General features: G+C 41.2%; 1 protein-coding gene across 2 annotated transcripts; it reads right to left on the bottom strand.

Annotated features, from left to right (window-relative positions):
* Positions 1 to 6656: 6656 nt before the first annotated feature.
* NUP160 (nucleoporin 160) lies at positions 6657 to 57875 on the bottom strand. 2 transcript variants are annotated; one of them, XM_058526936.1, is made up of 36 exons: positions 57761 to 57875; positions 57386 to 57497; positions 51679 to 51889; positions 51142 to 51364; positions 49765 to 49843; positions 49119 to 49233; positions 48196 to 48354; positions 42626 to 42703; positions 42265 to 42362; positions 40069 to 40153; positions 38189 to 38257; positions 36346 to 36429; positions 35584 to 35754; positions 34729 to 34828; positions 34288 to 34453; positions 33692 to 33819; positions 33448 to 33608; positions 30619 to 30752; positions 29895 to 29965; positions 28798 to 28957; positions 28114 to 28183; positions 26835 to 26933; positions 23963 to 24082; positions 19258 to 19353; positions 19065 to 19159; positions 18868 to 18964; positions 18669 to 18774; positions 15077 to 15237; positions 14233 to 14293; positions 13235 to 13345; positions 12932 to 13055; positions 12176 to 12277; positions 10723 to 10864; positions 9492 to 9617; positions 8293 to 8397; positions 6657 to 7631 (listed from the first exon to the last, which is right to left on the bottom strand). In XM_058526936.1, the coding sequence occupies exons 1-36, from the start codon at positions 57858 to 57860 to the stop codon at positions 7542 to 7544; spliced, it is 4209 nt and encodes a 1402-aa protein (XP_058382919.1). In that variant the 5' UTR covers positions 57861 to 57875; the 3' UTR covers positions 6657 to 7541. The 2 variants fall into 2 exon arrangements, with proteins under 2 accessions (XP_058382919.1, XP_058382920.1); XM_058526937.1 differs by lacking the exon at positions 36346 to 36429.
* Between the last annotated feature and the right edge of the window lie 2204 nt (positions 57876 to 60079).

Raw genomic sequence — 60079 nt, 5'->3', positions numbered from 1 at the left:
TCAACAAGAACATGATTGCCAGGGCCAGCCCGGTGGCGCAAGGGGTTAAGTGTGCGCGCTCTGCTGTGGCGGCCCGGCGTTCGCAGGTTCGGATCTCAGGCGCATACCCACGCACTGCTTGGTAAGCCACGCTGTGGTGGCGTCCCCTATGAAGTAGAGGAAGATGGGCACAGATGTTGGCTGAGGGCCACTCTTGCTCAAGAAAACAAGGGGAGGATTGGCATCGGTGTTAGCTCAGGACTAGTCCTCCTCACCAAAAAAAAAGAATTTGATTGCCTTTCGACCATCTTCCCAACATAGACGTAGATGAATTTTGTCAAATTGCTGTTTTCTTGTTTAACCTGAGGGGTGACTTAGGGGTCTGGAGGATTTGTGCACTTGTTTTGCAGAAGAAAAAGAATGCCTTTGGGGAGGTTGTGATCGCTGATCCCCAGATGACCAGCCCCCAGCTGCCTTTGATGGCCAGAAGTCAGATTGCCCAAGGGCTTCTCTGGAGTGAAAGGTGTTTCTCTGGAACTCCTTGTGCCAAGCCCCTTAGCTCTACAAACCACCCCCCTGCTTTCTTCTCTTGTTAAGGTGGATTTGAGAGAACCCATCCTCCCGCCTTCCTGTTTTGGCCAGTTCCAATAAAGCCTTTTTCCATCTCCAACCACCAACGGCTCAGTGATTGGTCTACTGCACATTGGGCACAAGAACTTGAGAATAAGTGGTTCAGTATCACCCAGAGTTTTTAAATGAATATAGTGTATGAATATATACAAACTTGAAATAAGTAGCAAGAGTTCTTTCCTTGTCTTTCCTATGGGAGGAATACCTGGATTATGTCCTGAGATTAGACTCCTAAGATTTCTGAAAAATTAACAGCTCGAAGGGGAGGGACAATTTGCTATTTGGAAGCCATTAGCAATTTTCAGATTTATTTCTTGAAGGGAGCGGCATTGAAATATGGTAGCTGTGCTTAGGATACAGCTGTGCATCAAACATCTGGATTCAAAACCCAGCTCCAACACCTTCCAGATATGATTGCTTGGAGAAGTTTCTTAGCATCCCTAAAATTGTTTCTGCAACTGTAAAATGTGTTAGTAACAGTATTCACAGGGTTGTTGTGAAGTTTAAATTAGATCAAGTTTTAAGCTCTTTGCATTGCACCAGGAACAAAATGAGCAATCATTATATGGTAGCTATTATTACTTTTTTTTTTTTTATAATTTTATTTATTTATTTTTCCCCGAAAGCCCCAGTAGATAGTTGTATGTCATAGCTGCACATCCTTCTAGTTGCTGTATGTGGGATGTGGCCACAGCACGGCCAGAGAAGGGGTGCGTCGGTGCCGCCTGGGATCCGAACCCGGGCTGCCAGCAGCGGAGCGCACGCACTTAACCACTAAGCCACGGGGCTGGCCCAACTATTATTACTATGAATGAAACTTTTGTTTACACAAAAGTCCAGATGCTGTTATAAAGCTGACTGGAACCAAGTTGACATTATGAGCTAAACCACAATGCCTAGAAATGTGAAAGACTGTTTTCCTTGGGGGAAACTTAAATTTCTGGAGGTGACTGTTATGTTTATATCCAGGGTTCTCAACTCTGGCTGTTCATAGAACCACCTGGAGACCATTAAAGCAGTATAAGAATCTAAATCAGTTGGATTGAGGGTGGAAGTGCAAGGCCCATATCAAATTTTTTTTTTTTATTTGGTGAGGAAGATTGGCCCTGAGCTAACATCTGTTGCCAATCTTCCTCTTTTGGCTTGAGGAAGGTTGTCCCTGAGCTAACATCTGTGCCAACCTTTCTCTATTTTATATGTGGGACGCCACCACAGCATGGCTTGATGAACAGTGTGTAGGTCCGCCCTTGGGATCTGAACCTGCGAACCCCAGGCTGCCAAAGCGGAGTGCATGAACTTAATCACTATGCCACTGGGGCAGCCCCCCAACATCAATTATTTTTTAAAAAGCTCTTTAGGTTATTCTAATGTTTAGCCAGGGTTGAGAACCACTGGCTTTAGAGGGAGACATATTTTGCTGTTGTTGGCCTCAGAGAAGGCGTTAGGGATCTGGACCAGGAGTGAGCAAATTATGGCTAAATTAGGCCTGCCTTTTAAAGAGTTGTACAGGGCTGGCCTCGTGGCTTAGTGGTTAAGTGTGCGCGCTCCGCTGCTGGAGGCCCGTGTTCGGATCCCCAGGCGCGTACTGACGCACCACTTCTCTGGCCATGCTGAGGCTGCGTCCCACATACAGCAACTAGAAGGATGTGCAGCTATGACATACAACTATCTACCGGGCTTTGGGGGAAGAAAAAAAAAAATTTATTAAAAAAAAAATAAGGGGTTGTGGGCCGGCCCCGTGGCTTAGCAGTTAAGTGCGCGCGCTCCGCTACTGGCGGCCCAGGTTCGGATCCCGGGTGCACACCAACGCACTGCTTCTTTGGCCATGCTGAGGCCGCGTCCCACATACAGCAACTAGAAGGATGTGCAGCTATGACGTACAACTATCTACTGGGACTTTGGGGGAAAAATAAATAAATAAAAGTTAAAAAAAAAAATAAGAGGTTGTACAAAGAAACAAACAAAAAAAACAAAGAGTATGTGGCAGAGACCATATGTAGACTACAAAGCCTAAACTATGTATTATCTGGCTCTTTATAGAAAAATTTGCCTATGTCTAGACTCAGAGTGGTCAAAGTCACTCCCTTTAAAGAAAAATCAGGCCTGATCCGTGATTGCCAGGGGCTTGAGCACTTCTAGAATTGCTGAGGGTTTTTTGATTATGATGATAATGTTGTTTCAGTAAAACTAAATTATCAGGGCTGATATTTGACAAGTCAAACCTGAGAAGAATAATCATTTGAATAAACATGTATTTTCAAATATATTTAGTTATAATCATATGGTGGGTGATGTCTTTACTCAGGATTTGATGTTAATTTCACAAGCTGACTTTCCTGGGGGCCAGCCTGGTGGCATAGTGGTTAAGTTCGCATGCTCTGCTTCGGCAGCCCGGGGTTCACCAGTTTGGATCCCCGTCTCGGACCTACGCACCACATATCAAGCCATGCTGTGGCAGGCGTCCCACATATAAAGTAGAGGAAGATGGGCATGGATGTTAGCCCAGGACCAATCTTCCTCACACACACACAAAAAAATAGCTGACTTGCCTGAATCCATTTTAAAGCTCTGGCTTTTGGAACTCCAAGTCACCTGCAGAGGTGATCTGTCCACATAAGTCTCAGCTTCAGTAGAGTAGAATGAAGTTTTATGTTTGTGTGTGTGTTGATTTATCTAAATTTTATCACTTATTTATTATCTTACCCTCAACTGGGCGTTCTTTGATCAATTCAATTCTGACAATAATCCCTGGAAGTTAGCATCAGACCCTACAGATTGAGGAGCTTAGTCCCCTACAGGACTGAGATGAAAACAATAAGAATATAAAGAAGTTTTCACATATTGAGGTATACAGGGAAACCATTCTGGTTTCAATCTGAGTCAGCCTAAAACTTGTTTTTCCCAGAGCAGCCTGACTTATGGCCCACGAAACACGCATTGTACATCTGCTTCAAACATTTCCCCAAAGCAAAGAATGCACTCTTTAAAGAGGGATGACTGTCTCCCTTTCTCTGACACAGATACCAGTACTTCTTTGAAGATAGGCTTTTCTTCCCAGAGAACCAAGGTCAAGTTGACCTGCTGTGTATGTGCTAAACTGCAGCAAAACATCTTGTGACTTTGGGAAAAAAATTGTATGCCTGACATGTTTTATGTATATTCTTTGTTCTGAAATGGTATATAACCATGCTGTAAGCCACGCTTCCCCAAGTGCTTTCCTCCCTGGGGAAGAGAGCACTTCCGGGCTAGTCCTCACATTAGCTCATTAAATATCTTTCTTACCTATAGATTGATTATTGATTATTTGTGTTGACAACTGCTGTTACTTCAGAAGCCAGCTCCAAGTGAGGTCCCCAGGCCACCCACACTTCTGACTGGCTATAAAACTGGGGGTTTGCGTGACTGCCTCAAGTTTGATAATTCTCTAGAACCATTCACAGAGCTCAGGAAAGCACTGCTCTATTCACAGTTTTATTATAAAGGGCAAGGTCTGGGAGGGAGCAGGGAGCTCTCATGCAGCCTCCCTGTGGAGTCAGTGCAGGTTGCCCTCCCAGCACATCAATGTGTTCTCCAACCAGGATGCTCTATCCAGCCTTGGGGCCCAGTTTTTACTGGGACTTCATACATAGGCATGGTTGGTTAAATCATTGACCACTGGGGGCTGGCCCCATGGCTTAGCAGTTAAGTGCGCGTGCTCCACTACTGGCGGGCTGGGGGATCCCAGCCGCGCACCGATGCACCGCCTGTCTGGCCATGCTGTGGTGGCGTCCCACATACAGCAACTAGAAGGATGTGCAGCTATGACATACAACTATCTACTGGGGCCTTGGGGAGAAAAAGGTAAAAAACGGAGGAGGATTGGCAACAGATGTTAGCTCAGGGCCAGTCTTCCTCAGCAAAAAGAGGAGGGCTGATCTTCCTCAGCAAAAAAAAAAAAAAAAAAAAAATCATTGACCATTGTGCCTGTGATTGAACTCAATCTCCAGCCGCCCTCCCCCCACCACACTGTCCTCCCAGGAGGTTTGGCTGGCCCAAGGTTCCAACCCTATAAACACCATCACAGCGTTGGTCTTCCTGGTGACTGGCCCCATTCTGAAGCTATCTGAGGGCCCCGCCCAGAGTCACCTCATTAGCATAACAAAGATCTCTATCTCTCAGGAAATTCCACGGGTTTTTGGAGCTCTGTGCCAGAAATCAGGGACGAAGGCCAGATATATTCTTTATTATACCACATTATTTGACCTTGTATGTTTATGGAAGTTCATTTAAACCATGAAGCCTCATTTACTGGAAGAAATACCATAGGGACCGTCGTAGGTCATTTCAACAATAACCTGGCCTTTTGACGATAGAGTTCTGTGCAGACACAGAAAGCTATATTCTTATGGCTTGGGGTTAATGCGTTACTTATGATATTAAGGACTCTCTTAATTTGAGAAAAAACAATAATATAGGCCTGTCCTTGTTTTTAAGTACAGACAAAATTGGAAACAACTGTGAAAATTAAAGGAAACTTTAGAAGTTTCTATAATATATACTGTTGTAGTAGAAAATATGTATCAGGTTGAGATAAATTAGGTTAATTCTGTTACTTAGACTGTGTTCACTGATAGACCTTTCACTTGTTGACTAATTAAATATAAATCCCACTTATATTTACATTCCCCTTAGTCAGAGGAATGTCAGTATCTGCCACACCAGAGCAGGCTGGGAACTAAGTGGTGGCCAATAGCAGAATCTGTGGGGATAGGCAGTCCCTGGTTTCTATAAGCTTCCATTATCTTGTACCCAGTTTTTAAGCTTTTGTTTTTCTTTACCCCTAAGTGTTCAGTGAAGTTTTAGGAAACAACACAGCCTGGACTTCAGGAGGGAATCAGAATGGGGAGAGAAGAGCCAGTAGTGAATTGGTGAGAGCTGATCCCTAGGGCTCTGGAGTTTTACTGATGAGGGCTGGCAGAAGTGACTAGACACTGATATGATAGCTTTGCAGAGCAAATCAACTTTCTGGGAAGGTCACAAAAATCATAGTGATGAACTTAAGTGAGAACGGTCAGTCTGAGACTCAGTGTGTCATAAATTCTATTATTAACAGAAATGACACCAACTTTTATTGTAGGGACCTTATCAGTTACATTTTATCAAATTATTTAAGAATTATGAAATTAAGTTTTCCTCTAAGAGTCATACCTTTATTTAATGGTAGTTAAATACTAAAAAAGGGGGGAGCCCTCTTAGCAACATTTTGTAACCAGAAAATTGCCGGAGTTGGAAAAAACAAGGAATAATGATTCTATTGTGGACTATTAAAATATCACATGGTCCAGAGAATAAAAACGCAGACCCACAGTGGTGAGAACAGTGAAGTGAAAGAATGTGGGCACCTTCTCCTCTGGCTGGGAATCAAAGCGAGGGAGGGGGAAGGAAAAGCACAGAAGAGCTGGGCTGGCTCCAGCATGGGTTCTGGGCCTGGAACCAAAATAGCGAGGACTGGAGAAGCTGGTCGGTGTCTCAGGAACTGCCCCCATGGAAACCACTGCTTTGACCAGCAACACAAATGGACAGGTTCCTGCAGCAGGGCCAGTCTCACGCTACTGGTCCTCCAGAAACGGCCACAGCCGAGTTGGATACTTTTCAGAGCCACATTCCTATGATGGAGAAAAATGAAATGTGGTCCCATTTAGTCACTCATGAAAACATCAGCGTACATAGTAAGTGAGGATACCTATTTTGTGAAATCTTTCTTTGGGTTATATATGTGTATATAGGTCAAAATGTATTTCTTACTACAGTTGGAAGCCAGGTTAACAGAGCTAGGAGGGCAAGGACTCTCCCAGTCCCTAACTGCCGCAAACATCTCACATTAACCATGGCAGAGCTAAAATGAAAAAAGAGCCAATACTTCAATATCTACCAATAACAGTACCACAGGGAAACTCGCATTGTTATTTAAAATATATAATGTAAATATGGTATTGGTAGTATAAAAATTAAAGGCTTATGAAAAACTCAAAGGTCAAAAGGCATACAAGCAAGTAATATACAGATAGTTTCCTTAAAAGATAAATTTTAATATACAGAATAAAATCCAAGATTTTATTTTTCACTTTCCCCCAAATTTGTGCGCAAGAATGATTCTGAATCTGACCAGGAAAGTTTATATTTTGGTCGAATACATTATTAGACTAACTGTAGGATCAAGTCCAGCTTGATTATCATAAATCATAAAGTTAACAGAATTTGCTTTGAAAATCTATTACTTTTGTAGATTATGGATTTCCAATTTTTTCTTAGCTAAGAGTTTACTCAACTTTAGCCTCAGAACCAGATTCAAAATAAGATATCTTCTTTGACAGCTGGTCATCATTTTAGGCTTAATCTAAGCAAATTATTTAATACTTTATTGAAGATCATACAAAAACTCCACAATAAATAATGAAAACAGTACGCAAAATCATTAGCCTCTGTTTGCAATACAGAAAATACACGTCAGTTCTGGACCAAAATAATTCCATTGAAATACAAAAAGTGATAGGGAAGAATGAGAGGATTTGCAGTGACTGCTTTTGGTGTCAGCTACAATAAGCCAACCACCATCAGCTATTTTGGAAAGTGAAGGTGGGTTTTAATTAGCAGATAAAGAATGTCTTCGGTAGTTTAAAAAAATATAAACTCTAAAAAAGCTTGTGAATCATATACAAAAGCAGCTGTTTGAGACCAAGGTTGAAAACCAGAAATTGTGTGTTAGCACCGCCAGCAAGCACAGGTCCTGTGGCCCATCTGCCCTCCTCTCTTGTGCAGAATGCAGACTTGAATGTTAATACACATCATTTACAGGTATATAAAAATCAGCCTGGAGGACAGGGTTCCTGCAGGGTAAAGTCTTAAGCCCTAAGAGGCACCAAGCGGTTACGAAGGCTAGGCAACCATCTGGATCACAAGTTCCGACGATATAATAAATCCCGTGTTGCCTTATCAACTTTTTGCTGGTAGTCCTCCAATTTGTCAAGTATTTTCTGGGACAGCTGTGGGAGAAAAGAAGAGAATCATTACAGAATAGGTCAAGGACTGAAAACATTGAAGTTATTAATCACTTTGACTTCAAAGTTAAGATGTTAGCTACTCTGCTTCATTTAATCACCGTTCACTAGACGAGTCTGTTTACCCTGTGACTCAACTGATAAACCTGGACTTCTCTGTTATATACATTACTCCAATCCTGTTTTCCTAATGAATTTTCTTTTTTTTTTTTATAATTTTATTTATTTATTTATTTTCCCCCCAAAGCCCCAGTAGATAGTTGTAGGTCATAGCTGCACATCCTTCTAGTTGCTGTATGTGGGACGCGGCCTCAGCATGGTCGGAGAAGCTGCGTGTCGGTGCGCGCCCGGGATCCAAACCCGGGCCGCCAGCAGCGGAGCGCGCGCGCTTAACCGCTAAGCCACAGGGCCGGCCCTAATGAATTTTCTAAATATGCAAATCAGACCAGTTATTTTTAATAAAAGTGTTACTAGCTTTCTTCCCAGAAACACAGAGGCTACATGTGATTTAACTAATCATTTCATAAAGGAATTCGGGCACCATGTTAATAAATGGCTTCTGTCCTCCCCTTAATCCTTGAGAAATGAAGAGCAAGCTTTAAGGTATAACGACTAGTGCAGGGCCTTATAAAAGACGCCTACTTACTGCGATGTTGTGACTGTTGGCACTGTTCTCTCCCAGAGCCTGGAGAAGCTGATCAATGGAAGAGTATGGGAGCCACACCATAGGAGCTGTTGCAGACAGAGGAAACTGAAGGGAAAAACATCTATCATTTGATGAAAATCTGCAAAGTGGACCATTTCTTCTGGGTAGTTACTTTTATAGGCCTCGATAACATAAAATGCTTTACTTATTTTTTTGCACAATAAGAAATTGTGTATGTGTGCAGGTGTGTACACACGCTCACACAAAATTGGAAGCCCCCTGCTTCTCTTTTCAACTTGGGAACTTGTCCTTTTCTCAGTTAAAGCAAATGTGTTTTTAAATTCATGTCATCTTTTACCTTAAAGGAGCCCTCAGGCCTATTAAGGATAAACACAATCAACAAAACTCCTCTAAACTGTCAACGAGTAACACTACCTCCAGTCTGAAATTTAGATTCAAATTATCTGGAAAAAAAACTTGGGAAAAGGAAAGCTCAACTTTCGAAGTTCTGAATACTTTCCTGAGAGTTTAAGAGCTTGGCTCTGTAGTTAACTAGACCTGGATTTTAGACCTGGCTCTTCTATTTACCATGTGTGAGCTCTGGCAACTTACTTAACCTCTGAACCTGTTTCCTCATTGGTAAAAAGAAAGGATTAAAACCGTCCCTCATAGGCTGCTGGAAGGATTAAGTGAGAAAACACATGTAGAGACTCAGCACAGTCCCTGCACACACCAAATACCATTTTGTTCTCATTTACCTCACTCCTCCAAATACTAACTAAAGCCACATTCCTGATGGAGAAAAATGAAATGTAGTCCCATTTTATAAACAGGAAACTAGAGACTGAGAGAGTACCAGTCTCTGATCTTGGAGAAAACTAGTTGCATAACTACAAACAATAAGGTTAAATCTTACAGTTCAATTGACTTTCAAATCCTCACCACACATAGCAGGATAACACAGAATTAAAAAGAAATATGTAGGGGCCAGCCCCGCGGCGTAGCGGTTAAGTGCCCACGCTCCACTGCTGGCGGCCGGGGTTCGGGTGCGCACCCATGCACCACTTGTCAGGCCGTGCTGTGGTGGCGTCCCATATAAAGTGGAGGAAGATGGGCACAGATGTTAGCCCAGGGCCAGTCTTCCTCAGCAAAAAAAAAGAAAGAAAGAAAGAAAGAAAGAAAGATGTATACACGCCTACCTCAATTCCAAAGTACTGATGTCCTTTTCCCAATACAGCATCCACATATTCTGAAACCAAATCCACGGCTTCTTCTAAAAGGTCATAGTTCAAGTATAGACGGAGCAACTCAGCGGCATCCACCTTCTGTAAAAAGTCGGTGATTAAGAGCATCTACCTATTTCCATCTTACCCGGGCACTGACTGTGCAAAAGATGCTGGGTGTCCCTGGCATTTACACTCCTCAATACAAATAAATGAGCACCTCAGTTTACTCCTCTGCATCTTGGATTCCCAAGAGCCCAGTTACTACCTCTGAGCACCTTGTGGGGCCTCCTCATCTGTTAAGTGCCCTTCCTCTTCTGTTTTGTGATCTAAGACACTTTTTATCTTCTACTTCAGTTTCTACAGTAGTAAAAGTCAACGAAGCTTCCCAGAAATACTGAGTACTAATGAGACAATATATTCACATTAATTCTCAGAAACATATGTAGGATAAATGCAAAAGAAATTAAAAGAATCACCAATTTTTGAATGCATGAATTAAATTTAATTCAGGGTGAGAGAAAAGTGAATAGAGTCTCAGTTTGGCAGGGCTCTACTAATTCTGTTAATTATGCTTTCTATATTAGGATTTGATCACTATTTTAACCATTACCATCTTAGCTGCTTTCTCTGCCTTCTAACTTAAAAAAACAGATCAACTTTCTTGATTTTAAGCTTTAGATTCTCTCTTTCCCTACTCAACTGTATCTGTGTTTCAGATACAGCAGTTCTCAAACTTAAGCATGCATCAAATCAAATTAGGAACTTGTTAAAATACTGACCCTGGATTCTAGCAATCTATATTTTGAAGAAGCCCACTACCCAAATAATAACAAGTGACTTAAAGAAACACTGTTGTAGTATTTGAAAACTACTCCACCCACTCCTGCGAATTTTTTGAGTAATGAATAGTAAATACCATGTCATGCATATACTCATTGTTCTAAATATATATTCATTGTTCAGTGAGCACACAAGCAGGCATTAACTTAATTACTAACCTGTAGAACTTGAAACACTCAGTACTTCATATGGAACTGAAGTTAAATTGTTCTTAGTGTTTTTAGCTAAGACTAAGAAGCTGCCCAAAGTATGTCAGTATATTTCCATGTTATCACAATATTCTTTTATTTTTAATCATCTCATGAAGTTATTCAGAATGATAAAGATTAGCTTCTTACTCTCTATAAGTTAAGATACCACTTACCTTGTAACTGTTTATAAGCCAATTAGGCAGAGGCACTCCATGAGACAAGAGCTTGTTGATTACACAGTGGTGATATAAATTGTTCTGGACTTTGTACCTTTCCAGGTAAGTTGATAATAGTCGCCATGCTTCATCTGTAGCACTGGATAAAAGCAAAAGGACTAATGAGTTCCAGATTCTTAATAGCTATTTATAGTACCATTCAAAGCATGTATATGCAAGGAAAAAATCTTTAGAAGCTCACAACTGAATAGATAATATAGCTAAATGGCGACTAAATTATTATTAGGGTCAACGTGACTTAGGCGTAGTACCAGAAACTAGATACTTGGACTTTTGTATTTCTCTCCCACTAACCATACATTTACTTGACTATATAATTCACTTACCTTCTTTTTTCCAGATTTCTAAAACAAAGAGATTGGCTCAGATCACTGTTTCCAAACCTGATCAAGCATTAGAATCATGTAGAAATTCTGATTTAGAAGACTAGAGTGATAGCTTATAATGTGTTATTTTAATAGTAATTCTGGTGGGCTAATTTAGGGGTTGAAAACTAATGTCAGAGGACTTCCAAATTGTAAGATGCTATGCTACAATTCTAAAGTGCTAAGCTGCATTATACAAATTGTAAATGCAATTCAAGGATGGCAGGTTTACTGAGGGCTAGGGTTGTCAGAGAACAATTCTGAAGAAGACACTGAAGTACACTCGGGTAGACATTAACTGGGTGCACGAGGGAAGTATATGGAGACAGAAAATCTGAAGAAGGTACGGTAGAGAATGGGGGTTGCGGGGTGACAGACTGCTAAACAGTAGCCAGAGATGAGCTGTAAGACGACACTGGGATGACAACCATGCCAAGTTGGCACAGTGGAGGAATGGGGAAAAAAGGAATATGGGTCGGCCCCGTGGCTTAGCGGTTAAGTGCACGCGCTCTGCTGCTGGCAGCCCGGGTTCGGATCCCGGGTGCGCACCGCTTCTCTGGCCATGCTGGGGCCACGTCCCACATACGGCAACTGGAAGGATGTGCAGCTATGACATACAACTATCTACTGGGGCTTTGGGGGGAAAAATAAATAAATAAAATCTTTAACAAAAAAAAAAAAGAAAGAAAAAAGGAATAACACTCTGAAACCCAGTAAATATAGACTTTTGCCTAGAAGAGTACCTTTTCTTGACGATGTAATATAGTAAGTCTCTCAGGAGGGGGATATGGAGGAGATAAAAATATCTCAAATATAGTCAAAGATGTCCTGGTTTGGACAAGAGATTACATGATATGACCATTATAAACTCTCTAGCTTCTACAAAAACTTAGACCCAAGAAAGAAAAAAAAAAAGTGAAATGATCAGGGGATGACAATTTAATCAAGACAATTTAATCAATGACAATTTGCCAGCTTTGAGATGGGCAAACCCTCGTGGGGTGGGACGAGCACGAGGGCGGTACCTGGACTCCTTAGTGGTGATGACTGAGGAGAGCTGATTGGCTGCCAGCCAGGCCCAGGCTTCTGCTTGTGCTGCCTCTCCTCCAAACTGCAATTTGATGCATCTGCAGTGAAAACAGTTCCACACAAAGTCAACTAATTGGTTGAAAAGCACCACATTATTTTGCTACTAAAACTAGAGATAAGACAACAACTTCCGCTCTAGTCTATTGTTGAATTTGCGACTGAGGTATTGGCTCTTTCCTCTCCTCACAGCCACACAACTGGATGACCCACAAGGCCATCAATAAGTGTTAAGAGATAATTTACTTCCAAGAGAAAATTGATGATGAAAAATTCTGAAAGCTTAAAAAATATTTCCAATTCACAAAGTACTTAGATATAAGGCAACTTCAGTAAGAAGTACTTTTTAATAATGCTTACAGTGGACAACAGATGTCCTAAAGGACTGAAGAGAACATAGGCCGTGTCTAAAATGGACACCACTATTTAACCCAGGTTATCTATCGTCATGTGGGAATGTGGACCCAGGAATGCCAGACCTTCTGATTTCTCAAGAGAAGCTATAAATCAAGATTTAAAAAAAAAAATCACAATCCGCTAATAAAAATCATTGTGTGGACTAAACAAAAACACTTCTTTAAAGCACAACTGGCTTATAGGATACCGGCTTGTGTGCCCACTGCTTCACATAAAGCAAGAGTATAGTATTTTTGCATTAGAAAATTAAGACTATAAAAGGACAATTTCAGACATACTTGAAAGCAAGGCCCTCAAAGACTGGCGTTAAGGGAAGCTTAAAAGTCTGACAGAGTGATATGGCAGTGTCAAAAAGGCCAGCCTGAACCAAGAGAGTGACCATCTCCTCTGCTGACGAACTTCCTGTGGAAAGGGAAAAGGGCGATTTAGTACAACCAATGGTATATGCAAATAAGTCCCTAACTGCTTTGCTGATGAAATCTCAGAATAACGACGACAGGCTTTATACCCCTCTAGCATGCTATGTCCACTGTCTGGCTCTGACCTGTGCTGGGGGTACTGACAGAATGCTGAATCCCTACCCGCAACCGCAACTGCTGATGGATCGTGTTGAGCCAAAGTGAGGCGAATGCGAGCCAGGGAACACTCTTTCTCCAGATCTTCCAGTTCGAGGATTTCAATTTGCCGATTTGCTATAAGTCAAAGAAAAATATTTTCAATTCCCAAAGTACAAAAGAAGTGCCTATTAGATTAATGGAACCTGTCCATTTCCACTACACATTAAGTAACTTTCAATTTAATTTCCAAAGGCATGAAGATGGAGGAGAAAACAGGGCTCAATAAAGCTAACTTAAAAAACAAAGCAACACCCCTGCTTCACACGGGCAGTGGAATCAAATCCAAGTGCTCTAATAGCAAGAGCTACAGTTGAGGGGTCGCTTACAAGGCATTTTACATATAATTGCATTGAACTCTCACAACTGTGAAACACTGTTATCTCTACCAGGAAGAGAAGCACATGCCCAGAGTGAGAGAGGCAGAATTAAAACCAGGTGTGTCCAGCTCTAGACTCCCCCCCCACTCCCCCCACCCCCACCAGGCTCTCTGGAAAGACATCATGCCTCCAAGAAAGACATCATGCCTCCACGGTAATATGAGAGGAGCCTGATTAGACAAAAGTTGGGTACTAAGCTGGTTTAAATACAACAAGCAACAGAAACAAACACACTCTTTTTTAAACACTTTCATTTCTCATGCTGCCATACAAAGTTTTCAAAGGGCTACCAGACAACCTTTAGCAGACTAAAACACCGGAAATAAACTAAAAAGAAGGAACTTTACAATATTTTTACAATATAATTAATATATATAATGTATATAGTATACAATATAACTATATATAATATTACAATATAACTACCACCTATATTATATATAACTACAACATAGTGTATACATAACTACTATATATAATATATACAACTATACAACTCTCCCTCTCTATATATCTAACTATAATAATTTAACAATATAATTACTGTTCAGCAAAGAATCAGCATGAGACTCTCTCCCAACTCACTTGGGGCAGCTGTGCATTCTCCATCATGATTCCTCTTAGGGGATGCTCCAGGGCGATCATACTGAGAAGAGAAAACAAGTGATTCAACTATGAAAAATTAGTATTTTATTTTGATACCATTAACTGCAACCCAGAGCTTTAATGCTTAAATTCTCTCGACATAAATTATGTTTATTTCAACGAGCAGAGCTCTTCTTACAAAGGCACTGTAACTATCCGACAAAGAAGCGGGGTTGTTTGCCAAGTTGGCTCACTTAGTTATAAGATGTTACTGAGTCCAAGGACATGGATTTGATCTCCATATAAACTGGCTGACTTTCCTTGGTTCCAGAGTTATATTCTCCACCCACAACCCTGGGGAACAGCCTGGTAAATGAAGGAACTATGCAATATAAGTAGCTGGGGATACATGACCCCATCAGCACAGCAGGAAAAACACAAAGTGCACGTCCTTTAAAACAGTTAATTGTAGATTAACAATGAACAAAAATGAATGATATAAAAGCAGTTACCACTCATTGGGCACTTTTTGCAGGCCAGGCACTGTCACTGTTCTAAGCAATCTACATGAATCAACTAATTTAAAACCCAAACAATCCCATAAGGTAGACATCATCATCATCATCCCTATTTTATGCAACTCCAAAACCACTCTGCAATACTTCTTTCCTACAATAACTCTGAACTTGGGAACTAAATTGAATTCCTACAAAAACAGATTAAGTTCACAAACATCTCAGTAGAAATCTTAAATGAAATGAAGAAAAATGAAGTAATGGTTTTGAAAGAACCACGCAAAATAAATTAAATGTTCCCCAAATTCTGGGACGGAAAGTTTTCATACCACTGCACCAGAGGCTGGCTGCACAATCCACGCATATTCTGGACGAATAAGTCGTAAACAATTAATAGCAGCCAGATAACAGTTGCCTTGCTTCTCAAGTCCCCGGAGAGTTCGAACCTCTCTGCCAAGACGCATTCCGTACTCAAACATCACTGTGCCAGCTATGAGGCAATAACAAATTAGACATTAGAACTGCAAAAATGTGTTAGAGATACGCAGAGAATCTGTTACACTTATCAAATACTAAAATTTAAAACAAAATTGAGTTTAACTTAAAACCACAAAAAATCATGTGTTAGTGGGGATGTGGAAAAATTGGAATCCTTGTGCACTGCTGGTAGGAATGTAAATTGGTGTAGCCACTATGGAAAACATGGTAATTCCTCAAAAAATTAAAAATAGAATCATCTTATGATCTAGCATTCCACTTCTGGGTATATATCCCACAAAATCAAAAGCAGGGTCTTAAAGAGATATTTGTACACCCATGTTCATAGCAGTATTATTCACAATAGCCAAAAGGTGGAAGCAATCCAAGTGTCCATCGATGGATGGATAAACAAAATGTGATACATATATAACGTAATATTATTCAGTCCTAAAAAGGAAGGAAATTCTGACACATACTACAACATGAATGAAACTTGAAGACATATGCTAAGTGAAATAAGCCAGTCACAAAAAAATCACTGTATGATTCCAGTAGCCAAATTCACAGAGACAGAAAGTAGAATGGTGGTTGCCAGGGGCTGGGGAAAGGGGGGAATGGCAAGTTCTTGTTTAATGTGTACAGTCATGTGTCGCTTAACAATGGGATACGTCTGAGTAATGTGTTGTTAGGCAATTGGTTGTTGTGTGAACATCATAGACTGTACTTACACAAACCTAGATGCTATAGCCTACACACCTAGGCTGTATGGTACTAATCTTATGGGACTACTGTCCCATATATGCAGTCTGTCATATATGCAGTCTGTTGTTGAACAAAATATCATTATGTGGCACATGACTGAACAGAGTCTCAGTTTTGCAAGATGAACCGAGTTCTGGAGGTTGGTTACATAACAATGTGAATGTACTTAACACTAGTGAACACTTAAAAATCATTAAGATAGTAAAGTTTATATTACGTGTGTTTTACTACAATTAAAAAAAAAATTAAAAAAGCCTTGGGCCGGCCCCGTGGCTTAGCAGTTGAGTGCGCGCGTTCCGCTGCTGGCGGCCCGGGTTCGGATCCCGGGCGCACACCGATGCACCGCTTCTCCGGCCATGCTGAGGCTGCGTCCCACATGCAGCAACCAGAAGGATGTGCAACTATGACGTACAACTATCTACTGGGGCTTTGGGGGAGGAAAAAAAAAGCCACACAAAATCATGGTATATCTTAATTTTGACTTTTAGATACTGCACTCCCAGGCAGTACAGAAGACTAGTTTAGAGAACTAGTCTCAGCCACATTGTCTACCTATCTCCACCCAGGATTCTGAGACCAAAAAATGTTTGGATGCTCTGCTCAAAAACATTGACTTATTTGTAAAAGACTTTAGTTACATAGGTTGAATGAGATGCTGAAAAATACATTGTTCTGAGACAGCATGGGACTCCAGAAACTAAACAGCACTTAAAAATTGTTTCCGTTTTCATAATTTTATTTATTTATTTATTTTTTACCCCAAAGCCCCAGTAGATAGTTGTATGTCATAGCTGTACATCCTTCTAGCTGCTGTATGTGGGACGCGGCCTCAGCATGGCCAGAGAAGCAGTGCGTCAGTGCGCACCCGGGATCCGAACCCGGGCCGCCAGCAGTGGAGTGCGTGCACCCAACTGCTAAGCCACGGGGCCAGCCCTCAGTTTTCAAATGAAACAATCTAGTTTTCATTCTAACAAATATTTTTGGGTGCCTGCAATATATAAGACATTTGTTAGAACATGGCGTTGCTTCAGAGAGACCTAAACATCCATCTAGCTAAACAGGTCTCAATTAGGTTGCTGTAATGGATGCTGTTATTGTGAAAGCAAACAATGAGAGATCTTTAATAGTCTATATTTCCCTTCCTGTATGATTCAAGATAATAAAAAAATAGGCAGACATGTTTTAACATTAGCATATTAAGAACATGCCTATGAATTACCTCCTTCCATTCTTTCCAATGAATATCAGCAAGAAATGTAATGAAAAATTTTCTGAGTGAAGATAGTATAAAAATGTGAGAAGTTCTAAAGGGGAACCACAATGGTTATCTTGTAAAATATGATCTTAAAACAGACGTGTAATCCTTTCATTTTAGCTGTTCTGATCAAGACTTCATTAGTCATCCTACAAACCCAAATTAAGATACATTCTACAAAAGTAACCAGCCTGTACTCTTCAAAAATATCAATGTCATCAAAGGCAAAGAAAGCCTAAAAGAAGTGCTCCAGATTAAAGTAGACTAAAGAGATATGACAAGTAAGGAATGTGCTATCAAAAACCGTTATTATGGGGGCTGGCCTGGTGGCACAAGCAGTTAAGCGCGCGCGTTCCACTGAGGCGGCCCAGGGTTCGCTGGTTCGGATCCCGGGTGCGCACCAACGCACCGCTTGGCAAGCCATGCTATGGCGGCGTCCCATATAAAGTGGAAGAAGATGGGCATGGATGTTAGCCCAGGGCCAGTCTTCCTCAGCAAAAAGAAAAAAAAAAAAGAAAGAAAGAAAAAGAAAAAAAGAAAAAAAAAGAGGAGGATTGGCAGATGTTAGCTCAGGGCCGATCTTCCTCACACTCACACACTCACACACACACACACACACAAAACCATTATTATGACAATTGGCAAACTTTGAATATGAGCAGCATATCAGATGACATTACATTTAAATTTAATTCATGAGGGCCAGCCCCGTGGCTTAGCGGTTAAGTGCGCACGCTCCGCTGCTGGTGGCCCGGGTTCGGATCCCGGGTGCACACCAATGTACCGCTTCTCTGGCCATGCTGAGGCTGAGTCCCACATACAGCAACTAGAAGGATGTACAGCTATGACATACAACTATCTACTGGGGCTTTGGGGGAAAAATAAATAAATAAAATTATTTAAAAAATAAATAAATAAATTTAATTCATGAAAATTAGTTACATTTCCTTAATTTGATAAGTGTATTGAGGTTATATAAAAAAATGTCATTAGGAGATGCATCTGAAGTATTTATGCATTAAGAGTCATGATGTCTACAACTTAGTCTCAAAAGGATCAGCCAAAAAAAAAAAACGGAAAGGGAGAAGGCCAATGGCAAAATGGCACAGGAACTCAAAACCAGCCACAGGAATTCAAGGGGCCTCTAATGAAGGTAGTTTCCTTTATAATTGGACAGAAGATACACAGAGCAGGCCATCTCACTGAAATGTCTCGAGAATGTTCTAGAATGGGAGTAAGTGCATTTCTTTAAGGCACTTTAAGGGTGAAGCTAATCTTGTACTTAAATATAATTTCCCCAAATGCTTGTAGAGAACACTCGCCCAATGTAAAAATTACATAAGTCAAACAAATAAGATTTTTGTAAAATATGATTAAACTAATAAGGTTGCCTCCAACAAAGACTGTCTGCTTCAACTGCTCACCCTTCCGGTAATTGTGGCGATAGATGTGAAAGGCATAGAGAAGCTCATAGTAATTGTGAGTCATAAGGTCCACAGCTCTCGCACGTGATTCAATGATCCCCACAACCTAATGAAGGGAAAACAATCAGATATCAAAGTTAGCAGCCATCATAACAACCATCACAGTCGTGTCCAGTCACCAGTGAATAAATAAAATTACCTCATTGTGCAGATTCACGTAGGGAAACTCTACAAGATCCTGTAGCTGTGAGCGTTCGCAAAGAACTACCACCAGCTGCCGTAAACAATCTAACTGCCTAGAAGGAAAGAAAGGGATACAAGGGTCAACTGTCTTAGTAGATTAAACAAGGCTGGTAAATTGCTTTCTCTAAAAAAAGACTATGTGAGATTGACTACCTGCTGGAATCAGGAATTTGGGTTAAGGCTTCGTACGCTTGGTTATTGTGACCCAAATCCAAATGATGTTTGAAAATGCATGTCCTTAAAGTAGCCTGAATATGAAATACAGGGGAAAAAAGGACAATAGAAATAAAAATCTACATCCATGACAAACCTCAAGGGAAGTAACTAGATCACAGTTAGTTCTCACCTGAGTTTTCCAGTCATCACCTGCTTCAGTTATCGCTGATGTAGCCAACTGAATAACCAGCTCAGGCAAACCCACAACATCCAGTAGACGCAAAATCTAAGGAGAAACAGAAGGCATTTCCATTAAAATTAATATGGTGGTGCACTTCACACTGAAATAGGATTTTAAACCAATTAGAAAGATAACTAAGCAAGATAAAGATTAAATCAAATAAGATGGACAAGATTATTTGGTTAATACTAAAGATTTTTCCTTTAGATTCTACTTTTTTTTTTTTTTGGGTGAGGAAGATTAGCCTTGGGCTAACATCCATGCCCATCTTCCTGTACTTTATATGTGGGACAACTGCCACAGCATGGCTTGATAAGCGGTGCGTAGGTCCACGCCTGGGATCTGAACCCCAGGCCGCCGTAGTGGAGTGCATGACCCTAACCACTATACCACTGGGCCGGTCCCTAGATTCTACTATTAAATAACAGGCTTGTTGTAAAACTTTCTATTGGCCGTTTTTGTTCACAGCACTACCGTCAGTGTTTAGTACGCAGCAGGCTCTCAGTAAATATTTGCTGAATAAAGGAACAAATAAAATTTCACTACTAACTTTTCCTACTAACTGTTTAGGTCACAGATGAATTTAAAGCCCAGTAAATAAATTAACACTATAGCCATATAAAAACCCTAAAGAGAGGGGCTGGCCTGGTGGCAAAGTTGTTAAGTTCGCATGTTCCACTTCAGTGGCCTGTGGTTTGCCGGTTGAAATCCTGGGTGAGGACCTATACACCACTCGTCAAGGCATGCTGTGGCGGCATCCCACCTACCAAGTGGAGGAAGAGTGGCACGGATGTTAGCTCAGAGCCAATCTTCCTCACCAAAAAAATAAATAAAAATAAATAAAATAAAATAAATAAAAACCCCAAAGAGAATATGCTAATGTTTGACATAACCCATTTCTAACACAACAGAACAGTGCTCTTCAAACTTTTTTGATTGTCCACCCTATTAATAATGTCTGTGCACACTCCTACAGACATGTGCACATGTATATTATATACCCGCATTTCTCTAACATATATGTATAACACACTCAAAATACAAATTTATAAAGGATGAAGTAAAGATAGATAAAAATGGTTTCAAAATTATTTTTATTTTTATTTTTTTTGTGAGGAGATCAGCCCTGTGCTAACATCCGCCAATCCTCCTCTTTTTTTGCTGAGGAAGACGGCCCTGGGCTAACATCTGTGCCCATCTTTCTCCACTTTATATGGGACGCCACCACAGCATGGCTTGCCAAGCAGTGCATCAGTGCGTGCCGGGATCAGAACCGGCAAAGCCCGGGCCGCTGCAGTGGAGCGCGTGCACTTAACCGCTTGTGCCACCGGGCCGGCCCCTAAAAATTATTTTTATTAGTACTTATTTATTTTTTGCTTTCTTTTCTTTAACAGTACAAAAATCTTTTTGTTCTGGATGCTTAGTTTTTTTTTTTTTTTTGTGAGGAAGATCAGCTGTGAGCTAATATCCATGCTAATCCTCCTCTTTTTGCTGAGGAAGACCGGCTCTGAGCTAACATCTATTGCCAATCCTCCTCCTTTTGTTCCCCAAAGCCCCAGTAGATAGTTGTATGTCATAGCTGCACATCCCTCTAGTCGCTGTATGTGGGACGCAGCCTCAGCATGGCCGGAGAAGCGGTGTATCAGTGCGCGCCCGGGATCCGAACCTGGGCCGCCAGTAACGGAGTGTAAGCACTTAACTGCTAAGCCACGGGGCCGGCCCTACTTAGTATTTTTTTTTAAGGTTATACTTTTTATTGAAGTCTAACATATATTTAGAAATGTACAGGGGCTGGCCCGGTGGCGTAGTGGTTAAGTTTGCTTGCTCTGCCCCAGCAGCTGGGGGTTTGTGGGTTCGGATCCCGGGTGTGGACTTACGCACTGCTCATCAAGCCACGCTATGGCAGCATCCCATACAAAGTAGAGGAAGATGGGCACAGATATTAGCCCAGGGCCAATCTTCCTCAGCAAAAAAAGAGGAGGATTGGTAATAGATGTTAGCTTAGGGCTAAACTTCATCAAAAAAAATAAATAAAAATAAAATAAAAAGAAATGTACACAGATCCTAAGCACATAGCTGGTTGAATGTTCACAAGTAAACATATCCATGTTACTAGCACCCAAATTAAGAGTCATAAGAGAGCAGCATTCCAAAGCCCCCCATGACTCCTAGCAGACACTACTGACTTTTGACAAAACAAATAGTTTCATTCTCGATTTCACAGAAACAGAATCTTATGGTATGTATGTTTGTATCTACCTTCTTTTGCTTAACATGTTTGTAAGAGGGATCTAAGATACTTCATGCAGCAATTCATTTCATTGCTGTGGTGTATTCCATTGAAAGAATATGCCATAATTCATCGATCCATTCTGTTAATGGACATTTGGGTTGTTTCTACTAGTATATGAATTTTATGAATATGCTGCTTGAAACATAATTATACATTTCTTTTGGAAAATATGAATGTCTTTCTGGATATATTTAGAGGTGAAATTCCTGGGTCATAGGGTATGTCAGCGATTGGAGTTAGTGGTTGTAACCAGTTTATACGCTACCACACATGATCAGGATGCACGATGTCTTAATAATTCTCATGGTGTCATACCATCTTGAATTGACATTTCAATACAAGGTACACTTAGATTTTAAAATAGCATTCCTGAAAAGTTCAATTGTTTTCGGCTAATTCTTGTAAGATCTGACTATAGACTGTCACTGTTTTCACCTTGTGATATGGCTGATGAAGAGCCTCTATCAAAGGTAGGCATGTCAGCCCGATCTTTTCCTCACTTGCTTGTACTTTCTTTGTTAGTCTTATCTTCAGTCTGCCTTCTTGGCAGGAATTTTTAAAAGCCAAGTCCATATTGTGAAGGTGATTTCCATTAAAATTAAGCAATATATGTAAATCAATTTAACCCGGTAAACAAAACCTCCTGAAATGAAGTGGACAGGTGAGGGCACCACTCTGCACCTGCTCGTAACTGTGACACTCTTCCCTTAGACGCCTACCTAGAGACTAAGTGACAAATCACCCCCTGGTAGAAGGACCAAGTAAAGACATGGAGTCAATCTTTTTTTTTTTTTTTTTGTGAGGTAGACCAGCCCTGAGCTAACATCTGCCAATCCCCCTCTTTTTGCTGAGGAAGACTAGCCCTGGGCTAACATCTGTGTCCATCTTCCTCCACTTTATATGGGATGCCGCCACAGCATGGCTCGACAAGTGGTGCGTCGGTGCACGCCCAGGATCCAAACCAGCGAACCCCAGGCTGCTGCAGCGGAGCACGCACACTTAACCGCTTGTGCCACCAGGCTGGCCCTTGGAGTCAATCCTTATATTAAACATTAGCACATTTTATTTTTTCTTCTGTTAAGTGAAAGTTCTAGTATTTTCTTTCCAAGTCCCACTTTCGGGACCACTGGAGCAGTGATTCTTTTTTTTTTTGCTGGGGAAGATTTGCCCTGAGCTAACATCTGTGCCAATTTTCCCCTATTTTGTATGTGGGTTGCTGCCACAGCATGGCTGCTGATGAGTGGTGCAGGTCCACTCCTGGGAACCAAACCCCGGCCGCCAAAGTGCAGCGCGCTGAACTTAACCACTAGGCCACGGGGCTGGCCTGCAGTGATTCTTAATGTTTTTTTGACTCAATGAGTTTCTTTTCACGAAAGCCATGGAGCCCCTCCACAGAAAAAATACAAAGAACACAATTTCAGGGGATCTATTGATTCCTCAAATCTTTCTGGCCTCAGATTAAAAATCCTTACTTAGAATTCAAAATAATTTTCTCATTAGAAGGATAGTAGAGGGTTATTAAGAGCTACAAATCTATTTCAGTAGAAATTCATTTATCTGTTTAGCAAGCAATGAAAACAGTGAAGACTGCCCTTGTTGCATTTACTTCTTGGTAGGAAATCCAGATATCAAATAACACAGATATCTAAAGCATAATATCAAGCACAATCAAATGCTATAAAGAAAAATAAAGCAGGGCAAGGAGAGAGACTGCTCATGGCGCCTCAATCTGCAGTGTGCACGTAAGGGAGAGAGGGAGCGAGAGTGCATAAGAGCGTGAGCACAACAGCTATTCTACACAGGCGAGGCAGGAGGAACTCTCTGAGGAGGTGACACATGAACAGAGACCTGAAGGAAGTGAGGGCATGAGAAACCTGACTACCTGGAGCAAGGGCATTCCAGGCTGAGGGTATAGGAGGCAGAAGGAAGGAGGATGTGCTTGGCTTGTATAAGTCAGTAACAAGGCCACTGTCATTACAGCTGAGTGATCAGAGGAAAGAGTAGTAGGAAAAAAGGTCAGGAGGGGTACCCAGAGCCAAATCATAAACTAAGGCTAAATACAGCATTACTAGTTAATTCGTGGAGATGCCAGCCAGACTAATAACACAGAAACTAAGCAATAAATTTCTAACAATGGTTAAGCTAATAAAATGATATCATGATGGGAATTTCACTTAAGTTAAAAAATTTACTAAAAATATACATTTCTTGAATTTCTCTAGGCAAGTTCATTTTTCTCTTTACTTAAAAGTTCAGGGAACAATTAAACTTTTATTTTTCTCCCAAAATACCAAAGCAATGTATTTCAGATACATTTTTACACAGGGTGGTTTAAGAAAACCAAACCATGACATAATATACCTTATCATAATACTGCAGCCTGGGGGTGGACACAATTTCCCCATCCTCTGAACGAATCAAGCGATCCAAGAATTCCTCTTTGCCCACTTCAGATGCTGCCTGGCAAAAGCATTCCAGAGCCTGTAGAAACAAAAGAATGCAAAATGACTTACAATAAATTGTTCCAATTCTCGGTGCTGTAAGTTGGGGGTTCATATGCTAAGGAAGCCAAAAAAGCAAAAATTATTTAAGATCATTGACTACATTCACAATTTCTGCCATTCTAAATTCTATCTGATGCACTATTTACTATTTTTCTTTAATTTACCTCACTTAAATGTTATTTTTTTTCACTTAAATGTTATTAATTAAAAGGCAAACTTTAATAAGATAATTGATGGATAGATAAATATGTAATAAAGCAAGTGTAGTGACATGGTAACATTTGTAGAATTTGAGTAGTGAGTATATGGTTGTTTACTGTAAAAGTCTTTAAACTTTTCTATTTGTTTGAAAATTTACTTATTAGGATGTCAGGGAAAAAAATCAGAAATGTTCACACATCTATGGACAGCTAATTTTCCACAAAGGAGCCAAGAACACACAATGGAGAAATAAGTCTCTTCAACAAATGGTGTTGGGAAAACTGGACAGCCACATGCAAAAAAATGAAAGTAGACCCTTACCTTACACCATACACAAAAATTAACTCAAAATGGATTAATGACTTGAATGTAAGACCTGAAACCATGAAACTTCCAGAAAACACAGGAAGTACACTCTTCGACATTGATCTTAGCAACATATTTTCAAGTACCATGTCTGACCGGGCAAGAGAAACAACAGAAAAAATAAACAAATGGGACTACATCAAACTAAAAAGCTTCTGCAGGGGCCGGCCCGGTGGCACAAGCGGTTAAGTGCGCGTGCTCTGCTGCGGCAGCCTGGGGTGTGCCGGTTCGGATCCCGGGCAGCACCGATGCACCGCTTGTCAGGCCATGCTGCGGCGGCGTCCCATATAAAGTAGAGGAAGATGGGCATGGATGTTAGCCTGGGGCCAGTCTTCCTCAGCAAAACAAAGAGGAGGATTGCCAGATGTTAGCTCAGGGCCGATATTCCTCACTAAATAAATAAATAAAAATAAAAAGCTTCTGCACAGCAAAGGAAACCATCAACAAAAAGAAAAGACAATCTAATAACTGGGAGATTATTTGCAAACCATATATCTGATAAGGGGTTAATATCCAAAATATATAAAGAACTCATACATCTCAACAACAAAAAAACTAACAACCCAATTAAAAAATGGGCAAAAGACTTGAACAGACATTTCTCCAAAGAATATATACAGATGGCCAACAGGCACATGAAAAGATGTTCAGCATCATTAATTACCAGAGAAATGCAAATCAAAACTACAATGAGATGTCACCTCACGCCCGTCAGAAAGGCTATAACTAACAACATAGGAAACAACAAGTGTTGGAGAGGATGTGGAGAGAAGGGAACTCTCATACACTGCTGGTGGGAGTGCAAACTGGTGCAGGCACTATGGAAAACAGTATGGAGATTCCTCAAAAAATTAAGGATAGAACTACCATACGATCCAGCTATTCCACTGCTGGGTATTTATCCAAAGAAAATGAAAACACCAATGCGTAAAGATACACACACCCCTGTGTTCAATGCAGTGTTATTCACAATAGCTAAGACTTAGAAGCAACCATCAAGGGATGAATGGATAAAGAAAATGTGGTATATATACACAATGGAATACTACTCAGCCATAACAAACAATGACATCCAGCCATTTGCGACAACATGGATGGATACTGAAGGTATTATGCTAAGCGAAATGTCAGAAAGAGAAGGTCAAATACCGTATGATCTCACTCATTAAGCAGAAGATAAAAACAAGAACACACACAGAGAAACAGAGATTGGATTGGTGGTTACCAGAGAGAAAGTGGGGAGGGAAGACGGTGAAAGGGATGATTAGGCACACGTATGTGTTGATGGAGTGTAATTAGTATTCGGGTGGTGAACATGATGTAAACTATGCAGAAACAGAAGCATAATGATGCACACCTGAAATTCACACAATGTCATAAACCAACAAAACCACGATAAAAAAAAAATCAGAAATGTAAACTACTATAACTGGGGAAAAAACAGCATAAAATTTTTAAAAAGATATAATGAAGACAATGTTAAGTAATAAATTTGATGTACAAAAATGTATCCTTAGGGGGCCGGCCTGGTGGCGTAGCGGTTAAGTGCACGTCTGCTTCAGCGGCCCAGGATTCATGGGTTTCGATCCCGGGCGTGCACTGACGCACCGCTTGTCAAGCCATGCTGTGGCGGCATCCCGTATAAAGTAGAGGAAGATGGGCACGGATGTTAGCTCAGGGGCCAATCTTCCTCAGCAAAAAAGAGGAAGACTGGCATCGGATGTTAGCACAGGGCTGATCTTCCTCACAAAAAGAAAAAAAAAAAAAGAAAATGCATCCCTAAAACTAGACTATTGGTGGTGAAATGATGTAGTCTATACAGAAACTGATATATAATAATGTACACTTGAAATTTACACAATGTTATAAGCCAATATGACCTCAATAAAATAATTAAAAAAAAAAAAAAGCATCCCTAAAAATACCTGCACAGGGGCCGGAGGGACTTCACGTTTTCTTCTTCATATTTTCTCATGTCCTAACTAATCTACAAAGTACATGAAGCTGAACAGTCCTCACAGGTATATTATGCTCCTCGCTGGCACTAGTCTTTATCCTCATCTAGAAGATTCTATGCCTTCCACCCCACCCACCAACCCAGTTAGATGCAAACTAAGTGTCACCCTTCACTAGAGTTTGTTCATCATTTAAATGCAGTTTACCTTTTGTCCCTCTCCTGTAACCAGGTAACACCGTCCCAGCATAAATCGACAGGAACCAACATTGACTTGACACCAGGGATGTAGTAGTTGAATATAATCCTTAAAGGCATAAAAGGTGCTTTCTGATTAGAAAATAAACACTACTTAAGGAGATACTCATTTCCAAGTTCTTTACAGAGCGAGAGAAGATGGTGGTCAATCAACACAAAAGTTGTATTCCCTAAAATCATCTGGAGATTAAAACCTAATCCTGTTAATCTATTCTTGTATTAGGTTAGACACTGTAAGAAAGCAAACAGGACTCCAATAACACCAACTCAACGTAAACACACATACACTTTCCATCTTAGCAATTTTCCAACTTTTGGTATTTACTGGTTCAATGACTAGATTCCCATAAAGGATTTCTATGAAGACAATGGTACAGAAGTCCCCCCTTATCCACAGGGGATATGTTGCAAGACCCCCAGTGGAGGCCTGAAACCGCAGATAGTACCGAACTCTACAGCATGTTCATTTTACTATAAAAAGAACCTAATGGAGAGAATTAAAAAAAAAAGAGAGAAAAAATTGTGCTAGGAATGATACTGTCAAGAAAGAAACGAAGAATATCTTTCTGGGGTATGTTTCGGTACAATCAAGTTTAAATTATTGTGGTTCTTATTATCAGCCCAATTAAAATGCAGGGGGGGCCGGCCCCGTGGCGTAGTGGTTAAGTGCACACGCTCCGCTACTGGTGGCCCGGGTTCTGATCCCGGGTGCGCACAGACGCACTGCTTGTCAGGCCATGCTGTGGCGGCGTCCCATGCAAAGTGGAGGAAGATGGGCACAGATGTTAGCCCAGGGCCAGTCTTCCTCAGCAAAGAGGAAGATTGGCAAGCCAGCCCGGTGGCGTAAGTGGTTAAGTGCACGTGCTCCGCTGCGGCGGCCCAGGGTTCGCCGGTTCGGATCCCGGGCGCGCACGATGCACCTCTTGTCTAGCCATGCTGTGGTGGCATCCCGTATAAGGTGGAGGAAGATGGGCATGGATGTTAGCCCACAGCCAGTCTTCCTCAGCAAAAAGAGGAGGATTGGCAGATGTTAGCTCAGGACCAATCTTCCTCATAAAAAAAAAAAAAGAGGAAGATTGGCATGGATGTTAGCTCAGGGCTGATCTTCCTCACACACACAAAAAATAATAAAATAAAATAAAATGCAGGGAACATTTACAAGGAAAAAAACTTCAGAAATCCCATTCTTTACCAGAATGATTAAACCTGATGTATTCATCAGTACTCACCTGCAACTGTACATACTGACAATTTCCCATCAAACATTCTAGAAAGAGACAACCGGGATTGCTAGGCCATCTAGTCATTGGATAAGGAGATTTTTTACTTTTTTTGGCAAAACTTCAACATACTCACTGGGCATCAAACTCCATGAAATGGCTTAATTTTTTAAAAAGAAAGTAAAGAGAAGGAGGCAGAGCACATGTTCTTTCCATACAAGTATATAACCTTAAGATTAGATAAATACAGTGAAAAGGGTGTATACTAGGAGCCTAGTCATCTAGCCTAGAACTCAATTAACTATGGGCTAACGCATGTATTTCATCCCTGCCTGGTGGTTTCCAATTCTAGCTGGTATATTTCTCAAGCATACTGTTGGTGCCAGTGGACTCCCAGCACCCTACATAGTGCTGGCATATAGAGCCACTCAATAAATATTTGATGAATGTACAATGTTCAAAAAGAGATCTAGGTATTAAATGTGTATGCAGCAATAAAATCTGACTCAACTCCTGAGCAAAAAAACAAAATAAAATAAAAATTGGGATTGTATCTGAAAATAAGTATTATCAGTACCTGTTGGGGAATAAGCACCTAACCTCATTAAAAATCTTCATTACATAGGCAGAATAAGAGCCTTAGACTATTTAGATAGAAGAAATCTTTCAACTGGCTTTTAAATAAAAGGATACAAAAGTTGCAATAAGTAATTGGTAATTGCAGTAATCATCTCAGGCCAATTCAACCCAGTTTGGCTAAGAGGTGCCTTTGGTTGAGAGAAGAGATGAGATATAATGTGTTTCCTTGCAACTTCATGGAAGAATAATTCCACAATTGTCTGAGGGCTAGATACTTAAAAAGAAAAAGTTATGACAATCACCAACTTGTGGCAGTAGTACCAATTTTCAATTAAGACAGTCTACCAATTCATTTAACACCTGTAACAAAGAACATTTATTATTTCAAAATATAAAATGCATAATGGGTGTAATCAATGGCAATATAAACAAAAGCAGTTTGTAACCTGTGTAGCACTACATAAATGCAAGGAAAAGCCACTTAAATCATTAAGCCATTAAATTGTAGTTATTTCTTTTCACTAATCTCACTACACCTAAGTGTCTTCTCTAGAAGGTATTTACAATAAATATAGTTCCAAGATTCCAAGTTTTATACCAAAACAATACAAAATAAATTCTCCAGAATGGTTCTCAAGCACGAGAGGGCTCCTTTTGAATATCTGTTGATTAAGACAGGATCATAGAAGCTACCATGAACTTAGTAAATTTTAAAAATGATTTTGCTGAGCCAGCCCTGGTGGCCTGGTGATTGAGGTTCAGCGTGCTCCGCTTTGGTGGCCCGGGGTTCGGTTCCCAGGCTGCAACCACACCACTTGTCTGTCAATGGCCATGCTGTGGTGGCGGCTCACATAGAAGAACCAGAACTTACAACTATACACAACTATGTACTGGGGCTTTGGGCAGGGTGGGGAGGAAGAAAAAAGGAGGAAGATTGGCAACCGATATTAGCTTAGGGTAAATCTTCCCCCAGAAAAAAAAAAAAAAAAGATTTTCCTCAATTAATCACTGGAGCATCAATATATAATGGAAAAGCAGCTATACAGATTCCTTGTCACAACCAGAGGTCGCAGGCCACAGCTTGCTTACCCTCTCAGAGTGAAAGCAGAGCCTAGCCAACCTTTCCACAGCAAAGGTGGCAAAAGACCACTTTATGAATATGCAATAAATGCAAAATTTAAAATCATATGCATACACAATCCAGTCCTTACCAAACTTATTTGCCAATAAAGCACCAGAGTCACTTAGTTCCAGTACTGACAAGTGTTGGAGATTAGATTCCCTGTGAGAAAAGGCAAAAAGACAGCTTAATAAATTCTTCTACAAAAACATTACTTCAACAAGTTAAGCTATCAATAGCACTGTCAATTTAATTAATGAATTGCATATAAAAGCTCCATTGAAAGCACAAAAAAACCCCCTGGAAAACATGTCATGGTTTAGATGATTGCCCATCATATCACTCAGTGATCCTTCAATGAGAAGCCAGAGCAGAAATTTCTCTTAGACCTTCATGCCATGAAAAGCCTTACCTTGCCAGAGCAAACAGGATGGTTTATCTTACGGAAAATGTGAATCTTAAGTATTGGATTTTCTTTCTTCTCTTGGTTACAAAGAGGCTCAGCCTACCTTTAATAACTAGTACATTTTTGTGTGTGGTCTAACTTTCCCTGTAACCTCATCTTATTATTGTTCCTTCAACAGGATTTATCTTTACATTTTACACATACATATATAATAATAAATACATATTTGTACTTTTCATTCTTGTAAGTTGCCTTCAACCTTTAGAAAATGAAGCACCTAAAAGCTCTGTGAATTTTAAAGGCAAATCACGTTACAGCATTATATTTATAATTTTCTTCTCTTGAAGACAATGAAAAAAATAATTAAGCTCACAATTTACTTTAAAATAATTAGAATAATGAAACTCACAGTGTGTCAATTGGAACATCAGTTGCCAAGCATTGACTTCCCCACTTAATGAGGTAATAAGATAAGAGCAGGGGAGCTGTTCGATGCAGTAGGTCTTGCTGAGCTTGAAAGAGCTGACCAGCTCCCAAAATCACCTATTCATGATGGGTGGGTGGACGAGACAGTAAGCAGCAATTAGTAATGATAACTCTTTTTTTTATAATTTTTATTTATTTATTTTTTTTCCCCAAAGCCCCAGTAGATAGTTGTATGCCATAGCTGCACATCCTTCTAGTTGCTGTATGTGGGATGCGGTCTCAGCATGGCCGGAGAAGTGGTGCGTTGGTGCACGCCCGGGATCCGAACCCAGGCCGCCAGCAGCGGAGTGCGCGCACTTAACCGCTAAGCCACGAGGCTGGCCCAGTAATGATAACTCTTAAGGCTCAGGTGGAGGTAAAATAAAATAAACACAGTTACAAAGGGCATATAAAAAAGCAACATATATACATTAAAAAAAAAGCTGCACACCTATTAAACTATGAGGAAGCAGGTGGCAAAAATATCTATCCACACATTTAACAGTATGAAAATAATCAAAAACAGCTCACTAAGTCATGGGAGCTGATGGTGAAAAAGAAAACAACAAAAAGCTTAACTTTCATTAAATCTGTGGGTTCAGAATTCAGGAAGAAGAACAGGGAAATCAACGTCCTTTCTTATGTTTCCGGTCTTGGATAAAAATAGGTATGACCATTAGAGAAAAATTTGGCAATACCACCAAAAAGCCATAAAAGGTATATAGAAAGTTACAGCTATAAGGAAAAAACTGGCAACAACCTGCACGGCCCCAAATGGGATTGGCTGAATAAATTATAATTTTATTTATTTATTTATTTCCCCCGCAAAGCCCCAGTAGATAGTTGTATGTCATAGCTGCACATCCTTCTAGTTGCTGTATGTGGGACGCGGCCTCAGCATGGCCGGACAAGCGGTGCGTCGGTGTGCACCCAGGATCCAAACCCGGGCTGCCAGCAGCAGAGCGCGTGCACTTAACCGCTAAGCCACGGGGCCGGCCCCTGGCTGAATAAATTAAAATTGCGGTAGGCAACTATTAAAAATAATGCTGTAGAAGAATACTTAATAACATATGCAAATGCTGAGATGTACGAAGTGTTAGGATAAAAACAATCAGATTACAAAAAACACTATTAAGTATATCCTAATTTTATAAATAAAACAAGAAAACTATTTGCATAGAAAAAAAGGGTGTACACCAAAATGTGAGTAGTGGTTATCACTGGGTAGAAGATGACAGATGAATTTTTATTTTCTTTTTGTTTTCAGATAAAGGCTTACATATAAAGGTTCTACAATGAACATCTATTACGTAAGTGTTTAGAAAACAACAACATTGGTTATAATTAAAAAAAGAAAGAAAAATCCTGAAGAAATGCAAGAATCTACAAAGATTGAAAAGAACTTAGTAAGGGCTGCCCTGAGTGACAGACTCTCAGGAAAGGTTCCTGTTTTTCCTTGGGGGTCCCAAAGAAATCATCTTCCTAAATGTTCTTCCCTATTTTTACCCGAAATTCTACCATTATTAAGGGATTAGAGTTAGTAAATTCTTTTTTTTTCAAAGATTTTATTTATTTTTATTTTTTCCCCCCAAAGCCCCAGTAGATAGTTGTATGTCACAGCTGCACATCCTTCTAGTTGCTGTATGTGGGACGCAGCCTCAGCATGGCCGGAAAAGCGGTGCGTCCGTGCGCGCCCGGGACCCGAACCCGGGCCGTCAGCAGTGGAGCATGCGCAGCCAACCGCCAAGCCACGGGGCCAGCCCAGAGTTAATAAATTCTGATTTAAAAAGTATAAATACCTCTGGGAGCCCCAAAAGCCTTCCAGTTATTTACACATTAACATGAATTAGTTTAACCAATTACTTCCTTGTCAGGCTTGGGATTACCAACTGAGAGATAAATGGGACTTCTGCCGCGGGCAGAAAGGTCATTTGCGAACGTGGAACATTCAGTAGGGTGAGAGACAAGGACTGCAGGAGGGCAACAAGAGTCTGGTGGCCTAAGAACAACAGGATGGAAAAGGAAGCAGAGAATGGACCTGGAAGGACCCCAGAGACAAACTCTGCAATCTCAGAACTGTGCTTAGGGTAAATCCTGTACTGCAGAAAGAGAGAGATTCTTCTTCTTCCTCTTTCCTCCACAGTATATATAACAGTACTCTGCTGTTATATCCAAAGTAGTACTAATAATACTAAATTTGGGGACAGCCAACCTGGGAAATTTTCCCACCACTATACATACAAAGGTTAATAGTAAAACAATCTGCTTCATATATGTTCTTAATTTGTAATTTTATCTTATTTTTAATTTTTTTTTTTGGTGAGGAAGATTGGCCCTGAGCTAACATCTGCCAACCTTCCTCTTTTCTTTTTTTTTTTTTTTTTTTGCTGAGGAAGACTGGCCCTGGGCTAACATCCACGCCCATCTTCCTCTACTTTATATGGGACGCCGCCACAGCATGTCTTGACAAGTGGCGCATCGCTGCACACCCGGGATCCGAACCGGTGAACCCTGGGCTGCCACAACGGAGCACATGCACTTAACCACTTGCGCCACTGGGCTGGCCCTGCTTAATTTGTAATTTTAGCTTGTGATGTGTTGACTCATTCTTAATTCAACATATATTTACAGAGCACCAATACAGGCCAAGCATGGGGGACACAGCAGTGACCCAGGACAAAAGTCTCTGCTTGTGGGGCTGACATTTTGCAATATGCTCAAAGGTCTAGACCTGGTTTTAGATTTTACAAGTTTTCCCTCAAGTAGTACTTACTGCATCTCCTAGCCGCATTAATAGCTGCTGTAAGATCAAAAGGTCTCGGCAGATGAGGAAGCGAGTACTGGCAATTTTACACACAGCTCTGCATACAATAGACCCTGCTGTGCTACTACCATAGAGCTGGGAAAGATTCATTCGAATATTCAAAGGCTGAGCTGTAATTTAAAAAAAAAAAGAAGTTGAACGTATCACTGTTTTCTCTAAATCCTAGAATCACATCTGTGGTTCTGTCACTCACCTGGATTGAAGCCCTTTTCCATTTCCACTTCTGTTTCATAATCCATTTCCCGTATAAGAAGTCCAATGGCATGGATTGGGTTCCTAATCTCTTGCAGTTTACTACAAATATCCTCCATCACATTTTCTCTATAAGGACAATTAGAAAACGCCTACTACTACCAAGAATACATAAGACAGACTCTATATGTCCTGTAAGCTAAACGCTCTATGAAACAGGAAAACCAGCCACATACTAAAGGAGTGGAGATCGTCACTGTGGCATACAAGGTACTTTCACTTCACGTAGCAAATTTTCCTACATTTTTTCAGAAATGACAGACAAAAGGAACATCAGAAAAATACTTTTATGTTTTAGAATTTATAGCTCAATTAACAGTTAATAGGTAGACCATAATTGATGAGTCTGTTTCCAGACCTGAATTCATGTGTTAGATTTTCTGTTTAGCTGAAACACCTATTTAGAATCACGGCAACTCACTTTAACTTTAAGCCACTACTTTGTACATACTTGAATGTACATTAAACACCTGATTTTGGCACTAAAAATTACTAAATTTCCATTAGGAAATGGACTTTACCCTAAATTCTCCTTACACATCAATAGTGATCAAATCTTCCAGAATCTGTTCTGCAGTCTTTTCTGGAGACTGGAGGTTGTAACAACTTGTTTCCATCATTACTGACATATCCATAGTTACTGACTCGCCAATCAGCCGAAGGCATTTTATAAGACAAATGACATCCCGGGCAACATCCACATCTATGAGTAAGAGAAAGTTAACATTCGTGTCTCAAGCCAATGAAGAACGACTGATTAATACTATACTAAAATCAAATATTAATAATTAAATGCCAAGGATCTATCTGAGGTCTTGGAGATGCCTTGGCCTCTTGAGTTTTCCTTAAAATATCCATAACATGGTAAATTGACCAGGAAGGGTCACAGTGGCAATCAATGTTTTTTTGCATCCATTGAAACAAAGCATAGGGTTCATGTAGGAAGGGCTTAAACATGAACATAACAATTACGATTACCATCAGATATGGTTGTTTCATCCTCCGTCAAAAGGTTCTCATCAGGCAGGAGATACAAATGATCAACTAGGGAGGAAGGCACAAGGAAAGACAGGTACCCCTGGAAATACAAATCTTCCAGTTACATTTTTTCCAGTGAATGTTTGATGGTATAAAATAATCGAGACCTGAATCTTATCATGAGGAAACACCAGACAAATCCAAATTGAGAGACATTCTACAAAACAACAGGTATAGTCTTCAAAAAATGTCAGTGTCATAAAAGACAAAGAAAGGTGACAACAGTTCAAGATTAAGCTAAAGAAACATGACAGCAAAATACATGCAAGATCTCGGATTGGATCCTGGATCAGGAACAAAAACTTTGTGCACAATTGGCAAAATCTGAACATTAACTGTATACTATTATATCAATATCAAATCACTTGATCTTTAAATTATGCTGTGGTATGTAAGAACACCCTTGTTCTTAGACTCATGCTAAAATATGCAAGGAAAAAGAGGCATGATGTCTACAACTAACTCTCAAGTGGCTCAGGAAGAAAAAAATATATACAAGGAAGGAAAGCAAATGGAAGTTAATAAATGACGAATCTGGGTGAAGGGTATACAAAAGTTCTATGTGCTATTCTTGTTAAATAAGTTTGAAATCATTTCAATATAAAAGGTAAATAAAATAAAATGCAAAAAAGTATAAGTAATGCAGAAGACTATCTAATACAAACGAATTATAATTTTGGCAAGAAAACAAAATACAAAGTCCTAAAAGCTAACTACAACACACAACAGACTAACATTCTGGAAGACCCACTGAACTGTCTAAAGGAATTCTTCCGTATGCTTCAGCATCCTTACTTTTTTCAGCAGGCACACCATGTTTGTGTGTGGATTCAAATGTAGGGCAAGAGGATGAGAGAGGGCCTCTTGATACTGAAGACAACAGGCATAGAACTTGCACCAGAATTCCTGTTGTAAATTTCGAAATTCTTCCTGGGAAAATTCATACTCTGTTACACTTCCTTGGAGCTGGCAAAGAAAAAAAAACAAACCTCTTGATACCATTTGGGCTCTTTCTTCCCCCAAAACATAACTGTCTAATATCATTTTACTAAGCTAGAGCCAAAGGAATATTCCATATGCATTACATGCCATCAACTATATAAATACATATCTAGTTCTTTAATTAAAAGGTTTAAGCATTTATACTTCCTACTAACAAAGTCCAGTAAACAATTTTTTTTTTTTTTGTGAAGAAGATCAGCCCTGAGCTAACATCCATGCTAATCCTCCTCTTTTTGCTGAGGAAGACCAGCTCTGAGCTAACATCTATTGCCAATCCTCCTCCTTTTTTCCCCCCTAAAGCCCCAGTAGATAGTTGTATGTCATAGTTGCACATCCCTCTAGTTGCTGTATGTGGGACGCGGCCTCAGCATGGCCGGAGAAGCGGTGCGTCGGTGCACGCCCGGGATCCGAACCCAGGCCGCCAGTAGCGGAGCCCATGCACTTAACTGCTAAGCCACGGGGCCGGCCTCCAGTAAACAATCTGAATAATTCCTCAGTACCAATCTGCCCTATGTCAAGATGGAAGAAATTATTCTTTCTTTACCCAAACCTTACCTCATTTTCAACAGCTAAAGTAATTTCTTTCTTTAGTTCACTCCAGGAAAGATCTAAATTCCTCTCAGTTCCTCGACAGAAAATCTAAAATTAAAAGAAACATTTTAGAGTATTATATAATATCCAAAACTTAATGAAAAATACTCCAGTTTAGCAGGCATTGAGGCAATATGCAACTATACAATAGAGACTGGACACACCTGGAATACATATTTACTCCTAACACTGTGCAAATAATTTCTGTAAGTGAAATCACAGCCAGTTTGAAATAGTTTCTATAGATCAGAGTAAACTATAGAAATTCATAAATCTGAAAGAATTATAATAGGGTACATCTGGATCATTACAAAAAGTAAAATGCAACAGAATGGCTATTGCTCAGCCAGAAAGAACATACAAGATGATGCTAAACATGCTCATCCTGAGACTGACACAAAGGTAAGCTAAAGTAGTGACGTAGCTGGGTCATTCCACTGGGAATGATTCTCCTGAAGGAAAGCAGTTGATAAATGCCTTAGTGAGTATTTAATATCTCAGTGTGCAAGAGATATCACAAGAAATATTATCACACATTTGATTATTGTTATCAGGGAAGAAGTGCTGATAAGATGAAAGAAAAAACACCTTCGGAGAAAGTGACCATGTCATCCTCAAGTTTTATCAGAGAGAAAACAGAAAACACCCAATAGCCAGATATTCAAGAATGTACCCAGAAGAAAAGTCAAGGGTCTGGAAACTATATCACCTGAGAGAAAGTTAAGGAACTGGGTGTATTTAGTCTGGAGCAAGAAAACATGGAAAGAGTCTTAAAATATTTGAAGGGTTGCTTTATAGAAGAAAGACATGTTCTATGAAGTTCCAAAGAAAGAAGCCACTAAAAGGATGGAGGTTAAATTTGATCCAATACTGGGATGAACTTCTAAATGACAGAGCTTGGGAATAATAACTCACACAAGAGCCAGTGAGAAACCTGTCACTAGAGGCAGAGACAACTAGAAGCTGAATAGCTGTCTATCAGAGAAGACTCAGAAGGTATTTCTGCTCTGAATGGGAGGTCAGATCAGGAGATTCTAAGGGATCTTTTAATTCTATGACTGATTATTCTATTTTAAACACACGAAGCTAAGTGGCAATTTAAAATGGAAGTCTACGTGACTTTAAAGAATCCTTTTGTAAAGTGTTAAGCAATTCTTAAACCATGTGACTTTGAAGCTTAGATTTTTTAGTTTTCTTGACCCTGAACCAAGTCAGATCTTCACTGTACTAACAAAAGGGTAAAAACCATCAAAACTAACTAAGAAAACATTTTAAATTTCTTTCAAGTATAGAGATTATATGCAGTGTAGCACTCCTACACTGCATAATGACATTTTGGTCAACGACACACCACATATACGGTCCCATATAAGATTAGTACCATACAGCCTAGGTGTATATAGGCTATATCATCTAGGTTTGTGTAAGTACACTTTATGATATTCCCACAGTGACAAAATCACCTAACGACGCATTTCTCAGAACATATCCCTGCCATTAAGTAGCGGATAACTGTACGGTATCTTTTTACAATAGTGTAAGCACAAATTTCTCTTTTTACTACTGGCATGCTTCACTAGTCATTGGGAAAGTACCCCCAACTCTGCCTCCCTGCTAGGAGTCTTAATTAATAGAAAAAATGTTTAAAAAAATTACAATAGTATTTATACACACATGTATATGCAATTGCAAAAACATATTCGGTGTTTAGCATATGCAAAACAAAAATTAATAGTAATCATTAATTATACAATAATATAATAATATAAGAGATAGTCAAATAAATATTAAATCTTTTCTTGCTGACCTGTAAAGCTTTACATAAAGCTGCATTTATGAATCGTCCTGGTGTAAACAGACTCCTCAAATACATTTCCTGTTGGAACATTAAAACAAAAATGAATATCAATCTAACAAGATAAAATTTGGAAGAATTTGAAGGAAGAATTCAACACGTTAGCACCAAAGTTTGAGTGTCTATTATATGAACGTGGTCCTCCTACATTTGAGCAATAACAAGTAGTAGAGCAGTTCCCCTTTTCACACTGAGGTGAAGACTGCAGTGTCTCTGAGTCAACTAGATGTACTCTACTGAAAATGCTGCGCCCCTGATTGGATTCCACCGGAAAACACAGCTTGTCAAATGCCAATCTTAAATGGAAGAGGCTAATCTAGTTTATTGGTGATATACTCTGGTAAGAGAACAATTAAACTAAACTGGTTTCTACACCATCCACAAAGTATTCATTTTACGGCTCACGTATAAAAGAAAAGGAACCAAACATAGGCATTATATGTAAAAACAAACAAAAAACTGCAATAAGCTCTCACAAGTAGAGAAATGAAGTAGAGAGAATAAAATGGAAAGTCTCATATTCCTCATTATTTTGACCAAATTTCATAAACTAGATTTGCCAATAAGTAGCAAACCTCATTGACTTTTATTCAAGTTTCCTTCCTTTACTAAGGTTCTAGGAGATGATAAAATGACCAAAATGAAGGAGAAAAACAAAGATTTTAATAATCAGCATATGATTTTGGCTTTTAGACAAAGTCAAGTGCCAATAAACTCCTGGGATTAAAAATTTAGCAATATTCAATTTCAGGTATTTAAAGTGGGTTTTCCGGGCCGGCCCCATGGCTTAGTGGTTAAGTGCACGCGCTCCGCTGCTGGCGGCCCAGGTTCGGATCCCGGGTGCGCACTGACGCATCGCTTCTCCAGCCATGCTGAGGCCATGTCCCACATGCAGCAACTAGAAGGATGTGCAACTATGACATACAACTATCTACTGGGGCTTTGGGGGAAAAAATAAAGAAAGAAAATTATAAAAAAGAAAATAAAGTGGGTTTTCCAATCCTACGAATAGTCATTGTTTCAGACCCAGAGCCCACAATCTCTAATCTCATTTTAACATTAATGCATTAACTGAAAGCTTTTTCTTCCATTTATCCGGAGGATATCCCTGAAAAACAGGGAGATTGGCCTATTTTGCTCTCTAGTGAATTACCTTTTATGGTTATTTTCTTCATAGCATATACCTCTATCACAATTTATCTGATTTCTAGTTTATACACATGCACCAACATGGTTAATATAGTGGACACCTAGCGCCTGTGCCTGCCCAGAATCCATTTCCCTTTCTTTTACTAACAAATCCCTTATCTTTCTCTGGGGAACCATTCCTTCCCTACCCATACTCGACTGACTTCACCACAACATTAAGGCCCAGGCTATACATGTTTTTCATGCCAAGTCAGAATATTCTATTCCTTCTGATCAGAGTGACTATGTCAGGAATTAGCACATGACTCAAGCCAAGCCAGTGAGTGTCAACTCTAGGACCTGGGACAGAGGTGCTCTCTTTCCTCTGAGGTGAGGTTGCTAACTCTACAGAATACAAGCTCTCTCAAGGAGCCTGCCTGACAATAAACCCAAAGCAGAACAGGAAAGCAGAACAGAAAAAGGAGAGAGCAAGCTTTGAAGGCATTGTTCCAGCCATGGCTGAAGCCAGTTAACTCTGAACTTCTCAGCTGCCCAAGCCAATACATTCTCCTTTTATGCTTAAGTCTGTTTGAGGGGGTTTCTTTCACCTGGAGCTGAAAGACTTCAAACTAATACAACTGGTTCTTCTCAAACTAATGATCAGGGTAAATCATCCCCTTACATAAGACTTGAGCATTGCTTACTCTGGGGTCTTGATCATCTCTGATAATAATCTCTTCCTCTGGCAGAGGCTGCATAAAAACTGGATTCCACTGACCTGCAATATTACTACAGAGAAAAGAAGTCCATCAGTCAACATAACAATGATGAGGGCCAGCCCCATGGCTTAGCAGTTGAGTGTGCGTGCTCCGCTACCGGCAGCCTGGGTTCAGATACCAGGCGCGCACCAATGCACTGCTTTGCCAGCCATGCTGAGGCAGCGTCCCACAAACAGCAACTAGCAGGATGTGCAACTATGACATACAACTATCTACTGGGGCTTTGGGGAGAAAAAGGGAAAAAAAAAACGGAGGAGGATTGGCAATAAACGTTAGCTCAGGGCTGGTCTTCCTCAGCAAAAAGAGGAGGATTGGCAGGGATGTTAGCTCAGGGCTGATCTTCCACACACACACACACACACACACACACACACACACACACACAAACCAAAACAAACAAAAAAAAACAACGATGAATACAAATGAAGCTTATGTTGTTGGCAGTATCTGAGCAGGGAGGGCCCCATCACTAAATCTTTGCAGCAATGGCTTGATCAATTCTATTAAACCAAACACTTATTCTTAGCAGAGTCTGGTTTTACAGAAGTGCTCTTAGCAGTTTTAACAGGCACTTTCCTGAAATTAAAACTCTAAACACAAATCCACAAATAATAGCTAACTTTTATTCTGCATTTACTACATGCTAGACATTATGCTAGTGCAGTTCTAGATACTATTCACGTATGCCTTGTGATGACTCTTCAAAGGATGTATTACTCTCATTCCGTACATGTGGAAAGTGAGGTTTAGGGCATCTCACACCTAGTAAGTTGCATAACAGGATTAAATCTCTCATCCAACCACATTCTTCGCTTTTTTACCACTTTGCTTGAATGCCATCTATAAGGAGTACTCTCATATTTCCTGAGGCGTGGCTTAGGGTCAATCTGGCAGCAACCACTCCTAGAATTCTCTTTTAGAATATAGGGTTATTGGGGCTGGCCTGATGGCGCAGCGGTTAAGTTTGCGCACTCTGCTTCAGTGGCCCAGATCCTGGGCGCAGACCTATGCACCGCTCATCAAGCCATGCTGAGGTGGTGTCCCACATACAGCAACCAGAAGGATGCACATCTATGACATACAACTGGGGCTTCGGGGGCAGAAAAAAGGAGGAAGATTGGCAACAGATGTTAGCTCAGGGCCAATCTTCCTCAAAAAAAAAAAAAAAAGAATATTGGGTTATGAGGTACCTCTAGGCTTCTTTTTTTTTTTTTTAATAATTTAATTTATTTATTTTTCCACCAAAGCCCACTATATAGTTGTATGTCATAGCTGCACATCCTTCTAGTTGCTGTATGTGGGACGCGGCCTCAGCATGGCCGGAGAAGCGGTGTGTCGGTGCGCACCCGGGATCCGAACCCGGGTCGCCAGCAGCAGAGCACGCACTTAACCGCTAAGCCATGGGGCCGGCCCCACCCCTAGGCTTCAATTAGTTTAGTTCAGGGATGTCAAGCTATGTTCCAGAGAATCATCCAGAAGTATTTCAAGGGTTACACAAGTATTTGATTCCAAACTATTTTTAATGCATTTTGTAACTACTAAAAAATTTTAAACTAATATCATGTATATTAAAAATATTAGATACTAAATATATCTAATATTAGAGATTATCAACGCATTAAATTGTGTTATAATTTTATACTTAAAATTTCAGTTTCATTATATATTAGAGTTCATTATCTCTTGAAAAAAAGTGTTTACTGTTTTTAAAAAAAGTTTGAGAAGTACTGTACTTGTCTAATCTATTTCTTAGGAACCTGAGGACCCAAAGGGGCCACAGCATCTTTTGGAAGTTGGGGGTATCAGAAATAGTCTTTGCTTAGAAGCAAAGAGAACTCCTAGATTGAAGTATTTTGGATATGTGCTCTCTCTCCCCAAAATACGGTATTTTCCTTAACTCATTCCAACACTAAAAATCCTCATTTTGTCCTAAAACCAAAAGATAAGAAATAACATAAAATGCTGAAGAAGATACTTCAGAGAACAGTGAACAACAGGCAAACCCAGGGCTGAATCCTTTAAATGCAAACACTTGACTTTGGTTCTACATCATAAGCTCTCGTCTTCTCTTAATATAACAGTGCTTGTGGTAAGGAAGGATGACAGATACGTGGCCCGTACTGTTCAAAGTTGATGTACTTCACGACCGTTTGGTTCTCAGCATCATGCCACAGGGCCCAGATATCAGTAGAGGTTAAGGCAAAGTCAATCAGTGTCTCCTAGGAGGAAATACAGAAAAAAAAAAAGTTAAAATAAGCAAGAAAAGGTAGTAGTTTATGGCAATTTAAATTTTTATTGGTAGAAGTAAATGCATAAAAACAAAAGACGGTACCACATGGACTTGGCAAAACCCAAATGAAACTCTGTTTGCATACATCATGAAACATTCCATTTTAAGAGATCAATCCCATTACAACATAGTGAAGTTAGCCAACACTTCTTTCTTGAACTTGTGCAATAAGCAAGGCATGATCCAACCTACCTGAGAAGTGAAGAGGGAGGAAATGTGGTCTAGACTGTAGCGATTATTCTCAGTGCTCACCAGCTGGAAAACGCAGAACTGATAAAACACAAGTTGAGAATTTATTACTTAAAATAATCAACATGCTACCTTTCTAAACAAGAGTTATTATCATTCAGAAACCAATTTTTTTAAACGTATGGTAAAATACGCATAACATTTACCATCTTAACCATTTTTAAGTGTATAGTTCAGCAGTGTTAAGCACAGTCACATTACTGTGCAACTGATCTACAAAATGTTTTTCATCTTGCAAAACTGAAACTCTATACTTATTAATCAATTCCCCATTCCCCTTTCCCTCAGCCCCTGGCAACCACCATTCTACTTTCTGTCTCTATGAATCTGACTACTCTAGGTACCTCATGTAAGTGGAATCTTACACTATTTGTCTTTTTTGTGACTGGCTTGTTTCACTTAATGTCCTCAAGGTTTATCCATGCTGTAGCATGTGTCAGAATTTCCTTCCTTCCTTTTTAAAATTTTTTTTTTATTTATTTTATTTTTTCCCCCCAAAGCCCCAGTAGATAGTTGTACGTCATAGCTGCACACCCTTCTAGTTGCTGTATGTGGGACTCGGCCTCAGGATGGATGGAGAAGTGGTGCCTCGATGCGCACCCGGGATCCGAACCCGGGCCGCCAGCATCGCAGCTCGCACACTTAACCACCAAGCCACAGGGCCGGCCTCCTTCCTTCCTTTTTAAAGCTGAATAATATTCTTGAGGCCGGCCCCGTGGCGTAGCAGTTAAGTGCGTGCACTCTGCTGTTGGTGGCCAGGGTTCGGATCCGGGGCGCACACCTACGCACTGCTTGTCAGGCCATGCTGTGGTGGCGTCCCATATAAAGTGGAGGAAGATGGGCACAGATATTAGCCCAGGGCCAGTCTTCCTCAGCAAAAGAGGAGAATTGGCATGGATGTTAGCTTAGGGCTGATCTTCCTGTCTCACACACACACACACACACAAGCTGAATAATATTCCATTGTATGTATATACCACATTTGGTTTATCCATTCATCTGTCGATGGATACTTCGGGTTACTTCCATCTTTTAGCTATTGTGAATAATGCTGCTATGAACATGAGTGTAGAAATATCTCTGAGATCCTGATTTGAATTTTTCGGGTACATACCCAGAAGTGGAATTGCTGGATCATATGGTAATTCTACGTTTAATTTTTTGAAGAACATCCATATATTTTACATACTGGCTACAGAATTTTACATTCCCACCAGCAGTGTACAAGGGTTCCAATCTCTCCACATCATTGCCAATTCTTGTTATTTTCTTTTTTGATAGTAGCCATCCTAATAGGGTGAGGTGGTATCTCATTATGGTCAGAAACTTATTACTAACTTTTTTTGTGTGAGCAAAATTAGCCCTGAGCTAACATCCACTGCCAATTCTCCTATTTTTGCTGAGGAAGACTGGCCCTGGGCTAACATCCGTGCCCACCTTCCTCTACTTTATATGGGAAGCCACCACAGCATGGCTTGACAAGCGGTGTGTCGGTCCACACCCGGAATCTGAACCTGCGAACTCCAGGTCGCCAAAGCAGAGCGTGCGAACTTAACCACTACGCCACTGGGCCGGCCCTAGAAACTTATTTTTAAGTTTCTATTTTTATCAAAGTACCAGAGACCACTTAAAATGTACATACAATACAAATCAACTTAATATTTATTAAAAATAAGACACTATAAAATAATTCATGTTTAGTATTTAACTCCACTGCCAAAACAAAAAATTTCAAACACAAAAAATAACATTTTTAATAACTTTTTTGACAAAGAAAATTCACCATAAACTGATAGAGTGACGATGATTCTATCCTTATAATATAAGCAATTGTTCACAGGGAAGTCTAAAAGAAAACAGTGAAACTGCCTTTTGAGAAAAAAATAGGAGTGTATGAAAAATGAAAAATATACGTAGTGCTCATATGCATCCTAGCCTAGAGCTATGTTTTACAAGCTGCAGATCTCAATCCATTAGTGGGACGTAAATCTATTTAGCAGGTCTCAACCAATATTAAACAGAAAAAAAAAGAAACATAAAGAAAGAATCAGTTCATCAGTTCATCACTCCTTGTAAAAAAGTAAAATATGTTTTGTGAAAATTTTTTTTCTGTTGTATTGTCCATCATTACATATGTGTATACTAGGTAGTAATACAAAACATTTCTTAGTGTAGATTCCAGCCAAAACACAAGCTGGAAAAAACTGGTCTAGTGCAGTGCTTCTCAAACTACTTGTGGTAAAGGACTAGTTTTTTTTTTTTAATTTCCAATCCATTGCAGACTGATACTTTTACGAACTATAGAAACCTCAAATGTAGATGTCTGTGGCAATGTCAAATCACCATAAAAGTTTCTAAATGCTTTCTCTCACTTCCTGTACTTATCTAACTGCAAACTGATAATGAAGAATTTGCGGCCCAGGACCATTCCATGGACCACACCATAGGTCTACAGGACTTCTATTTGAGATTTTTTTTTTTTTTTTTGTGAGGAGATCAGCCCTGTGCTAACATCCGCCAATCCTCCTCTTTTTTTTTTTTTTTTTTTTTGCTGAGGAAGACGGCCCTGGGCTAACATCTGTGCCCATCTTCCTCCACTTTATATGGGACGCCGCCACAGCATGGCTTGCCAAGCAGTGCGTCGGTGCGCGCCCGGGATCCGAACCAGCGAACCCCAGGCCGCCGCAGCGGAGCGCGCGCACTTAACCGCTTGCGCCACCGGGCCGGCCCCTCTATTTGAGATTTTTATTAGTGTCTTAGATGGAAACACAGATGGCATCCTTATAACGTCAATGAGGACATGATGCTGGGGACGACTGAATTAATACACGTAACAGAATTAGAATCCAAGGAACCAAAAGAAAAACAAGAAGAAACAAATGAAATTAATAGGAATGGATGTAAAATATTACAGAGATTTAAGAAAACCACAAAACTTCAAGTGTGCACACTAGGGAGAAAAAAACATGCTGAAGAGTAGTTTTTGTGAAGAAGAAAAAAAAATACCACCAGTTCATTATAATCTAAATAGGCATAAGTGCCAAAAAAGCTTATCTGATTTTAGGCTTCATTAATAGAACCATAATGCTCAAAACAAAGGAGGTAATAGCTCTGCTCAATTTGACACCACTCCTACACTTAATTTCGATCTAACTTTTACAGCAGTGGTTCTCAAAACGTGGTCCACAGACTTCCAGAGGTCCCTGAGACTGTTTCAGGGGGTCAGTGAAGTCAAAACTCTTTTCATAATCATACTACAACATTATTTGCACTTTTCGCTGTGTTGATATTTGCACTGATGATGCAAGAGCAATGGTGGACAAAATTACTGGTGTCTTAACGTGAAGTGGCACTAAACTGAACACCCTTCCATGATACAAACACTCATGAACTAGGAATAGAGAGGAAATTCCTCAACACGATAAAGGGTGTTTATGAAAAATTCACAGCTAACATCATACTCAATGGTGAAACACTGAAAGCTTTCTCCCTTAGATCAGGAACAAGATGTCAGGTCTCATCGCTTCTATCCAACATCGTACTGTAGGATCTACGCAGGGCAATTAAGGAGGAAAAAAAAAAAAAAAAAAAAGAAACAAAAGGCATCCAGATTGGAAAGGAAGTAGTAAAACTATATCTTTGTTTGCAGATGAGATTATCTTCTATAAAGAAAGTCCTAAGGATTTCTATAACACTATTAGAACTAATAAGAGTTCAGCAAGGTTGCAGGATACAAGATCAATATACAGAAATCAACTGTATTTCTAGCAACTTGCAATGAGCAATCTGAAAATGAAATTAAGAAAATAATTTCATTTACAATAGCATCAAAAGGAATAAAATACCTAGGAATAAACTGATTAAAAAGCAATTAAAGAAGATCTAAATAAATGGAAAAGTATCCCATGTTCATGGACCAGAAGATTTAATATTGCTAAGATGGAAATACTTTCCAATATGATCTACAGAACCAACACAATCTCCACCAGAATCTGTGAAATATTAAGAAATATATATATTGATCTCTGTCCCTGACTCCTGAGACTGAGCTCCTAAAACCCTTATAATTTCCTGAGTGGTGGGGGTGATAGGAGTGTCTTACACAGAGCTCCTAAATCCCTTGGAATTTCCTGGGTGACAGAATGCTTTTTGTTCTCATGAGGTGACTCCTGGATAGCTTCACGATGGGGGCTGGTCACCAGAAAGACCAAGCCATGATTACAAGCTTGGAACTTGCAGCCCCAAACCCGAAGGGGGAGTGGAGACAGGCTACATACTGAGTTAATAATCAATCATGTCTACGTGATGAAACCTCCACAAAAGTCCCTAAAGTGTGGGATTTGGAGAGCTTCCGAGTTGGTGAATACACCCTTGTGCCAAGAGGGTGGCATGCCCCAAAACCATGAGGACGGAGGCCCCTGCACTCAGGACCCTTCTGACCTCGCCCTGTGTACCTCTTCATCTGGCTGGTCATCTGTATCCTTTACCATATAACAAACTAGTAAATGTAAGTGAGTGTTTCCCTGAGTTCTGTGGGCCATTCTAGCAAATTATTGAGCCTGAGGAGGGGGTCGTGGGGTGAATCAAGAGCCCAAGGAGGTAAAAAGAACATCCACATTTGGGAGTTGCCTGGCATAGGGTGTAGGGGCATGAGTAGGGTGAGTGGGCTTCCACAGGAATGGAAGGCCTGCAGCACGGTGGGAACTCAAGCAGGAAGAGGAGGGTGTCCACAGAGCGGCAGTCCGCACCAGGCATTAGAGCCCAAATAGGTGAGGAGGGTGTCCACTGTATGGGGGTGGCCCAGTGCAGACTGTCAGGGCCCAAACAGGGTGAGGAAGGCATCCACATGGAGGGGCACCCAGAGTGGAGTATCAGAGCCCAACAGGAGTGAAGAGGGCACCCAGCTGGGGCAGCACCCAGCATGGGGAATCAGAGCTCCAGCAGAATGAGGAGGACAAACCCTACCTCAATGGAATGTTACTAGGATTAAATTGATAATATGTGTAGTGTGTGCGCCCAGAGTAAGCACAGTCCAAGCATCTATTAGTGTACATAAAGGGCCTGGCACCATGCCAAACACACAATACTAAACAAATGGCTGTTTATTATATGATTATACCATTGTACTATGTCCTAAATACCTCACCGACATACAACAGTTAGTGTTTGGATGACGAGCAAAATTATTTCTAAAAATTAACTTCCCTGCGACCACTTAACACCTACATCCCTTTCATAACTCCATTTTTTCACCCAGACTTCCAAATTTGATCTTTCTTGTTTAATTCTAGTTAACTTATCCTTTCATATTCCTTTAAACTCTCTACTCCCTTTCATCCTGACTTCTCCTTCAAGATTAAGTCACATATTAGCACAAAACCCACCATTCTCTACGAACATAACACATGAAACATCTAAGTTGGTGTGAAGAGCTTAAATACCCAGTGAGCCTACAGCTACTTCTCCATCAGTACATACAGAATAACTTGATACACATCTTATCTGTTTCATACCTGGCCTCGTTTTGGTGCATGCATGTATATCCCTAGGTAGAGTCCCAAGGAAGGGGAATAAGCAAGTCGTAACTTGTGTCCAGTCCCAGCAGTGAGCCGAAGGTCTTTGTTCACAGGGACATACTCCAAAATGTCGGCTACCATCAGGCACATCTGGTCCTGCCCAAGATAAGAGTAAATTAGTGGTATCAAAGAATATTCAGGTTAGAAAAACAAACCTTTTCCTCTTTTAAAGGATGCACATCCATTCTGTCTAGCACTCTTTAGTTTATCCGCTGAGGGACTCTCCAGGTTTTTTTAACGGCTGAGATGAAAATCTCTCTTCAGTCTGATAGATAAAATCATCAACCGTTTTGCTTGTGAATCTTACCTATTTTACCAACTAGCATTTTAAAAACACATTTGTTCCTCTTTTTTTTTTTTTGTGAGGAGGACTAGCCCTGAGCTGACATCTGATGCCAATCCTCCCTCCCTTTTTCTTTCTTGAGGAAGCTTGGCCCTGAGCTAACATCCGTGGCCATCTTCCTCTACTTTATATGGGACTCCGCCACCGCACGGCTTAACAAGCGGTGCATCAGTGCACGCCCAGGATCCAAACCTGTGAACCCCGGGCCGCCGCAGCAGAGCGCACGCACTTAACCACTTGCGCCACTGGGCCAACCCCAACACATTTGTTCCTTTTAAGAGTATACCCCACTGTTTCAACTTTTCTGTAGGATTCATAAATTTCAAAATAAAAAGACAAAAAGTTAGGGGGGAAATGTATAAAAAATAAAGCTAAATGAAACTCTACGAATCTGGAAATGGCCCATAATTTCCAAACTAGGCAATCTGATAATCTTTAAGAGAAGCAGCAAGACTTCAATTCTCTTACAATTCACAATCCTATTTTAACTTATAGTAACTATAAATGTAGCATTTACCTTGTAAGACCACATTCGTAGTTTATGATCCTGGCACAGAGCAAAGATGAAGGCATCATGCTCGACGCAATGAACAGCAAGACTGAGGGGACGATCTGAAGGCCCCTGGTCACCTCTAAAAACATTAGGCCGAGTTTTAGAGTTATACTGTTACAAATCATCTGGTCATTAGAATTTGCAATTAAAGAGATAAAATAAAACTATAAATGTACAACCAATCAACAGAATGAGCAGGAGTTTATATGCTGGTATAAGACAACTACATTTTCTATTTGATTTATAACCAATTACTATGACAAATTTTAAAAGGCTCTATGCAGCAATGGAATACTGTTCTAACCATTGAAAATTTTCTCCTTCTAATTCTACACAAAATTGGATTTGGTAAGTCAGGGCAGAGCACCCAAATGGATATTGTGAGAATATATACAGTCAGCCAGTTTTTGCTGTCAAGATGTCCAATCCCAAATGAAGCGGGCTCTGGAGTGTGGCTTTCCTCAGACGGAATGTGAGGTTGTGCAGACTCCTCCTTCCAAATTAGAACGTTTATTTGCCTTGGAGTAAGACTGGAAGCACTAATAGGTGCTAACCAGAACAAAAAGATTCAAGTCTTGGGCCTCTGACTTACCTGCCAGACACCACTCACCTGATAGCTGTTGGCATCCAGCCTATAAGCAATCGTTGCATTACTGAACTCTGTTTCAGTTCCACAACTGACACCATCCCTACAAGATTGAAAACAGACCAATGATATCCAAGGCACCTCTGGATCAGACTTAAAAGAAACCCAAAGGCAAGAAGGATGCAACCATGAACAAGGTCTTTATGACAGGCGACAGGCTTCTACATTTCTATACTAAGAAAGTTTTAGGATGTATCTTTCCAAATATATCACACCTAAAATATTTTGAATCATTACTGGGTCAATAAAAATAGGACTAACACACTCCTATGGAAAATTTTTGCCATCTACAAACAGTAACCCATACTGCTGCTCAGAAGAATCACTTCAGTCTTTCCAAAAGAATCACTGGGTACCTTTCATATGCCAGGCACAGTTCTAGGTGCTGGAGATACGGCAGTAAACAAAACAAATTAAAAAAAACTCCTGTCCTCATGGAACTTACATTCCATTGGGAGGAAGGGAGAAGCAGAGACAGTTAACAAATTAAGTAGAATGGTAATAAGTGGAGAAAAATAAAACATGGAAAGGGGATAGAGTGAATGCTGGGGGGAGGGAGGGTGTGCAATTTTGAAAAGGGTGGTCAGGGAAGGCCCCAGTGAGGGGGCACTAAGTAAAGACCTAAAGGAGCTGAGCGAATGAGCCAAGCTGAGTAGCTGGGGAAAGACTATCCCAGGCAAAGGCCCTGAGGTAGGAGTGTGCCCAGGATGTTCGAGGAATTGCAAGAAGGCATGTGGCTGGTGCAGAGAAGGCGAGAGGGAAAGAACAAGAAGCTGAGGTGAGAGAGGCAGCAGGGGGTCACTGTAAGCCACTGGAAGGACTTGGGTTAATTGAGAGTGAGCTGAAGAACAACCCTCATTCGAGGGCTTTGAGCAGCGGAGTGACATGACTCATTATTCGTTTTTAAAGTACCATCTGCCTGAGAAGTTTCTGTAGAGGGGTAAGGATAGATCTGGGGAGATATTTGGGAAGCAAATGCAATAATCCAGGCAAGAGATAGTGGTGACTTGGAGCAGGGAATCAGCAGCCGAACTTCCTTGTTTCAATTACCTTATTTTAGTTACAGGACCTTAACCTGAAGGCAGCCAACCAGTCAACTCATCTCTACTAGAGGCCTTAGAATAGGCTGCCTTACAGTAACCTATTTCCCATATTCCAGTAAGCTTTACAGTTCCTCATCCACCGTACAAAATCTCACCTTCTCGGAAAAACGACAGTAAAGCATTAGGGACTCACAAGAAGCATGTGCTGCATTGGACGATGGGTTTGGACTTCCAAGGCCTGTTTTAATGCCAACATTCCTTGTTTAAAGTTAAACCCATGCTCGGTTCCCATTCTTACCAGGTATGTCGTAAGGAGGTAGTTTAAGAACAAAGATTCCCCCAGAAGCAGATGGCAGAGCAAACAGGGCCTCCCCATCATTGCTAAGCCAGGCTGCTGAGGTGGTCGAATTAGGAGCGAGTCCAGGTACTGTTGGAATTAACTGGTAGTTGCAAGGATCCCTGAAATCAACTTTCCCAATGTCAGTGAATATTGACTGCATCTGACTTTCAATCACCAACTCCTGTGGAGTAATTAAAAAGAAAAATCTGTTAAATCAAAATACGCTGAATTTTGCTCAGTTCCTTTCAACTGCTATAAAAACTTTTAAAGTAAAAAATTGTTGAACTTAAAAAGAAAGCTATTCTTTTTAATGAAAACTATTTCTTCCACTTAAAACATGTCTGATCACTTTAAATATTAACTATCAAAGTATGCTCTTGAGGGCTAACAAGGAATCCAAATTTCCTTCAATTCCCAAGAATACTGCTCCAGCACTAAATTTGGGACAGCCAGAGTAATCTGGGGAATAAAAGATATTACACTTAACCAACTTACACTCCTATACATCCGGGAAGGGTGTGGTAAAAGTAACCTGTGCACTGTTTGATTGGTTAATATCAAGATTATCACATGATTCTGAGTCTCAGAGACATGAACTCCTCCGGGTAAGAGGCTGCAATTTTGGAACTTGAGGCGAACTGCATTATTCAACAGATTTAGGTCCAGTGACTCTTCCACCAGCTCCAATGAATCTCCAGAGGTCTTCCTGCAAAGAAGAGACATTTGTTTAAAACGTTTATGCTTCTCTTTAATTGACTGTTGCACTGAAATATATGGGAATAGTTTCCAAGTGAACTCTCTCCAATTGAAAATTTTGGATAAACAAATGCAGACCACATTTTACAATCCAAACCACCACATTATGTAGATTTTCAAAACACAGAATAAAATTCAAATCTTATATGATTCTCTGTGTTTTTTTGTTGTTTTTTTTTTTTTTTGTGAGGGAGATCAGCCCTGAGCTAACATCTGTGCTAACCCTCCTCTTTTTGCTGAGGAAGACCGGCCCTGAGCCAACATCTATTGCCAATCCTCCTCCTTTTTTCCCCCAAAGCCCCAGTAGATAGTTGTACTTCATAGTTGCACATCCTTCTAGTTGCTGTATGCGGGACACGGCCTCAGCATGGCCGGAGAAGCGGTGCGTCGGTGTGCGTCCAGGATCCGAACTCGGGCCGCCAGTAGCGGAGCGCGTGCACTTAACCACTAAGCCATGGGGCCGGCCCTGATTCTCTGTTAAATGGAGGCATTTCCAAACTTGCTAGTCCATTTATTTAGAACAATATTCAATGCAATTAAACTCCACTTTAACGAAAATTCACACCACCCACCCCCATTACTTGTAGTGGAATGTGGCCTCCACATATATTACTATAGTGTCAAACTACAGTGACCTTAATGAATGTGGGTATTTCCCCTTCTATTACTTCTTCCCGCTAGGATGCAGGGCAGACTCTTCTTCAGGTGCAACCCTGCCATGTGGTAGCTTTAGAACCATACAAAGCTCCATGCTGGGAATGGTGCTAACTTCCTATCACCTCACCTACCGTATTACCTATATCCTTCACAAAAGAACAAGTCTCCTTCCAGCAGTTAAAGGCCAATCTCTAACTTTCTCAAGTATATACCTCCTGCATCTGTGTCTTCTTCTTCCAAAGCCTTCCACTGACATTCAAATATGCTCTTCCCTGGCCTCTCCCTTTCCATCACCAGATTCCAGCCTCCCATCCAGCAATCACATCCTCTCCACGCCCCTCCATAGCCAGGCTTTCTCTATTTCCTCACCTCCCTCATACTTTTCAACCTACCCTCTTCTTACCTAGGTCACTAGTCGAATTCCAACGGACTCTTCAGTCCTCCTCTTACTTGATCTCTTACCAGCATTCCACAGACTTCACCAAGCTGTCCTTCTTAAAACTCGCTTCTCTTGTCTTCTCCGACACTACCCTCTCCTGGTTTTACTTCCACATCTCCAGGCATTCCCTCTCTTTCTCCTTGACCTGACACCTACATGTTAGACTTCCTCAAACCTTGATCCTGGGTCATCTTCTCTGCTCACTGTACACATGCTCCCAAAGCACATCTTATCCACTCCCAAAGCTGTTAAGCATTTGAACTCTGATGATTCCCCAAAGCTACTCTGCTTCTGGTAACTCATGGTATGTCATCAGTACAATTTTCTGGATCGACCTCATCTCTCGACAATCGCTTCACCTTCCTGCCTTACGGTTAAAGTTGGGTCCTGGATCTTCCCTGAGGACATCATCCCCCAGAGCCCTCTCTAACGGTGGTAGCTTTCTCTACCATGCTCCTGGTAGTGGGGCCTCAGGATAAGGCACAGATGTCCTGCTTGCTCCTCATCACCACTCCAGGCCATTGTTCCTCCCTCCCTGCCCAAACCACTGAGCTCTGAAGCTCATGCAATCAGATACCACGTGCTACTCTCGCTCATTACAGTTATCTACGGCTCTCTCTCAGTCCTTGAAGACTTGAGCTCCCGGCTCACTATCACTCTCCCCTACACTTCTGCTACAATTCTTAATGATTTCAATACCCATGTTTTTTCTAATACTTCACTTTTGCAGTTTCTTCAATCCCTCTCCTCTAGTGGTTGCCCTTGACTGCATATAAATATACTGTTATATTTCCTCTACACTCCTCCATCGCCCTCCCACTACCACTGGACTTCTCTGCTTCCCTTACAGCACTGCTCCTTGACAGAGTTGTTCTAGACTGACAATTCCTCTCCTCTTCTCTCTTGAACCCACTCCACTTGGGCTTTTGCATCACTATTGGAGCAGTTCCTGACAAGGTCACCAATGACCTCCACGATGCAAAGGTCAATTTTCATTTCTCTGACTTACATGCAGCATTTAACAGTTTTTCACCCTCCCCCTTCTTGAAATATTTCCCTTAGCTTCTGTGACACCACTCTTTTTTTGTTCAACTCTTATCTCACTAGCTACTCCTTCTCAGTCTCCTTTGCTGGTTCCTCATCTTCCTCAATATTGGAGTGCCCCAGGGTTCAGTCTTCAGACCTCTTCTCTTCCCACTACACAAGTGGTTTTCAACTGGGGGCCATTCTGCCCCACTCTCCAAGGACATACAGCAATATCTGGAGAGATTTTTGCTTGTCACAACTTGGCGGGGAGTGGTTTCTATTGGTCTGTAGTGGGTAGAGGCCAGGGATATGCTGCTCAACTCCCTACAATGTACAGGACAGCTCCCCACAACAAGGACTTATCTGGTCCCAAATGCCAATAGCGCAAAGGTTGAGAAACCCTGATTTCTATTCAATTGCTAGGTGATCTCATTCAGTATAACAAATGCCATCTAATGCCAACAAGTCCCAAATTTGTATCTTTAGCCCAAATTCTCCACTGAACTTCTGACGACTGCCTCAATACTTCCACTTGGATATCTAAGAGGATCTCAAACTAAGCTTGTCCAAAACAGAATTCTTGGACCCAGAAAACTTGGACAAACAAAGAAACAAAAATACCCACTTAGTTGCATTCTTTTCCAACTGAAATAATGGCACCTCTATAACTTCTGGTTGCTCAAGCCAAAAATGTGGGGGTCATCCTGACTATTCTCTTTCTGTATACCCCACACGTGATCCAATAGTAAATGCTAACAATTTTACCTTCAAAACATATCCACAATGGGAACATTTCTCACTGCCTCTACCGACACCATGCTGGTCTAAGCTGCCATCTTCTCTTGCCTGGACTGTGGCACCAACCTCCTAATCAGTCTCCCTGCTCCCACTCTTTTCCCACTACACTCTGTTCTCAACCCACAGCCACACCAATCCGTTAAAAACATAACTTAGAGGGCCCAGCCTTGTAGCTGAGTTGTTAAAGTTCCACACGCTCCACTTCGGTGGCCGGGTTTGGATCCTGGGCATGGACCTACTCCACTCACCAGCCCTGCTGTGGCGGCGTCCCACATAAAAAATAGAGGAAGACTGGCACAGGTGTTAGATCAGGGCTAATCTTCGGCAACAGATCTTAGCTCAGAGCAAATCTTCCTCAGCAAAAAAACAAAAAACAAAACAAAAATACCCCACAACTTAGATCATGTCATTTCTCCAATTAAAACCTTCCTATCTCACTCAGAGTAAAAGTCAAAGCCTAAAATAACTGACAAAGCCTTGATCTGGCCCTGGGTTACCTTTCTTATTATCCTATCCTTTCTTCACTCAGCTGCAGACTCCTGGCCCCTTGCCATTCTTTGAACACAACAAACAAGTTGCTGTCTCAGAGTTCTTTGCACTGTTGGTTCCTTTTTCTTGAAAGTTTCTACCTGAAATTCTTGTCCCCCAAATATCTTTACTTCCTCTGCTCAAATGTCAACTTATCCCTGGGTATTGCCCGACTAACCTATATAAAATATTAACACCCATAGGTGTTCCCCTCCCCTCTTATCTTGCTTCCCCGTTCTCTATTCCACTTATCATCTGACAAACTATATTTACATGGTTTCTTTGGTTATTGTTTAGTGCGTCTCCCTCCATGAAAGCAGGGACTTTGTCAGCTTTGTCCCTCCCCTATACCAGTCCCTAAACATTAACTAGAATTCATTAGGCACTCAAAAATATTTCTTAAATAAATGAGATCTGTATCTCTAACACAGGCCTTTCTTCTGAGCTTCAGTCCTGCAAATTTCAACACCTACTTGACATTGCCAAAGGGCTGCTACATAGATACTTCAAATGTAGTACATCTAAAAGCATTATTCACATCTCTCTAAACTCGTCTTCTGCATCTCAGTAAATGGCAACTGCTCCACCCAATATCTGACTGGCCACATGAGACACCAGGGAGTTGCCCTTGCTCCCTCCTTTTCCCTTACCATCCCCCACCCCATATTCAATCTATCACCAAGTCCTAGTGAATCTACTTTCTAAACGCATCTTAAATTCATCTATTTTTCTTTTCCTAACCACTCTTACAATTGGGTCACCAGCGTCTCTTACTTGGGCCATCATAAAAGCAAACTGTTCTTTTGTATTATACCCATTCAACCCAAATCCACTTTCCACAAAGCAGACTGATTTTTTAAAAAATACAACGTTGATCATGTTAGTAACCCTTTAAAACCCTTCAATGAGTGCTCAATGTACTTAGGATAAAATCCAAAATCCTTAAAAAGGACCTGAGGGTCCTTCATGATCTGAGTCCTGCCTACCTCCCCAGTCTCAGCATCTTTCACATCACTTTCCCTTTCACCCACTGCACTCAAGCCACACAGACCTTCAGTCAATTCCTCAAACCTGCCAAGCTCTTTCTACCTCACCGACTTTGCATATGGTGATCCCACTTGCTGAACTGCTCTCTCTCCCAACCGCCTGCCTGGCTACCCTTCCATCCTTCAGATCTCAGGTTAAATGTGACTTTCTTAAAGGCTTTCCCAGCCCTACCAATAAAATTTAGTCCTCCTATTAGCCTCTCATAGTCCCTATACTTTTCCTTTGAAGTAAGCATGAAAAGTTTGTATTTGTGTACCTATATTGTGATCATCAGTCTTTTTCTTTTTAAAACTGCCCCACAGGGCTGGCCCCAAGGCTTAGCGGTTAAGCGCGTGCACTCCGCTGCTGGCGGCCCAGGTTCGGATTCCGGGCGCGCACCGACGCACCCCTTCTCCGGCCATGCTGAGGCCATGTCCCACATACAGCAACTAGAGGGATGTGCAGCTATGACATACAACTATCTACTGGGGCTTTGGGGGGAAAAATAAAATAAATAAGTAAAATTATAACAAAAAAAAATACTGCCCCATAAAGGGTGGGTCCACATCTATCATTACACTGCTACAACATCTTGCACGATGAAAATGGTGGTTGTTTTTGTTCATCACTTCATCCCTAGTACACCTAGCAATGCCTGATGTATAAAAGCTCAAACATATTTGTAGAGTGAAGAAAGCCATAACGCACTATAAAAACATAATGGGTCCATGTACAAAACTGGTCTTTGAGGCTTTATCCTCTAAGCTACATTTCCTCTGCTTCTACTGCTGCCTGGGAGGGTATCTCTCCTAGAATTGTGTGTCTCCTTAATTTTCTCCTGATTCAGATATGAATAGAAAACAGTTTTTCTCTTTTCCTATCGATTACCGTTTCGGAGAATGACACTTGGGGAACAGCCACGGAAATTCAAACGCCGAACCACCCTAGGGGTTTGGCGAACACAGTACTTACCAATGGATGAACCTGTTTCTGGTGACGGAGAACAACTTGCCACTTTCCACATAGTAGAAGCCTCCCGCACTCTCACTGTATTTGACTGCTCCGGCCAAGGCATTTGCAGTCCCTGCAAAAGGAGAGTGGTCAGCCACACACGTGGTTCTCGGGGGATGACAGGGACTGATGGCGCTGAGAAAGCAGAGGGTAACAGATTGACAATTCCTACAAAAAGAAAGGGAAGAAAACAAGGAAGACACTAAGGGAGCTCTGCACCCGGAGCTACAGGCATGTGGATTCAGGAAGATGAACTAGGGGGTCAGAGATTTGGGGACCCATGAGGGGAACCCGAGGGAAAGGACAGGATCGCGCCCTCCTTGGCTGCTTCCGTACCAACGCCGCAGACTGTGAATTCTCGAAAGTGCCTCGGCCTTTCGCGCTCAGCTCCGCTGAGCTCCACGAAGCTCCGTTCTATGGCTCCCGCCGCCGCCATCTTCCCGCCGCCGCCGCGAGGCCCGACGGGACACTGGCAGGCCGGGCGGCTGTCGTCACTTCCGGGGGCGGGGCGGGGAGACGCGCACAGGTGGCGAGGCCGGGGGAGCAGAGGGGCGGGGTCGACCCGTCGTTTGGAGGCTTCAATGGAGTTGGCGGGGGTATGAGGGTGGGCAGCGAGGAAGCCAGCTGAGAAAGGGGCGGGGAGCCGGCCCTCCCTCCGGGGACCTTCGCGTGGCCGGGTGGGACGCCTCCGGGGGGCGGTGCCCTCTTCCCGGCCGCCTCAGGCAGGGGGCGGGGCCGGGCTTGTTTCCAGTTTGAAAACGCCGCGCGGGCGGGGGGCTGAGCCTCCCGGGAGGGGCGAGGGCCGGCGAGGCCGGGCACATGGGCGCCCCCTGCCGGATTCCGAGCTTGCGGTCACCTCTCCCTGCGTCGTGGTGTCGGCCTGCGAATCTCTCCTTTTCTTCACCCTTCAGCGACACGTGGGATGGGGGGGAATGAAGAGGAGAGGGGCCTTCCGTGTTGGAATTCTTGTATAATGAATTCTATATGCTCGTATAATAAAACGTGATGTGTGCAATTAAACATGGATGCCGCAACCTGTTGAGATTCCCTAAATGCTGTTCCTTTGCATACCTGAAAGGAATTTGCCTTTGTTCCACCTGTGATCTGGATGTTTGGAAGATACTGCAGCTTTACCCATGTCTAGAGCAGAGTAAAGCTCAATATTGAGGAAAATGCTAATTTTCAGGGGGAAAGGTTTTTTTTTCCCCCTTGATGGTCAACGTTTGTTAAGCACGTCTGTTATTACTTCTTATTCATTACCAATGACCGAAATCCTTCCTTATCATTCTGTGTTTCATTCAACCTATTCTGACCACTCTCCCATATCTTTCCACCTCACTCTTTCTAGGACACCACCTCTAGCAAGGGAATCCCTCCATTCCAATCCATTGTTTCTACCACCTTTTCACTGTCCCTCACTTCCTTGATGTTTCCTTCTTGCTCTGCTTATATTCCATTTAAATTTAGTCTCTTGCCTAGCTGTCTATCTGCATTCTCCAGTAAAAAAACACGACTTTGATTAACTCCAAATTGGCAGCTGAACAGGCCTGGAGAGACATATACAGCTACACTGACACACTCCCTCTGCCTCCATCATGATTCTAAACCTTGGGGGGGCTCATACTGCTGCCCAGCAGACATTGTAGCATTGTGTTTGCCTTGTCTGTATACCTTCCTAGATGAGTATTTCGCAACTCATCCAACACCTCCCTCTGAGACGGAACCAAGTGGGCTCGCCTCCTGGTGAGTTAAATAAGACTGCACCAGTGGAAGTTGTCTCCCAAAGTAAAGCGTGATTTGCAGCAAGTAGGAGGCCATAAGGAATCATTTCCAAAGTCATGGCTTCTCCGAACCAAGGAAGACAGGAACTTTTATTTGGTTGGGGAATGAATATTCAAAAGGGGGAGCTGGGTATTCGCTTGCACAGGCTCAGTTGGAGAACATGCTTCCACATAATGAGGCCTAAGCTCCTCCTGGAGAGATCTTTGCATTAAAAATAAGGCTTGGTCAGTTTCAGGATGGCTGCTGGTTACGTCTCCTTAACACACAAAAGGAAAAGAAACAACTTGGAAAAACAGTTAATTGCTTCCAAACCCACCTTTGAGTTTCTGGAGGCCCAGAGCCGGTGACACTTCCTCATCTTCACTCAGCCTGCTTCTTCAGTTAGAAAATTAATGCAATCCAAAGAGAATTTCCTCTACCACCACCCCTCCCTCCTTCCCAGCATCTTTTTTTTGTGTGTGAGGAGGATTAGCCCTGAGCTGACATGTGTTGCCCATCCTCCTCTTTTTGCTGAGGAAGATTGGCCCTGGGCTAACATCTGTGCCCATCTTCCTCTACTTTATATGTGGGATGCCTGCTACAGCTTGGCTTGATGAGTGGTGTGTAGGTCCGCGCCCGAGATCTGAACGCGTGAACCCAGGCCTTGGAAGCAGAGCACAGGCAGCTTTAACCACTCGGCCATGGGACCAGCCCCCTATGGTCGGTATTTTAAGTCACTAAGTTTTTGGGTAGTTTGTTAGGCAGCAATAGATATCAGGAACTTTTTGTTACTGCACCAGGTCCATTTTTGCCAGCCACCCAGAAAGCCAATCACCGAGACAACGAGATTGCAGAGAGAGAGGATTTAATCACAAGGCAGCCAAGTGAGAAAAA

Source organism: Diceros bicornis, chromosome 31, assembly GCF_020826845.1.
Source record: "Diceros bicornis minor isolate mBicDic1 chromosome 31, mDicBic1.mat.cur, whole genome shotgun sequence".
In the NCBI taxonomy this organism is placed as follows: Eukaryota; Metazoa; Chordata; class Mammalia; order Perissodactyla; family Rhinocerotidae; genus Diceros; species Diceros bicornis.
This window is presented reverse-complemented; position numbering and strand designations above follow the sequence as displayed.

Bases quoted from the DNA above. Each gene is read 5' to 3' on its own strand.
- NUP160 (XM_058526936.1), bottom strand. From the start codon at position 57,860: ATGGCGGCGGCGGGAGCCATAGAACGGAGCTTCGTGGAGCTCAGCGGA. The intron at 51,365-51,678 runs GTAAGTTGGTTA...ATTACTCCACAG, and splicing joins CTTCCCGGATGTATAGGAGT to GAGTTGGTGATTGAAAGTCA. The intron at 10,865-12,175 runs GTACCGCCCTCG...GCTTTTATCCAG, and splicing joins ATCACCACTAAGGAGTCCAG to TGCTACAGATGAAGCATGGC.